The sequence below is a fragment of the Nymphaea colorata genome, chromosome 3 (assembly GCF_008831285.2).
Source record: "Nymphaea colorata isolate Beijing-Zhang1983 chromosome 3, ASM883128v2, whole genome shotgun sequence".
In the NCBI taxonomy this organism is placed as follows: domain Eukaryota; kingdom Viridiplantae; phylum Streptophyta; class Magnoliopsida; order Nymphaeales; family Nymphaeaceae; genus Nymphaea; species Nymphaea colorata.
The window spans coordinates 18,958,385-19,028,822 of record NC_045140.1 but is presented as its reverse complement, the minus strand read 5'-3'; the positions used below and the strand labels follow the sequence as shown (position 1 = coordinate 19,028,822).

The window sequence follows — 70,438 nt, the reverse complement described above, 5'->3', positions numbered from 1 at the left end:
TTAATTATCTTCTTGAGCACCAAGTTGTACATTGGGGTATTGAGCATTCAAGTGATATGCAGAATCTCACCAAAGATGTTGGCACAACTGTAGAATATGAATGTCTTCTTACCTTTAAGCTCACTAAAAGTCCCTTTTATATGATAGTAAATTCAGCACAGAAATAAAATCATAACAAAAAAATAAACAAAAAATAAAGAGTAAATCAGGATACCTTGGAATATAAGGTGCAATCAGGATTCTCTAACATGATCAGCTGTGGAAGAAATCAATAACCCGTAAACGTGGAAGCAACCTTAGATCTACGTGAAGGTAACCTACTTAAGAAAAGTACATTCATTCCTCGTACTCAAAGCTCTCAATCTGAGCATGACGGTGAACTTAAGAATAAAACTACCATGTAATTTTATAAAAGCAGAATTTGGATAAAATTACCATGTACTTTATAAAAGCAACATTTGGAGTCTTGGAAACTACCTGCTTCAGTCACAAGAAGCACATTCTAATTTTTTTACTCTTTTATTTTGAAAGAAGGGCAACAAACAATAACAAAATTAATTAGGAACTAACGAAATGTACTCAAAGCACATATGTGAAAAATTAGGCATACCAACAGGAAAAGATGAAGCAGACTTTCATGTGGACTGCAACTGGCATGTGATGAGTCCTCGGGATACTATGCTGTAGGAGATAATATTCCACCTTCAAATTGCATTCGTTGGTGCACAAAACCTTTTCCATAGAATCACTCAAAATGATTCATTTTCATGCAAACTTCATCCATTGTCAATCAAAAATTTGAAATAAGAAATCCCCATTTGTGACCATAAAACTAGCAACAAATTCGGATCTTCTCCTACTCTGAAGTTCAAGTGAACATCACAAGCCCCAGAGCACTTATGATCCTCAATATCCAGTATCAACCAGTACAAAGACTCAATATCAAATGAAATTAAATAGCAGCAGATGGGCGAAAAAACATAGTCGAATTGTCAAATGCATATTTATAGTCGAAATCCAAAATGAGCCATACCAGAAACCAGACTCTCTTTGTCACCCAAGTTTCCAACAGCTTATCAAACAAGAACCCACAACAAATATTCGGATACTCTGCAATGCGCATATAGAAATACCAATAAACTCCAAGGAAACGAGTCTGACCCATCCGATAAACGTAAATCAAGTAACAGCACACCTTTCATTTGCGTCATTCCAATATACTTTAACCAAATTTTCAAATACGCACAACAATTTTAGCAAGTTTACCAAGTACCCACCAGGCGGCATCGACGAAGGCAGCGGCACGGGCAAGGGCATCGGGGCGCCAGGATAGCCATTGGACATATGTGCGTAAGGCTGCGGAGCGACTGGGTAGCGGACGGCTGATACTGACACCGGAGTCATCAAGGGGGCGACGCCAGGAGGCTGGATAGCAGGGTTTGGAATAGGGGAGAACTGAGGGGCTCCAACCGGCATCGGAGGAACCGGCCGGAAAGAAGGGAACGAGGGGACTGGTGGAGCGGGAGCGGCCGGCGGAACAACACCGGCGGCCATGGCAGCAGGAGGCGAGGGTGTGATCATAGGGAAAGGAGAAGAAGAAGAAGAAATGGTTGTGGTGGTGGATGAGGAAGACGCAGACGAGGGAGGGAGAGGGTCGGAAGAAGGAAGATGGTTTGGATCGTTGGGATCTGGCTGCGGAAGTGAGGAGGATAGAAGCGGAGCGTTCTCTGACGGCCGTTCCGGTTTGGTTTCTGCCACCACCATCGTGGAGGTAGAGGAAGAAGAAGGGGAGGCGACGGCCATGGATGATGGGGAAAGTGGGTCGCTGGAGTAGGTCCTGAGATTCTCCTGTGAAGGAACAGTTCCGCCAAGGTGCATATATTTGCCCTAGTGAATGTACGAGAAGGAAGAGACAGTCAGAGAGGGGGCCAGAGATCGTTTCTTTTCTCGGCACGGTGTTTGGATATATGGAATTGGGGTCACAGAAATCTAATTTCATGGTTTCTTTATCTTTGTTTTCTGGGATTTCTTTTCTCTTGTTTCGCAGCCACTTTGTTATGTGGACGAAAGAAATTGACAAAAAACCTGGGGAGGAAGGTGTCAGGTTTACAAACTTAAACGAACCAGGTTTTAAAAAATAATTAAAAATTAATTTCTAATAAAATTTTAGTTTTGTCAAGTTGCCAGCATTTTTTAGAGTGAGCTCCAAATGATATCAAGCAGTTTGGCTTCCCAATATATGTTGTATGCTTTTGTTATTGTTGTGATCATAGAGTTGTGTGGCAGTTTGCTGTTGCCGGGCTTCTATCTTTTTGGGGTCAACAGCTTCCTGCATCCATCCAGTGTTATAAGTATTCATAGTTGAGTTTATGGAATCCTAATTCATATTTTCTTCATCCTTGGTTGAAAATGTATCATGAGTGCAACACCTTGTCAAATTTGAGGTTGAAAGAGGACAGGGTGTGTGGAGCACGGACTACACAATGAATGTTGAATTATAATCGAATTGCACGAGTTAATAGAGTTAAACTAGTTAAAAAAACGAAACATGCTTAACATAATCGTGTTAAACGAGTTAATGGAATTAAATGAGTTAGAAAAAGAGACATGCTTAACATAAACGAGTTAAACAAGTTGAGTTCGAGCTCGATGTTGTATCATCCAGTCAAGTTCAAACTTGTTATGTCAAGCTGAACTCGAGTTCAAGTCGAGTTTGAGCTCTAGTTTTTCGAATAAAGCTCAAGCTTGACTCGGCTTGTGTTCAGCCCTAAGGGTGTGTGATGATTTTATCACAATTTCATCCCTCGGTTTTAGGTTTGATAGTTTTGAAATGGGTCTAATGCATATGGTTGGGCCAGCTGCTACTAGACGACTGGTCGCTTGTTCAAATCTCACAAGTGTCTGTTCCTTGTGCAAACCAATGTTGCTAGGACCCTGGAGCAAGAGAATGGCTTTGGGGGCTTTAAGTCCTAGGTGAACAATCAAGTCTCTTTCTCCAAATGTTCTCTCGCAAGTAAATATATATAAAAAATCAAGGCATCTAAAAAATGCATATTCTAGTTTATTATCGAATATTTCGACCTCTTACAAAGGATTATGAGGAATTTAATTTGTATTCTGGTTGGCAGTTGTCATAGTTCTGCTAACTATTATGCAATAAAATATTTTGTAAATACATATCATTTTTTATTGTTATTATGCATGGCTATGATTGTTGAACACAATGATCGTGTTTCCTGTTATAAACGGATTCCGGTTACCTTTCTGGAGTTAAAAATGGCGATCTAGTTAAATAGGAGCCCATTTTACCTCATATGTTGACCAAACTTCGGCATCCACCTCTATACAGGTAGCACATGTAATCTATTATAAGATGGCCCTCACGGTTCTAAAAATTCTTCTTCTCTTCTTCTAAGAGTTTCAATATGAATGGCTGAATAACGTGTACAGAAAAAACGAAAGACGTCTTGTTCCAGAAGTTATATCCCTAGCAAACATATGGCATATTTCTTTTCTACATTCTATGGAAGATTTATCAAGTATTAATGGAGTCAACTCAATGAAGCCTTTGATCTTCAACCGCAATAGGAACTACCAGCCATCGGTTTAGCCTTGGCTAAAGATTTTTTTTTAATAGGATCCCGTAACTTAAGTTGTCATGCTTTACCCTTTCTCGTGAATCTATCACCATAGAGTTTGGTTGGAAACTCATACCAAGTTAGAGCGTTGTTTTACTATACAAAAAATGCAAATGAGAAAAATGCTTGTTTCTAAGAGAATCTTCTAGATTGAAGCTCTTTCTAGTCCAACCATAAGCTTTCATGTTTTCTCTTAAAAAAACTCATGAAAGAGAGAGGAATAATCCGAAAGAACTACTCTGTGCTAAGAACCCTAAAGTTCCTAAGCATATAGAACTACTCTGTGCTAAGTTCTTATGGGGCGATGGTGAAGAGTTTAAAAGAAGCCATCAAGTATTTTTAAATTGGAGTCTGCATTTTTGAGTTGGAAGATACCAACTTGGCAGTGGCGAAGCTATGTTGTAGCTGGTGTGGCCACAAAACTTACTTTATTTTCATATAAAACTTCATTAATTTTTAGTTTTTTACATGTAAGTGCTCAAACTTGAAATTTAAACTTAGAGAGCGCCTCAACCAGAGATATCTGGCTTTATCTCCATGTTAGAATCAACTTGTTGTGTCGAAAGCATATGGACAGTCTCTTCATTTCCTGAAGGGTTGGCTACATGTGGGGTTATACTCAGCTCAAAGTTTAGTCAGCTCGACTCGATAAGACTCGTTTGTCATGTGACACCATAAGACACAAAAAAAAATTTGGGTTGTCCCCACCTGTCAAGCTTTTATTTATAGGAACTTCTACACAAATGCAGCCTTTGTTAATCCAAAATTTGTGGTTTGAACTTGAAACAACTATGATGTGCGTGAAAAGTCATTTTATAATATCTACATCCATTACTCTTAACTTGGGATATCTAGACCTCAAATCAAATTAATTTTAGAAAACATGTTGGCTCCATGGAAGTAGTTAAAGAGATGATCAATTCCTTGTAGTTATGGTCGCCTCATTCAACATTTTTGTAGTTTATATATAACTTGAGAAACCCATATTTCTTGTTCTCAAACAACACCAACAATCTCTAAAGCCAAACGCTCAATCTTGTGAATCCTCTGTCTAGCAGATATTATAGAATGCTAGGAATAACATCAAGCATGAACTCGACTTCTCCGAGTCAATGAAAAATGGCAAAAAAATTTTTATTTATAGCCCATTTTGATAATTTCGAGGCTTCCCGATCATATATAACGAGCTTTGGTAGCTAGTTCAGTACTATATCTTGATACTTTGTTGAATTAATTTTTTAAATGAATTAAAAAGAATGTCTGTTGTTACCTTGTTGACGTGTTTTTAAGTTCATTAAAAAAAGAATAGGAACATGGGGAGCGATATCACCAACACCGCTCCGGCCCTGCACCGTGAGTTGGTGAAGCACGCGCGCAGCAGCTGCCGGGCGTTCCCCATGGAAATAAAGAAGGCTAAGGAAGGCAGTTGCGTCTGACGCGAGGACACCCGCCATTAGCGTTAGTTAGATGACATCTGTGTCTCTGTGAGTGTGTGAGTGAGTGAGAGAGAGAGGGAGAGATGGGCATCCAATCACTGGAAGAAATCAGCGTTTCGGCGATCGAGGATCTCGGGATACCGTCGTCCGATGCTGTGGTTCTTCACGAGAAGCTTGGAAAGATCCTTCGAGAGTGTGGGGATTCGAGGGTGCTGGCATGGAAGCAGATATCCAGGAAGCTGCTCGAACCGAGCCTCCCTTTCTCCTTCCACCAGATGATGTATTACAGGTGTTATAGAGGTTGGGACGCTTCCAAGATGGGACCTCCTCCTGCTTGGGTTCCCGACGAGTAAGCGCTAGAAAACAATTCCAATTTCTTTGGGGGCTTCGATTTTTCAGTTTTGCATTCTTTTTGCGTAATTCTATGCAATCCTTGTTTGGTTTCGCTTGAAAATTAAGCAATCCTTATTTGCTAACTCGTGAAAGTCAGATTCTCGTTTCATGCAATTGGTGATCTGAAAGGGTTTCTAGCTTGTTCGGTGTAAGTGGCTGAGCCAATATCTTTTTTTCCCCAGGAGGGGCCATTACAATTTTAAACTGTCTACCGGGCTAAATTAAAATTTTCAAAATGCTTAACAGTAAAATTAGTTTCTTCCAGTGTTAACAATGAGCACAACATTTTGAAGGATGGCAATCGGTTCAAGAGCTTCAATTCTTTTTTAGAAAATTGACAATGACAGGAGTTCACTTCTTTATAAAAGAGGTTCCTTCTTCTATTTATTCAAGGCTGAAGTCTGTTGACATGTGTCCCGACCCCAATCTCTTTAAACATGCTTATTTCCTTTAGCTCGAAAGAAAAAAAAAAAAAATTGCATCTCAGTGTCACAAAGTATCTGATATACTTTCTAAGCGAGAAATGTCAACGTACGTAGATTTCTTGGGCATTCTTATAGTAAAACGATTACCTAAATCAGTTGTCTACTGAATGTTGGTACGACATGACATCATGTTACTTGTACGGTACCATCTGATGGCTCATTTTACATATAAACTCTGCATTGACACTTGTTTAGTCCTTCTGGAATCTGGAGTTATCTTACCTTTATGTTAATTATGGATATGTGGTTGAAGAGATGATGCGCTTTTGACGAACATCGGATGCTTCCTGGAGAGGCATGGAGAAGAGCTGCTTGGGTCAAAGTACAAAGATCCCATCTCAAGCTTCACTGATTTTCAGGAGTTTTCTGTTATGAATCCTGAGGTGCATGTTACATATTCTCAAGATTTCAACATATCTTTTTTGTTAAAATTCTCAAATATAGTTTGCTCTTTTTGTTTGTTTTAAGAACTGGTGATTCCTTTTGTAGGTTTATTGGAAGATGGTCTTCGATGAGTTAAATATTTCATTTTCTGTTCCACCTACCTGCATACTAGGAAATTGTGAATCTGATGAGGGCAGATTGTCTTATCCTGGCGGTCAATGGCTTCCGGGAGCCATGATGAATGCTGCTGAAAATTGTTTAACTTCAAATGGTAAAAGGAATCTGCATGATACCGCAATTATTTGGCGCGATGAAGGTTCTGATAGCTTACATTTAAGTCGCATGACTTTCAAAGAGCTGCACGCAGAAGTTTGGTATGGACCTGATTATCAAGTTAATTCAGTTCATCCATATACTTTTTTTTCTTGGCACTTTTGTCTTGTGTTTGTTTTATCTCTAATTATGTCACATGTATGTCATAGAAATAAAATCTTTTCCATATTGTGCTTTTAGTAGTTCACCTGATAATATTAAACACTAAGGCTATGCTAAAGTGTAACAGTATGAACTTCTTATCTTTTAACTGCTTGATTCCATATGTCATATATTGCAATGGCATGGCAAAAGTCCGGATTCTACTTTCTGTACGAACAAATTATGAATGGAACTTTCACATGCCCATGCCCCATGCTCAAAACACTTCCTTTTTCTCCTGTTAGACTTTGGTTGGAATTACTTGTTCTAAGCGGAATTTTAACATATTTGCAGCGTGGTTGCAAATGCACTTGATTTGTTATGCTTGGAGAAGGGGTCAGCCATTGCTATTGATATGCCAATGAATATCAAAGCAGTTATTATCTATCTTGCCATTGTCCTAGCAGGTTATGTTGTTGTATCTATAGCTGACAGTTTTGCTCCTCCCCAAATATCAACTAGACTGAGAATATCAAATGCAAGAATTGTGTTCACTCAGGTGCACATTTTGAGCCTTATGCCATTAACCACTTATCTCATTTTAACTTTTAGCTATTCTTTTATCATGTACTTTAAAATTGTTGTTCTGTTATATTGAACGTATTCTATCTCAGTCTGTAACTTGTATGGTAAGGTCATTTACTGTCTCTGTTTGGTGACATTAGGAAGCATCGTATCTTATAGATTGCATAGTGCATTAATTTCTCTTCTTCTTACAATTTCCTTCTTTCCATAATTCAGGTACTCTAGTACGTGGAGACAAATCAATTTCTCAAATTAGATGAGGAAGAATTGCCATTGGTTCCTTTTGTGATAGACAATTCCTTAGCATAATCCATGCTCTTAGAATGCGCCTGGTGAAGTTAGGTGCCTTAGACACTTATCTTAAAATTAGAAATTAAGTGCTGTAGATGCTTGTAGTTCACCAAAGAAAGGACAAAATCTATAAAATCAGTGTCTTAAGTTTGGTCTCTATGAGAATTGAAAAATTCTAAAGCTAAAAGGGTTTGAACTTTGAGACAATGATATATCAATAGAAGGATTTTTTTTTTTCTTTTTTAGTTTTATCTTTTAATGAATGTTATGTTAAGATTACTAGTTCATTTTGTTCTTGTGACATGAGTTTGTTGCATTACATGTTGTAATATTTTGTTGTTATTTCCTACAAGATTACTTGTGCACATTTAATTAATGCTTATTTCAGCGTTGCATTTAGATTTTTTTAATAAATTGTCTATACCTGGGTCATTCATCTTTGGCTTCTTCACTTCACAATGTAGGATGTTATCATTCGGGGTGAAAAAATTCTACCATTGTACAGGTGATGTTCTTTAAAATCATATATGGATTTTCCATTTTTCTATTACTTTCTTTTCAGTTTGATGCTGGAATCTACTTACTCTCACTAACTTGTAGTTGTTGGCTATTTCAGTAGGGTTATTGAAGCCAGCGCACCCCGAACAATAGTTATATCTGCTAAAGGACCAACTGTTGCAACAGATCTGCGGGACTGTGACATGTCTTGGGATACATTTATTGGAAAAGTTGAAAAACAAAAGTATGCGAAATACCATGTCTTGTGTAATTATCTTTTCATGTTTCCTTTTTAAAACTAAAGAAAATTCACTCAAGCACCATGATTTACTACATTTGGTGCTGCAACAGGTTAACAATATTGGATTAACTACTGTTACACATTCTTCCACAAGTTTAATATTTCTTGTACAACATGCTAGTGTATTTGTAAATAATGTTTTCCTTAATATTACTATTACTATTTACTACTTAAAGTTAATTTTTACTTTGGCAGGCTTATCTTGGTTTTGCTCAAGAATGCCATGTTCTCTATTACAAAATCATAGTCTCAAGAATATTTAGTTAGCCAGCACCACTAGTGTGGTGGCAAGCATTGATGTAGAGGCTTTGGGCAAAGGCGTGTTCTAGATCCAGTCATATCAACTTCTATTTCTTGGTGAAACTTCCATTAGATCTTGAACTTTTAGAATCCGTGTGCAGATCAAAATCTTGTCTTGATGCAAATTGTAGTAAAAGGACTATGAACATTACAATCTGGGCAATCAGACATAAAAGAACTGAATCTAGCACTTGAAAATCAAAGAGCAGCTAGAGAATACCGTGTCTTCTATGGTACCAAAGATAAGCACAAATCTGGTTTAAATGATCTCCTTTCGGGTTCAAGCTATTTTCACAAATATCACTATTTCTTTTCAAAAGAGCGCAGAAAAAGTGACATGCCAAAATGTTTCTTTTTTTACACATGTCCAGAAAAGTGCTTTTTATATGTTTTAATGTTTCAAAATTTTTAAAACATTTTAGTAACAATTTTGAATTTTTGTAAATGGGTTTTCATAAGAAAATAAGGTGAAAACCCAAATTTTTAATATTCTTTCTATTACTTTTTTATGCTTTTGAATCTTGGTTAATACCTGAGAGAAACTGCACTTATGAAATACCCAAGAACAATAATTCTGACAATGGTTCAAAACTCTAGCAACTAAAACTTAAGAAATCTTTTCTATGATTGTGTAACTCATGTCTCGAGAAACTTAGGGCAGTCTACAATGTGTTTTATATTATTATGTTTATCATGCAGAAGGAGTCAATATACCAGTCCAAAGTATTTCCAGTCTTTTGAAATTTCCCTTATTGCAGGATTTTCACAACCTAATAAAATGTTTATAAACTGAATGTTTAATACATTTCAATTGTACTAAAATATATTGCAAACTCCTACTATTACCTTATAGCAACAATTTTTTCTGGTTCTTCTGTTGTGCTTGACATCCTTCTATAAGAATTTTTAGATGCTGACCTTTTAATGCTATAAATCTGAAATTTTAAACTATTGCAAAAGTGGTTACTTGATGCTCAACAAGACGTACAACTCTTCTGACAAAATTTTAAAATTGGTTTCCCAGAGCTAACGATTACATTTCCATGCAACAACCTATAGAAGCTTTCACAAACATCCTGTTCTCATCTGGAACAACAGGTAACTCATGTACCTAACCTTCATCACAATGAGTTTTGTTTTCTTTTTTTTTTGCTAATAGTCTGCATCATTTACCATTTTCTTGAGTTTATTTCACTCAGATCTGCATAAAAGGCGAATGTCCTTATGATAAACAATCCAATAAAATGTTATGTTATGCAATGTGGTATAGGGGAACCAAAGGCAATACCATGGACGCATGCAACCCCACTTAAGGCAGCAGCAGATGGTTGGGCTCACCTGGATATCCGAACGGGTGATGTTGTTGCTTGGCCTACCAATCTTGGATGGATGATGGGTCCATGGCTTGTTTATGCATCTCTTATTAATGGGGCAACAATGGCTCTGTACAATGGATCTCCTCTGGCCTACGGATTTGCCAAATTTGTGCAGGTATCTAACAACTGATCCTGCATTGCAAGGGTTCCCATTCTTGCTATTACTGTTTTGTCCATTTTCTGCAGACACATATTGCAAATATTTCCAAAATTACTTGGCCAAAATTCTGAATTTTCAGAAAAAACCACCTTCAATTGTTATAATCCATCTCCACAATGCATGCACGACAAAGACTGCCCTATAGCTTATTTATGTATATTTGATCGGGTCAATTAGTTTCCCATTTTTAAGTGCCAAGATTTATCAGCTAGTCTATCATTTTCTTTTACAATGACTTCCACTTTTTTCCATTTACAATTTCTACGTCCTGAGCAAACTCAATTTTATGAAAGATATGATGATATGATCTGACCATTCTGTTATGATTCTGTTTTCACTTAATGTAGGATGCAAAGGTTACAATGCTTGGTGTTGTTCCAAGCATAGTTCGGGCATGGAAAAATTCAAATTCTATAACTGGCCTTGATTGGTCTTCTGTTAGGTAAAATTAATTTTGAACTGCTTGTTGCTTGTCTTTTCCGTTGCTGGTGTAGCATGAGAATCAATGTCTGGCTTCTTAGGAGAAGCTGCAGTTATGAGTCACATGTGTTGCAAAAATTGATAGGTGCTTCAGCTCCACTGGGGAGGCATCTAATGTCGATGAGTACCTTTGGCTGATGGGAAGAGCTCTCTACAAACCAGTTATAGAGTACTGTGGTGGCACCGAAATAGGTGGTGGTTTTGTTTCAGGTTCTCTGGTGCAACCTCAGTCATTGGCTGCATTTAGTACACCAGCTATGGGTTGCAAGTTGTACATCCTTGGAGATGACGGGAATCCCCTCGTAACTATCTTTATTTTCTTTACTGTCATGAACCTTTATATGTGCTGTTTCTTTTCTGCTAACTGGATGTGTACTTGCTTAGATCCTGTTCATGTGTGACACTGGTACACAAAATTTACATTTCTGTACCTCCTTATATGCAACCGTAGTGGTCTAGCAATAGAAAATTTCTTGTCTCTCGTTAATATCATAAATCTGGAAAAGACCTGGATTTATGTCGACCTTCATGTTTGAACAGCGTTAAACAAAGTAGGCATTTTTTGTCTTCTATTCGCAGCCACAATCTGTACCAGCTGTTGGCGAGCTGGCACTTGATCCGACAATGTTTGGCGCTTCAACTACATTGCTTAATGCTGATCATTACAAAGTTTATTTCGAAGGAATGCCTGTTTACAATGGAAAGGTAATTTTTTTTTGCTTTTATTAATAGAAAACAAGGACCAGATCTGTTTGCCATGAACTATACAACGATCTTTCCTGCATCTGGGCACCAATTTTGAGGGCTGTCTAAGACTGACCCAATAGGACACTGATAGCCATACAGAGCCAAAAATCTCAGTTACCATTGGGCCTTGATGGCTTGAATAGATCACTGAAATCCATTACTTAGTGCATTTAGCCTCATAATTTATGCCGTGAGGTTCTTATTGGTTCTAGATCTGGAGTTTCTCCATTATTAAACTATTCATGCTCCATTTGCAATCTGTTAAGATGGTCCCTTGACAGGTTTTGAGAAGACATGGAGATGAATTTGAACGCACTGTTGGGGGTTTTATCGTGCACATGGTCGGGCTGATGATACCATGAACCTTGGTGGGATAAAGGTATTCACACCGACATAATTTATATGCTTTAATATTACTGCACTGAAATGAACCATCTGTAGGTAAGTTCCATTGAAATTGAACGCATCTGCAACGGAGTTGATGATGCTGTGCTGGAGACAGCAGCAATTGGGGTACCTCCTTTAGGGGGCGGTCCAGAACAGCTGGTCATCGCAGTGGTCTTCAAAGATACAAATTTTTCTTCAGAGGCAGACTTAAGTTCCTTGAAGAAGGCATTCAATTCATCCTTGCAACGAAAACTCAATCCGTTATTCAGGGTATGTAACAAACTTACTTGAATGCTTCATTGTCCAGATCTGCTAATGAGGAAAACCATTTGCAATTGCATTAACTGCAGGTTTCCCATGTTGTGGTCATGCCTTCTCTTCCTCGGACAGCTTCAAACAAGATAATGAGAAGGGTTCTGAGGCAACAACTCTCACAAACGGAGCAAAGTCCAAAAATGTGATCTGCACATGGCTCGGTCGTGTATCGCTTTGACTAATTTGCGGATAAAAATGGAGTTCCCATCGGTGTCACTATTGTGTGATGATCGTAGAATAATGATCGTAGAATATTTGTAGCTACACCTCTTTACGTCTCGTACAGAAACCGATGAATTCAAAGTTACCAAAATCAGCCGATTCAAATTCAATTAGTGACAAATGGATCAATTTGGTGGCAGATTCAAGAATGCCATGTGTTTTTTTTCAACTGTATTTGTAAATCGAAACATTTTAAGAAATTTCTTATTTTAGGCAATTTTAATATAATTTAATTTTTCTCGAAAGTGTTTCTTTTTTCTTCTGGTTCACCGCAATAGCAGCTTCTCACCAAATCGATTCCAAAACTGATTCTGACAGCAACGATTTAATTAACGCAACACAGTTATCACCTTTTACCAATATGACCGGGTCTTGAACCCTCTGGAAATCTGCGGGAAGACCCCTTGGATGCACATAAAAACGAGAAAAATTGAACACAACGCTTCGGCCATATTCTGAGGACCAGAAGCTAAGTCACTAATCTTCTATGATGAAGGATTCTCCATCTTCAACATTTGCACCCGGAAGTCATTCCAAGTACCAATGGGACCTGGCAGACACCAATTATAGTCTTCTTGCCTGTGCCCATATTTTCCCCGGTGCCCGTCCAATCTCATCAACATGGCCCTACTGATGTCAAATCAACCTGAATTTCAGGCCTCTCCTTCCCTCCCTTCTTTGCTTCTCTGAATTCTTCCAATTGAGCCATGCAAAATTCCAAATCGATATCTCGCAGCTTGGTTTCATTGCTCTCAACAGGCATGGTTCTTAGGCAGTATCCCCATTTATTCCACGTTCCGTTCTCAAAATGAGATGGAGCGAATGTCCTCAAGTATGTGATGTCAAGTATGTGATGCCCATGAAGTTTCTCATCCCATTGATGTCCGGCCCTGAATGCTGTCTAAATGCTCTTCTATACCCGTAAGGCTTGCCCAAGTCTGTTAAGTTCTCGACCGGCCAGAAACTGGCAGCCGACGAGCTGTCCGCGCTCAATTTACTGCCGGGGTCTCAAGAACCAGTGGCCTGCTGAGATGATCACGTCGTCGAATTCTTGTAGTTTGTGAACCCATCGCTTGTCGGGATCGTCAAGGTAGACGGAGGAGAGGCCTGTGTTTCCTGGGCCATGTCTTTTTGCCATTGACAAGGAACTCTGACCACAATGCGTGGATGGTGAAGTTGTAGGTGGTGTAGTGCCATCTCTTGTACTTCTCATCTGTGCCTTTGGACACTCCATCCATGAGTTTGAAAGAGACAAACATTGGTGTTGGTTTCGAAAATTTTAGTGGTTGTTAACTAATCAAATCACAGTAATGTGCGTTGAATAGGAATTAATTGCCTAAACTCATTGCAGGATTTGGATGGTGATTAAGCATAATCTTATGAGATTCCAAGGGATTAATGAACCCACTAAGGCTATGTTTGACAGCCTCAGATCTGAAACAAATCCATGATAGGCCAAATCCACAGCTTAAACAAACAGTGGATTTCTCAACTGGCGATTTCAAATCTGTTTTACCTTGTGAAAATCACAGATTTACGGTTCGAGAGTAGAGAAGTCTTACCAAAGGTCCATAATTTTAAAATCTGTGGTAACATCGAATATGAGATCCGAGGCTATCAAACACTGCCTAAGGGCACTAGGTGGTAGGTTGCTGGTCGCCAAGAGTTCCAGACTCGCAGGCTCATTATAAAGTGGAGCCCTTTATGCTTGCCCAAGTTAACTAATTACAGTTTTTAGAGGTGTTGAGTTCACCTTAGAAGGAGGTTCTGCGTTCTACTAACAGAAAAAGTTTTAGGATATGAACAACCACATAAACACATATACTTGCAAGAAAATGTGAAAACCCCAAAGAAGAAGAATGCATAGTTTTCAACATTTTGTGGCATGTTTAATCAATATGAACGTCATTCAAGCATATAAATAAAACCTTGGGTACTTCTCAATATTTTCTTTTTATCATAGGTAAAGAGTTATTTTACATATATAAAATGAAAATGAGGTAAACTGAACACAGACGTGTTTGGTCCATAACCGAGGATTAGAATTTAGAGTCAAAGTCACTGATCTCCTATGATGAAGAATACGATTTCTCCATCTTCAACATCTGCAAGAAGAAGTCACTCCAAGCATCAATAGGACCAGGGAGGCACCAGTGGACGCAGTCATTATAAAGCGTCACATTTTCCTCTCGCCTGTGCCCATATATCCCCGGGTGCCCGTCCGGCCTCATCAACATCGCCCTAGTGATGTCAAGCAACCTGAATTTCAGGCCCCTCTTCTTCCCTTCCTTCTCTGCTTCCCTGAACTCTTCCAACTGCGCCCTGTAAAATTCCATGTCAATGCCTCCCAGCGAGGTCTCATTGCTCTTGAAAGGCTTTCCTCTTAGGCAATGCCCCCCTTTATTCCACTGCCCATTTTCAAAATGGGAAGGAGCAAATGTCCTCAAGTATGTAATGCCCTTGAAGTTTTGCAGCCCATTGATGGCTCTGAATGCTGTTCTGAATGCTCTCCTGTACCCATACTCCTTGCCCAGGTCCGTCATGTTCGCGCCCGGACAGAACTGGCAGCCGACGAGCTCGCCGCGCTCGTAGTAGAGCAGGGGTCTCAGGAACCAGTGGCCAACCGAGACGATCACGTAGTCGAACCCTTGTAGTTTGCTGACCCATTGCTCGTCGGGCTCGTCCAGGTAGAGGGAAAAGAGGCCGGTGTTTGTTGGACCATGTTGGTCTGTCTGTTTGCCCTTGACAAGGAACTCCGACCACATTGCTTGGATGGTGAAGTCGTAGCTGGTGTAGTACCATCTCCTGTATTTTTCATCCCCACCTTTGGATGCATCCTCTGGGTACTCCACCTGTGAGTTTGAAATTAGAGACAAAGATTGGTGTTAGCTTCAAAAATTTAGTGATCGGACAGTTAATCAGGTCAGGATCATGAGCATTGAATGCCAATTAGATGTGTAAAATCACTGGGGAATTTGGTTGGTAATTGAACAATGCATATATATTTGTGTAGTTTTAGCAATAATATTTAACATGAAATTACAGATACAATTGTTGTATACCAAAATGAAAAAACCTTTGAAAATCAACAAATCAATATCAATACCCATGGAAAGTGTATTACAGAAATCTCAACCATGGAAACCAAGTGGGTCATATCTAAATGAAATTGCACTTAAAATAATCCAAAGAGTGCTTGCTTACGCTACGCCGAATGAGACAGTTGATTTGTAAAAGACCGAACAAAAAATGTGAAGGGCCGTAAGGTAGGAAATCCCAATCAGCCGAGATGCCTTTCGTGTTCAGAACACGTACACATGCCGTTACTCCGTCACTTTCTTTCATATGTTGTACCCATTTAAGCCGCAAACCCACGGGTTCCACCAATTACCAGCTGATGCACAGTTGAATCTTACAAACAAACTAGACGTACAACTGAATACATTCCTTTCATATATTATCATAGAAAACACACACAAACGCGCGTATATATACATATAAATAAATTATATATATATATATATATATATATATATATATATATATATATATATATATATATGTGTGTGTGTGTGTATATAATATACATGGATGATTCATTGCTGGCTAAAGCTTAAAATTTATTGCTACACAAAATTGCTATATGATATTAGTAATAGTTTATGGTGTACTGATAGTTTACAGTAGTTTTAATGACTATTTTTTGTCTTTTAAGCAACAAAGTAAGTTTAATCATCAGGTAATTATCTGGCAGCATTTACTTTTCCTATATATGTAAAAGAAACTAAGATCCCTCTAGCCTGGTTTTAGCGAGAAGATATCCGGATGAAAAGGCACACGTCCTAAAAAGACGAGGAGAGAAAAGAAAGAAAGAGAGAGAAAGAGAAAGAACTTGCATTAAACGAAACCGAAAACATCCAAAGCAATAGATGCCGCCACAGTACAACCTAAAAACCAAAACGAAACGAAAATTAAAGCCAAGGAGTAGAGAAGAAGCAAAAAACCAAATCCGACAGTCCCTAGGAGCACCGCTCAAAGGGTTTGCAGAAAATGGCGGAAATCAAAACACGCGCCCAGAAAGAAGATAGAGAGAGCGAGCCACCTAATGCTTTACACCGGTGGTTGTGAAGAGGGGACTCCCCTGTACGTGCTTGCGTGTGTGCATAGATGCGTGTAAAGAAATTCTTCAAAGTGAGATGTGACAAAACTTGAGGATAAACCGACTGGTGACTTGTCAGTGAAAATGGTAGGGAGAGAAATAATTGAAGTAAGCCAGAAATCTGAATCAAGGTGGGCAACAGAAGAGATAGATTCGAGCGAAAGGAGCCAGATTTTGGTCCAAGGTGGTTATGGGTGCCGCCTGGGACCCGGCCCTTCTTTAGAAGCTTCTTAGCTCATGCCTATCCCTGCCGTTACGTCGACGCTCCACCTTTCCGGCGATCTTTCGCCAGTTATCGGGGAAAAGGAAGATTAAACAGAAAGTGTAAGATCAGCATTCTTCGAAAATCATCTGTTGGTACCATGAACTCGGTTTTTTCTGTTCATCATGCTGGAAGAAACTGGGATTTGGCGTCATAGTTTTCATATAAGAATCTAAACCAGCACATCTAAGCAAATCAATGATCCAGGCATGTACACTGCAAATGGATTCGGAAACTTGAATTTTTTGAAAGAAGAGAATATACCCTTGACAGCATGCAGATCAAGGACTGCATATGGTTCCTCCCAACAGAGTCCCCAACAAAGGCCAGTGACTTCCCCCGCATTAAATCGAAGAACCGGGCGGGGTCGAACGCCGGGAGTCGGCAATCGTCCGGCTTCCACTTCCACTTGAGGTACGCAGAATCAGGGCGCCCATACTTCATGCAGTTCTGGTGATCATGGATAGCCCAGCAGCTGGTGTTTGTGTAGTAAGGTGCCTTGGGGTCAGGAACCCATTCCCCTTTGAAGATGTCGCAGTGCAAACTGACCGAGTCGTCTCTCAGACCGCCCCAAAGAACAAGAGGAACACGAGCAGAGAAGAACAGGGGGATGACCGCCAGAAGGAGCAGGATCAGTATCGCTGAAAGGACTTTTCTTGGTATGTCTTTGAGCCAGTTGTTCTTCCCATTCTGAAGTTCCCAGCCAAGCTGATGCTGATGATGCTTCATGTTGCACGAAATGAAGAGCGAGTGCACACTATTCAAAGATTGACTCAGTCTGCTGCATTTGGATTGTGGCTTATAATGAGGAAGCATCCAAATCGGAAATCTATGTGCATGAAATGGAAGGTACAAGATGGTTGTTGCATAATAAACAAACATACCTTCATGGAATTTGCCAGATGCCCTTTGGAGGTCTTACTGAAAAGAAAGTGAGGTTTTCCCGATTCAAAATCCTATTATTGCCTCACATGTCATGTTAGGTAGCAATTTGTTTTTGAAACCCAAATTCAGGTGTAGTGTTTCAGAAAGGTTGTCAAACAGGGAACTGAGTTACTATCCTTTGAGCAGAAGGATAGTAAGGGAAAGTATGAATTCTTTGCTGCATTTGCCTCAGGTTAAGTGGTCAAGACTGGTGATAGGTGAAAAGAAGTGTTTGTTGGGCATTTGTCGGAGAAAACATTTTGTGACAATGAAACTCTATAGGTTTTGATATTTTCAGATGGGTTATTGTTAAACTGGGACCAAAAGTCACCAATTCGAACAGTGTAAATGACAAGAAATTGATGGCCGGGCCAGGTGCTTGTTGAAATTATGAAATGAATAGGGCAAGGGTGGTTCAACCACCGCATAGATTTTGTATTTGTACAGCCTTTGTTTCTGCTGTTCCCTTGTTTTATTTTATCTAACTTTATCCTGCTTCTGGTTGCAGTTGAACACATGATTGATGCCATTCCTTGCTTTTCTTCACTAAGAAATTAAGCCTCTTAGTTGTCACTGATGGTCCTGCTAAACTGAAGAAAAAAGCAGCATTCACTAGGATCAGCCACATGCTACTGGCATTTTTATAATGTGAAACTTGGTTTTAAAAGCACTCAGATAAAAAAGCTCCCCAAATTGCATGGTTATATGACCGAGTCAGTCTTATTTAAATGTAATTCTCATGCCTACGTCTTATGCTTGATTCAAGAATCATATTTTCCAATGCTTAAACCAAACCTTTTTAAGTCGAAAATGGTCAAGATCATTAACTGTTGGTAATAAAATTTGAGTTTTGTAAAATCCAAGGAGCCAAGCCCCTCAGTTCTCCCCTTGCAGACGGATAAATTAAAGATGCACATGAAGTGTGCTGTGCTGGAAGTACTTACAGGAGTTACATTACATTAACTTTAAAATTAATGCAAAATTTTTGAATGAGCCTGCTGCTTAGTTTTCGATCATCGCTTCCCACATATGCCAAGCTCCAGCTGTCTCGATTTTAAATTAACAGGTCAAGGTGAAGCACCATGCGCCGGTTTCCTTCTCCTCATTTACGATAAACAATAAGAAAAAAAGCGGAATCAAGCTAAAACTTGAGAAGATGGCACATCTCTTTGTATCTTCCCTTTCAACTTGATTGAAATTATACCTTTCAGCAGGCGTAGATCGGCTTGTGAAAGGCTCATCTTTGTTTATACATATATTGCAGAACTTATACTCTACATGTCTTGCATTCTTCTATATGCCTAATAGATTTATTATATCCGCTATATCACTGAACAAAATTCCAAAAACAGCATATTGTTTTTGGCCTCCTTCAACCTACAGATCTTAAGCTGATTCCAGCTAACCAAGTGTGTGGACTGTGGAGCTATCGTGGCGGGTGCCTGTAGTAGTCGTCCTGCTGCAAGTTAGAATGTGATCAGCCTGTACACCACTTTCATCATATTTGATAGTTTATACTGTTGTTGGTACATTAACAACTACTGATGTAACAGAAAGCGATGCTAGATCTAACCACATAATCAACTACGGTGTAATGACACTTCTTAAATGAAGAGCCTGAAGAAGCAAACACATACAGGAATGCTTAGCAGCAACTACCCAGATAAAAGGTTGTGAGCTGTTTGGCTTTCATGATCTTACTGATGCATATCTCACCTAGTCTACCAACCAAAGTTCTTCCTAGTGTTCTATGTCAGCTTCAATCTATTCGTCTACTAATTGCCAACTGATTAATTGAGGGTGCAAACAAGAGTTGGCTTGATCTACTTACCTGAGGGGTCTTGCCTATACCTTCCTAGCCAGAATGTTCAAAAGAGAAAAGACGATAGTATACGTAAAAGAGAATTAATTTGCAATAAATGCTTTTTGGCTTCTTCTACAGAAGGCATGATTGTTTGCGTCTTTCTAGAGGCTTTCACTTTGAGTTGCATATATGACTTCATTTGCGCAATATGCCTAGGAAAAAAAGAAAAGACCAAAATTTTCTACCTAGTTTGGGAGTGTATATGGATCACTTTTTTGGTTTGGCTACCTGAACCAGACTCAGAAGTTATAACGTTTCTTTTTTCTTAATTATTTTAAAATGTTGAGTGGATCAATAACATATGTTCTTTCTTTTGCCAGAGTTTTTATTTTTTAGACTGTCGGTGATCAGCTGAGGTTAGTAGACACTTGTTAGGTTAAGAGTTTTTTTTTTTTTTTTGTTTCCTCCTTGTGATTGGCTTCCTGTCACCTCCAAAACAGAAAAAAAATCGTTCATACAATTTTCATTTTTTTATCTTTTTAAAAATTTTGAAACTATGGTGCTGCGCTTGTCAAAATTTTGAAAGATGTAGTTCGCCCACCCAAAGCAAATATTCTTTGATTTGACTTCACCCCTTGGTTTGATGTGTCAATTTCTAATGTTTTAAAACTTATTATTTTCTTTTTTTTTTTGCAGTTTTTTTTAAATGCTTTTTGTGCTATTTTTACGGTGATAGATTTAAAAAAATCATATATTGGCTGACTCACCGGATCGCAGTCTGGCACGGGCCCTAGCCCTACCTCAATTTTTTTTAAATTTACATCTAAATTTTAGAAAATTTCACTTATTTTATATAAAAATTTTGAAAAATAATATTTCAACCATAATCAAAATTTAGAAACTTTAATTCAGTGCCCCTCATCAAAAATTTCTCGCTCTGCCCCAGTAACATTAGTCTTGCTCATCTACAGTCATTGCGGTTGCAATGAAAAAAGCAGGCCACTCATACCATATTTTTGCCAACTCACAAAGTATCAGCTTTGAGAAAAATAGGTTAAATATAAAATGAATTGCAAACACAGACCCAGAATAAGATCTGAAAATTCTAAGAGAAGAATTTTACTTTGGCAATCAGACAAAGCCTTTTAGCGCGAGGACAATAGTTGCTTGGCTGAAGGCCAAAGACTGCCCAACCGTCACCCTTACCATACCTACGTGACAAAGAAAGCTTGTCATCCTTGACCAGTATTTGGTGCTCCTGTATTTTTTTTTTTCACTTTTTATTACAAACTGAACGAACTGGACATGGACTTACAGAGAAAAAGAGTGGATCCCATGTGATTTAATTGAACAGGGGAGTTGAAGATCTTGGTTCAAATCCAAGCTCTCAGCTTCTGCTGCTTGAGCTTTCAAGGCTTGGCGTTTTTGGCTTGCTGATGGTTTTGCTTTCTGAAGGATTCCTGTGGAGGAGGGAAATCTTTGCTGCAAATCACGTTTATACATCTGAAAAGGCCAATCTCTTTCCCGTTTTTTTAAAAGTGCAAAATCACATATGTGCAGCAAAATCTTGTGCAGATACTTTTCACCCAATCTGCTCTTTTCGAAAACCGCTAGACATGCACAATGTTTGAATTCTAGAAATAATGCAGAATCGAAATCCGCTAGCTGTTGAACTCATTCTTTATGACAGATAGCTGTTCAATTACTTGAAGGAACAGCAATGCTGTCATCTTTAAGTAGCAAGTAATACTTTTCAAACTGAGAATTCTGTCCCTTATATTTAAGACTGTTACTGTTTTCAACACTTAATTATCAAACTGGAAAGTCATTATTTAGCCTACAATGGTAAAGGTTTCATTCAAATCTCATTAATCTCCTTCATCAATCCTGTTTACTAATTGCGCGTATTAAAACTTTCTGCAATTTCTTAATTGTCTCCGCACAGTTTTTAATGGTTAATCTCTGAATTACTCTTTGTTCAATTAATTGCACATGTTGAGACTTTATGACTCTTTTGATTACCTCTTTGAACTACTATTTTTGATGGTTTCTTTCTGAAACTAGACTCTATCTGCTCTGCTCTTATGATTGTGCATGTTGGCCTTTGGATGGCTTCTGCCACTTCTGTCTACTTCAGTGTGTTTCAGATTCTCTCAAATGCGCTCGAAAAAATCTGTCCCATTGCAACCACTGAGTGTTATTTGTTGTAGACTATATATATATATGTATGGATGAATCTGTGTGCAACTGTCCTCTTAATCTCTTTTCTTCTCTTGATTTCATATTTCTGCATCTAACAGATTGCAAAGTGGTTAACTTTCTTCGCTTGTATTTTGCTCCATATGTATGATGATTGAAAATCATTGTAGGCACGTTCATATGTATGGTGATTGAAAATCATAATAGGCACGTTCATACGTATGGTGATTGAAAATCATAATAGGCACGTTCTTCGTGGTGCCCATCATATATTCATAAGTATGCACACATGTTCAGATACAAGAGATCGAAATCAATCACGCAAAATTGTATGAATATTTGTTCAGACAAGCAACTCACTGTCATGCGGCTCTGCTGAAAAGACTAAACCCACAAAACTACCCTTTGCGCATCTCTTTCTCTCTCTCTCTCTCTCTCTCTGAGAATGCATACAGCTTTTCATGAGCCTAAGTCTATATGTACGCATAGCTTTCCTTCTACATGTTATAGCTTGTAACATTCGTCAGGGGAAAAAAGGAGATAGATAGGCTTGCTATATTCTTCAGTATCACGAAAAAAGAAAGTGATAAATATCCATGCTTCTAACTGCCATATGTAATTTTTTTGTGAGAGAAATTAATTAATAATTTCAAAATTTTATAGGAGCCAAAATATAATTTTTCAAAATTTTTATATCAGATAAATAAATTTTTTAAAAATTTACATGTAAATTAAAAATAATTTTTAAGAAGGAGGTCAAGGCCCATGCCGACCCTCCCTTAGCTCCACCACCCTTGAATTCAGATACTTCATTTTGCTAGTATTCAAGCATCAGCAATTTGACAACCTATCTCTCTCTTTCTCTCTCTCTCTCTCTCTCTCTCTCTCTCTCTCTCTCTCTATATATATATATATATATATATATATATATATATATATATATATATATGTATGTCAATCTCTAGCGCTTTGTGCTCGTTACAATTGAAAACAGCTGCTATAGCGTTATGACAGGTTGGCCTGTAAAACCTGGAAGACTACTTAGTTTCCAGTGTGGATTGAGCGCTTACTTCCCCTTGATTTCACGCATGGAAGCAAACAAGAATATAAAAGGATCGATTTGGTGCATGGTTATTGCTTTTTAGAAAACGTCATTTAGTTCATTATACACAAAAAAACATTCTCGCCTTTTAAATCGTGAGGTTTTTCTTGAGTATAATATGTTTGAAAAAACGGAAAAGAAAAGAAAAAAATATGGTAAATTTTTAAAAATTAAAAAAATTAGAAATGAAATGAAAGTAAAATAATTAAGAAACTAATAACACAAACATCAATAATACAAATACTTTTGAAACAAATAAAAATTAAAAAATGAAAAGAACAGTTTGACATTAAAAAACATGAAAAAAATGAATAAAATGAAAAAGAAAAAAAAGTGAAGAAACGGGAAAGGATGCGTCATTTTTTGTGTTTTTTTTGCATTGTAACGTTTTTTTGACAACTTTAAGTCTTAAACAGCTAACTTATATCACATTTCTCATTTTTTCCGAAAAAAACGCTTTTTCTCGATCAGTATGGTTTTCATATATATGAACTGAAGGTCAATCAAGATAATCAGGTAACTAATTAAAGAGCCCAATGGTGTCATATATTTTGGATGTATGAACTTCTCGATGAAAACACGTAAAACGGGAAAACTGATAATTAAAACCGATCTCCACTAGTGATGAGATCGAGTCGAACACGGACAATGAGATTCAGATAAGAGGTTTAAAGTTTAAAGTATAAACTAAATAAGAAATTACTTCACTTTGTTCCTCCAAAAATGGAATTTTACACTTAACCCCATAAAAACCTCTAACAAAAATTTATACTACAACGACAAATAGGCTGGAGGTCTTCCTCCAGGTTAAGTTTTAATAAGCCATGATGAATATCAGTGAGCCATGATCTAATTGAATCCATAATTGAAGATTCATTACTTAATGAAGCAAAACTACCAAGTAACTGGAGCCAAGCCCATGCTCAAATCGTGTGGGACATTTTGAAATCATCCAATTAACTACATCTTTCTCTTCTCTTATTGCTTATTCTGGTTGAGCAAGATAAGGATTTCACCCTATCATCAGACTGAGAGCGAAAGCCTGCACTCTTCCTCTCATTCTCTTAGGACCGGTTTGGCAACAATAACAAATTGTTATTTGTTATTGTCTCATGAACTTACCCCAAAAATTATGGTAGATTTATGGAACATTATTCAATGAATCTACCTTAATTTTTAAAGCAGGTTCATAGAACAATAACAGTTTGGGGTTGAGTGTCAGCTCTTATTTTGGTGTCTCGAGGGTGATGCCCATGTTATACTTCAACTTGCATATTTATGTCTTCATTTTTGCAACACAAAGAGTTGATGTCACCAGAAATCAAAAAGCACCTACCAACCCTGTCCAATCCGTTGTGCCAACCCCATAAAATACCTCCTTGTGCCTATTGAACCTTTTGTTTTGTTTGTTGTTGTTAACTATTGAAATTGTAGAATCTATAATTTTTTGAACATGCCCATGCCTTCGCTTCTAATATTTCATTCAGGGGGCGTTTGGTTGGCAGGAAAAGCACTGTTCAACAGGAAAAAAAATTCAAATTTTTAAAACTTTTCCATTTCATCAAACATGGAAAAAAAATTTGGACCGTTGGAGATGATTCTGGAAAAATATTTCCGGAAAAATTTCTCCAGCCAGAGGGGTGGAGAAATTTTTCCAGAAATTTTTTTGTGACCGTTGGAGGAGGAAATTTTTTCTCCCTCCTCCCTCCTTCTCTTCTTCCTCCTTCTTCCTCACCATTCCCATCAAACAAAGAAATTTTTTTCTAGAAAAATAATTCCTCCATAACAAACACAAACTGGTTTTGGAAAAACGGAAAAATTTTTCCGTTTCTTCAATTCCAGAAATTTTTTTCTAGAAATTTTTTTCCAGAAACTTTTTTCTGACCATCAAACGGCCCCTCAAGAAATTCTCGCAGTTTTCGATACACTAGACCCTTGCTTTTATTAAAGTTGTCACAATTATCATTAGATGTCCTCCTAAATTGATGGGTTTAAAGAAAAACATAATGAGTAAGGGGTTGGTGATTTGTCACAACGATCTCACACTTTTCTTCTAATTGATTCGTGTTGTTATATTTAGTGCCTAGCTAGTCGAAGCGACTTTTAACTTTGTAAGGTTCAAACGTTTGGGCTTACTCTAGTTGTTGTGCTCAACGTCTTACATATATTCGTGTCGGCAAACTATTTATGATGGGTGACATTCGAGTTTTAACGGGTATTTGCACTATTTGTCCAACACAAATATGTTATTGACATGATCTTCAACATTGTTGCAATCTTTCATCTTATAAAAATTATGAAACATGATGATAAATCAACATGGTTGTTCTAGCCATTAAGTCATCCTTCCAATTATTTTTTTTCACAAGATTTTATTATAAAACATGGCATTTTTCATGAGAGCAGAATCATCGATCTAGAACTCATCGGGCTTATGAACAGTTTGCAATATAATTCAAATGCACCCATGCTGGGGGAGGAACCATCCATAGTATAATTAAAATAAGGAGCAATAATTCACAATATCAGGAAAGCTCAGGCTGGTACTCTGGCGTGATTTATAAGCTCAAAAACATTCGCAAGGAGCAAGAACATAATCTTATAAAAGTTCACAGTGGGCTGTTGTTCTCAGCTCAGTTAAGAGATGTGGAGCTTTGAACGGACGGCTGCTTCATATACGATCTCGTCCGCCATGGATGAGTACTGCATAACATCACACGTAACGATCAATCACTAGCTCTGTGTGCAGAAGACATGCAACATCAATTTCAGGAGAGATGATCTGGGCCACTATGGACTGCATTATTTTCAGCATCGAATACAATGCAATGGTTCATCTCTCCCTGAGATTCCTTCCAATCAGTACTTTCCAAAAGCATCTATCAATACGTTTTCATTCTTTCATACGAGTCATTCCCCAGATCAGGCATCATCCTTACTCTCTTGACCATATTATATGTACTTTCCACTCACTTAGCACCAGCAATTTTTCTTTCGGGCGCAGGAGCCGGTGAGGTCACCACTCACGAGAGAAAGAGAGGGAGAGACTGGTGGGCGTAATGAAAGCGCTTTCGATTTTTGGCCAAAACAACAGCCCACTGTGGACTAGAGAAGGACCCAGACAAAAAATAAATAACCAAAGAAATGCTGAGGAGTATTAGTGTTTTGTATCCTTTCTTTTATATTTCAGAACCTTTTCCTTGTTTACTTACATTTTTGCAAGAAAATAGTAGAATACTTGTCCTTATACAATTAATTTATTATTTTTTATGTCTCTAAAATTTAAAAAATTTTAAGAATTTGAGGATCTGGTAGCGGCTTGCTTATTTATATATATATATCAAAGGCATCACAACACATACATCAATGACGTCATACAACACATTTTTCAATACTTAAGCTGATGCACTTTGTGCGTGTGAATTCTTATATATATATATATAATTAATTTATTTGCTGAAATAAGTTTTAACAAAGCATTTACTTGTAACATTTTTTTAACATACAAATATTTAAGACATCCTCACTTGGTATAAGAACCAAAATCTCTAATTACCAGAACTAGACTGGACTCTATGCGCGTCGGTCCATACCCAAGCAGCCGATGAGATAAAACCATTTAGGAAAGAACCAAATCTGTTCCATTCCAAATAGAAGAATCCAAAGGTTGGTGTTTTTATGTGACTCTGAATAGCAATAGGAATTGTTGGTGTTAGGTAATTCCTGCTATATCTCTTCAGCATCCTCATTTTTTGAATTTCAAATTGTTGATGATTTCATCCTTCTCGTGAATGTACCATAAAGCCCTTCATCTGTAAATAATTAGAAGCACATATAGATATAGAGCTAAGGTATCTATATTTCAGACAATCCTGAAATATAGAACCTCTTATATACTTGAGCTTTTCAGTAAAATTAAACAAAGTTCACTTTTAATTAAGCATGTGTAAGAACTACAATGACCAATTAATTAAATACAGTATTGTTTCAGGGGATTTCATTATCTTAATTACAGTACTTTGTGCAGTACTGTGATGCTTGCTTAGTAAATCTTGGGAGATTAAGAAGTAATTGCCTCATCCCAATAAATCAACTGTATAGATACACGATTAATAGCATTAAAGTGAGCAATTTTGAGCCTTTTCTACATTAGAAAAGGAAAATGGGTTGTAGCACACTAGCCAGTAAAGCGGCCATACCAAAAGAATCTGGGTTATATATCAATCCCGTCGTCGCAATCACGATCCAGTACACTACTTCCCAGAAGCATAAAAGGTGCTGAAACATACTCTGTCAACGAAAAGGTTACAACATCTCTTTGAGGCAGTAGAAAAAACCACTCACCCTTTGAAAAAGAAAAGGTATCCATGTTGGGGGCCAACTGTTTTGCTCCATTTTCTAATGTGATCCATAAACTGTCTACCATTGCTAAATACCCACCAAATGTTCTGAAAGAATATACTGCTGCTCAGTTCAATTTAGCTGATATTGTAACCTGAGATTAAAGAAAGTAACAAAGGTCGAAGTCACTGCACGAAAGCTAGTGGCTCATTTAATAACTTAAAATTAACATGTTAGGTGTTTACTTTAGGCCCATGTTTGGCCACTAAATAAAAAGGAGAAAAGATTTCTAAGAAATGAATTACCCTGGGGAGATGAACTTACTGAGAATGTTCATTTCACATGAGCCTTTCAACTACTAAAAAGAAGCTATGCGAAGATGGCAAAAATTGTCAATCCGCTAAATGTATTGTGTGGTCACGCAAACAGTGACGAAAAGTATGAGGATAATCGAGGAATTCCACCGAGAATGCTTGTCTTACTCCTACCACAAAAATTATATCATGTACCAACAGAAAAAAAATAAAAATAGAAGTAGAAAATTTTGCTTTTGGATTCCCATCCTTCGTACTTAAAGTGTGATAGCCCCTAAGTGATCACACACCTCTACTCTCCCTCTCCCCGTCTCTTAAGCATTAACCTTCTTACTGCAATCTTCCCTTTCCTGCATTCAAGCCTGCAGATCATAACTCAATCCGGTTGGTAGCAGAAGGGTTTCCGGCATCAGTTTCTTTTCTTAAATATTGATCTAGATTTCCTTGTGTTCTGCCCAAGGTTTTGGTCTATTTTTGTTTCTGTTATAAGTCTGGAATGTTCAGATGGCGATTCTGGGTACTGGATTGAGTTTTCTTATGTTGGTTTTGTGTAATCTTTGGAGATATTGATTTACTGTTTCAGGTTTATATCGACAGCGCAGAAGGTGGAATGGCCAGCCAGTTCGAGAGGTTGGTGTGTCATTTGAAGACAAAGTTGAAGGCCTTGAAAATGAAGCAGACCTACAACAAGATTGACAAGAGTGAGAGTATGAGAATGGAGATAAGAAGCCGGAGAGCCAGGAAGCTGATAGCGGAAACCATGGAGAAAGCTGACTCGTTGGGAGCCAAGGGTTTTATCTTATGATATATGTTATATATATATATATATACTCTCAATATGGAGAAATCAAGCAACCACTTATACAGATGCGTGTGTAAGCACTTGATATGCCCCCTCCCTCTCTCTCTCTCTCGATCCTAAAAGACGGTCACAGGCCATGTGTTGGAACTCTCAAATTTACCGATGAAAAAATCAGCTTGCAGATGTTGTCGAAGAGAATTTGTTGCACATAAGGTGACAGTAGAAACTCAATCTATTCGACGTTTTGGTTCTTTTTGGCAATATAGTGCATGTAAATCCTTCTATTGAGCGCATAGCTATCAAAACCCACTATCTTCGCATTCTATTGGAGTCGAGGATTATATTGCAGAGATTAAGGGTTGCTTATGCTCTAGACACAGCTCGAGGATCTGTGTTATTTTTGGGTATAGTAGCTCATCCGTTTGCAACTCTGTCAAAGTAACACGATTACACCCGCTAAGACCCAAAAGGATAGATTATTCTAACCGGCCCCTTGATTGGTACTATAAAAAATTATCAAGTAAATCAAAAGTACCAATAAAAGTACCGACTACGTGATTCATGATTTGACATCACTACGTTTTCGTATCTTACCATATCTCACAACCAAAATTTCATCGATTTCATTACGTTATAGGTTTAGTTACTGGGAAATGTCTCTTCGGTGATGTGATTGTGTTACTAATACACAAGAAACAGTAAAAAGTATGCAAGAATTCATGTCATTTCAGCATAGCAAAGAAAGAAAACAGGAGACCAAAAGCATAGCTTGAGCAGCTGGCTAATTGATTGAGCCGTTACAAAACGGATTCCCTATTCATCAGTTGACTAGGTTGCACTGGGCGGCTGCTGATGGAGTCCTCACGAATGGAGACTATATTGTGGGCCTGATCGAGACTGGCCGATCCTTGGAAAGAGAGGCGACAGAGGTGGGCACGTCATAGAATTATTTCTCTCTTGTATTGGTTTCTGTTGTTGATAGTGTAAATTATACTGCTTTACCAACTCCAGAAGTGCCCCACTATGACTACATGAATTACTTGCCTTTTGCATTTCCACTTGTCTGCAACTCGCTAATGGCGTGACTTGAAAAGACTTTACAGTACCACTTTCACTTCGCACTACCAACAGAAGTTTTTCCGCACTTTAACTGTTCAGAAAACGTGTTGAAAGAAGACCCAGAAAGCAACCATTACAAAGTACAGCTCGAAGGGTCTAGTCCAAATGAATGCAAGGGGCAGAGCAAGTGACATGTTCGGAAGCAATATGCTTTGAATAGTGTAACATTGAGATACAGAAAAATATTACATTGCCAAGCGGTATGAAGGGCTTGTTAAAGAATTGCAAGTAGTCATCTCCAAACGAATGATTTCCACTTCTTTCACTTGTAAGAAGAAAACAACCGTGTTCAAGCATCTCTACGTTCTCCAGTACTGGCGACTATCATTCCTATTGTTTCTGAAAGCACAGCACCCGATGGAGTACACGACCACGAGGAAGACGATGACGACCATGTTGGCAATGGCGAGGTTGCGCCAGTTGTGCCTGACATTCTCGAGGACGCCGGCCTTGCATGTCCTGCAATCGTAGCAAAGCTTGTCTTCTTTCTCATTCCACACACTGCAATCACCGTCGGAAGAGTTTTTCATGCTCGACTGAGTTACAAGCAGATCACCACTAACTCCACAGTCTGCCGGGGGATGGCAGCAACCAGCCTGCAATCATCAAGGCAGGAGGCTTGCGTCAGGCAGTGCTAGAAATTTTTTGTCACGGCAAAGAAAATAAATGGCAGAGGACCAACCTGTATGGGCGAGAGGCTGCGGGGGGGCGGAGGTGGGCCACCGGAGAGTTCACCGTTGAGGTTTTTCAACATCAGGACGCCGTCCAAAATATCGCACACCTGGGCCTCCATCAAACATACCCTGATCTTCCCCCAGTTGGCCTCGTCCTCCACCCGCCGCTGCAGCCAGTGCGAGTAGTCGCCCAGCCGGTAGCGGCCGTACCCCTGACCGGAGACGACGCGGCCCGCCGCCTCGTTGGTGACGAGAAAGACCCACGCGGTGAGGCCAATGGTGGCGACGATGAGGAGGAAGGCGATCGCGAGGTAGAGCCAGAGGAGGGCGGTGACGCGGCAGCACGACCCGAGCACGCCGGCGATCGAGGCGACCACGAGGAATACGGCAATCACTATTGCCGGCCGGTGGAACACGCGCTCGCACGACGAGGTGGAGTTGGCACCCAGCCACACCACCAGGACGAGTAAGCCGAGAGACGTAACGAGGGTCAGGAAGTTCAGGATCCCCAGAAGGCTGTTGCTCAGACGGCACCCCATGCTCGAGACGACCTAAAATTCCCGGTCGATCCGCAGGGAGCTTTGCCCCGTCCCTCCGGTAGTCCGGCGAACCCAAATTAAGGTGTTCTACGACGGAAAATCGATTTTTCCCGGCAACTGGGCCACCGTAACCTTGCCGAAATACCGAATATATCCTCCGTTAACGGGAAACGGGCAACAGTACTAAGCTTAAAGAGACTCTCTCTCTCTGTGTGTGTGTGTGACGAGGGAGAACGGAGCGTCTATGTTTTATACGGAGCGGTGTTTGGAGCGAGCGACCTTCGGATCCCTTGGTCTAATTTGGGAGCCGTTACAGGCTTGTTGGTACAGTTGCCAACGAACCGAGGCCGCTAAAATTGGCAGATCCAGCATCGGATCCAGTTAAGAGGCGTCCTATTGCATCTGATATTCGTTCCGGACAACCATACAGCCTTATTTCTGGTCACGAGATCCAAATCAGATCCAACTTACTCACCTTAAAAGCCACCTCCTATGCTTCACAAGTAAGAAATCTTCGTTGGATCCAACTCCAATAATCTGATATGATGAAAAGGCTCAACTGCCAAACCGATCCAATATAACAAACTACCAAACGGAATCCAGTAAGAAAATCTGTAGAATCCAACAGTATGATATCGATTTGGAATTTAAATATCAAACAAAGTCGCACCATATATTGCAAATACTTGTTAGTTTTTTGGACATGATTCTTCAACACATTTTCAAACTAGCTTCTTATATATGACTCTTGGATATAATGCCGCCCTACACTTTCCAAAGACAAGAAAAGTTTAATTATATGCACAAACAAACAAAATTCAAGCTATTTTCTTTCGAAAAAAATGTAAAATTATACAAGCTATTTCGCACAAGCACTTTATAAATTGTCAAAAGTTGGTAAAATAACTCTGATGATTAACAAAAAGCAAACTTATTTTAAATAAAACATTATCCAAAATAAATTCAGAAAAATAAAAAAAATAAATTAAGGTACAATGCAACCTCATAATTTCTACTGGCAGGGAAAATTTAATAATATGCAGACACAAAGTGCTAACAAAAGAAACACTCAAAAAAGTTAAAATATGTTTGAAAATATCAGTATTATAAATTTATAAAGACCAATAGCATTAACTATTTAAAATCTAAGGAAAATAAAAAATCGGACTGATAAATGAAAAATGAGAAAGAAATGGTTATACATGATATGACCATAAGCATATGATAAAATTGATTTAAAATTATGATATATTATGTTAAGCCAAACATTATCAAGAAATGCACTCTCTAAACAATCCGATAAAGTAGAAAACTTATCAAAAATAACATATTTATAATCAAATAAGTTTAAAATATAGAAAAAAAATTACCTTGCAAAAGGGACCAGTTAGACAGAGACCCTAGCATCCTTAATCGTGGTCCATAAAAAATTTAAAATAATTTAATAGATCAAACTTGTATGCACAAATATTTGGAATTTGTTTAATTTTCAAACAAAACTATTCAAATCTTACAAAAAAAATCTCTACTGTCTGCATTTCAAAAAGGCAAAAGACACAATATAAATAAAGTCTAAAAGAAAGACTGGTAAATGCATTTAAAAGAGCACATAAAGAAATGCATTTCGAAAAGGCAAGAGAAACAATATAAATAAAGTCTAAAAGAAAGACTGGTAAATGCATTTAAAAGAGCACATAAAGAAATTTGAAAAGGGGTCACAAAATATGGAATCTATATCTAAGAAATACAATACAAATAGTCATTACTTCTTTACAAATCTAATTAAAAATTTGCAATCATATAACTAATAAAAGAAATGACAACACATATTTGATTGACATTTAAAGATGTAGTAAAGGTTATCACTAAAATCTCTTAGCATCCTTAGGAAAGCCTAACAGATTCCCAAGGCAGGTCTTCAAAATAGAAAACTCCCAAAAAAATTATCACAACAAAATATTTAGAAACATGAAACATTTAATCAAGATAAATCATGTGCATCAAAAATGAGAATAAGAGAATCGAAACTTAACCAAATCAATAGAGTTAAGAACTTGTGTTTATGCATGCATCACACGCTGCTCCACATGCCTGCTCATAGATATTCTTCTGCATATATCAAAGACTCAACAAAGTCAACAATGAACCATTAAGTGCTTAGCAAGGAGTACATACTACATGGAACCCTTAACAAGAATATTCTGGGTCAATATTCGAGAACAAATTAACCCTAATTTGAATTCAACCATTTTTTTTTTCTTTTATTCCATATTCATATGGGCGAGCATCCTTTTGTGCTCATCTTAAACATGTGACTGTCAAAGATTACGTGATACTGAAATGAACATTTTCAAACAAAAAAACTGATGCAAATCTTTTGAGGCCATCCTGCTTTCAAAGATCGATGTCATTAGCATATGCAAAACATAATGCAGAAAATGAAAACAGATAGAAGAGAACAGAGCAGTGTTCAACGACAAACCTAAGCAAGTTATTAATCTCCACACTTTTCAGACCTAGCCGTCATGTCTCTCTCTTTCTCTCTCTCTCGATCTTGATCACAATGGTTCTTTTCATCTCCACCATCATTAACCACTCAATAATAACACCACTCGCTACAAAACCAGATGCACATAAACAAGAAAAAGTCAAAGACGAAGCCTTCAAGGAGAGCTTTATGTAAAATGCATAAATTAGGTAACAGAAGAAATTATAGAGGAAGCAAGTAATACTGTAATACTGAATTTGGGGCCAAAGGAAGAGGGCAATAGATCAAAGCTAATTCACCTTACATACTTAGGTAGTAATTCTCAACAGTAAAATGTTCTGAAAGGCCCATACTTATAATTGATGCAAAATGCCATGCCTAAGAAACGGAGGGAACAGGGCAATTAATCCTTTGCAAACACACACACACACACACACACACACACACAGAGAGAGAGAGAGAGAGGCATGAATATCTCTATATTGGGAACACGAACATGAAAATCCATTTGGAATATTTGCCAATTATGAAACATAAATCAAATATTATGAATTAGATGGAACTACAATTCTATACAACTCAGGTGGTCCTATTTAGTTGTAGTCTGCCTAGAACTCAATTTGCTAGTTTACCAAAAAGGAGAAAACGATTCACACTAAATACAAATGCATAAAGACAACATAGATGTTGTTATAGATCTTAATGTGTGATGCATGAACTCTAATGCTTTGTCATGCTGGTTTCTAATTCAAGTTCATGCATATCTTCATTGAGGCTTAAGAAATCTCAGTCGCCTTATTCTATTTCCAACAAAATAGGTTTTCTCTATAATTATCTGCTTGTACAAAACTTTCTTCATAGAAATTAAAAAAAACACAGAGACCATTGAATGCATAAAATCAAGGATGGAGCATAATAGGTGGTTAAGAAAAAATAAGTTAATAACTAAGGCATGTTGCTGCTGCTGAATCGAGCAGCCTGGCACAAAGTTAAATTACATCAATGGAATTAATGTGGCATATCTAAAACCCTCTATACAGCAGCCTTTTTTCTATAAAAAATCTGAAATATATAAAAATATATATATAATTTAAACACTAATTACTGAAAAAGTATGTTCAATGTCTTCTAAAATAATTATTGAACAGAGACCAACTACAGGGATTAGTTTGGAACTTTGGATCATGTTTTTGCACATCTTAAATGCAGAAAATAAGCCAAAACTAGTAACCGTCCAAAATTCATTAAGCTTCAAATCTTGTATGACAAATGAGCCGTTGGTCAGCCACCAGAAAGGGCTTTTCTTCTCCATGTCTGTACATGAATCTAGGAACAGTTAAGCTAGCTTCGAAAGGGATTTATGAAGGAAAAAATGTGGAACAATGCATAACTTAGCCCCATCAGCTGAACTGTCTACGTATAGATACTGCAGAAACTACACCTTACACTTTGATTTGACTGTCGAAAAGACTCTAGCTTAGTGTTGCCCAAAATATATGTTTAGGGTATTAGAGCGAGGTCAAGTCTCAAAATAGTGAGTTAACAAAAGGTTATTTGAGAAGCAAGTTCTCTGTATGTGGTTTATGTACCTCAATTGAACGAGGCTGATCCCTTTCTAAGAAGCAGTGATATACACATGTATGATTTACTCCTTAAAGCACGAAAAACGTTGCTTTTCCCATCTATATGATTTGTGCATATAACATGAAAAAATAAAATAACAACACATTTATTAAATTAATAGAGCAGAGAGTTTCTAAACTTGAGTAAGCATGGATCTTGCGTGGATCTTCATCTATGTTCTTCTATGGACATGGTGGCTGACGGTCTTCACTCGGTGGCGATATAAAAAGCAAAAACCCATGTCCGACAATTTTCCCTGGCATTGCCTGTTAAGAAACTGAAACAATGTAAACATATGTTGGACCAGATAAAAGAAGAGGAGAAGGAGGAGGAGGAAGAAGTAGAAGAAGAAGTACGTGGCTGAGGGTTTGCACAGAAAGCAATGTCGACTGCGTCAGGAGAAATAGCGCGAGGAAGTTTCGGGCATAGATGAATTCCACCAATTCTGCCCCCTTCCTTCACTGGCAATGCCCTAACGCCAGAAAGTTTCTCCTTAACTGGCATTCGACGTATAGTCTCAAATCTTGATTGATGAATAGTCTCTAGCGTTCCTGGTTCCCCCTGTATGTCTCCAGTTTTCATTGGCACACAGTGGACGCTAACGTCCTCCACCAGTTGCGACGCCGTTTTGAAAATGAAATGCCACCTGCAATGGCGCCCCAACTCAGCAAAAACGAACAGACAATGAACAGGAGGAAAATAAACAAAAGGAAAGAGAGAAAGGTAAGAGCCTTCGCATCCTTGGAAGGGCACCCTTCTCAATAAATCTTTATTCCCAACATCCGATGGCTTCACCATTATCACTCATCAACATCCAACGGCTCTATCCAGTGAACAAACTCCTGCCATCGAAAGAAATTATCCCCATTATCCGATGGCGTCACCCATTGACATCCAATGGCTCTACCCCGCGAACAAACTCTGGCCATCTAAAGAAATGCCGTCCAAAGAGCTCAATGGTGTCTATTGCCAACCAAGAAATGATCGGAAAAATGAGGACGTGCATGTTGCTTGGCCTGAGAAAAATAAGTGGATAAAAGAGAAGAGTGTGTACGACTTCCCTTCCGAAAAACGATCGGGGAGAGGAAGACGTGGAACCGTAGAGGCTGATCCATGGCGCCGAAACAACTTTTAAAATTTTCCATGCCTGAATGCCACCGACTTGCCGATCATCGGGTCGGATCTGCACAAAAAATTCGGTTGCCAAACCCAACCAAGTGCAAAGTAGACCGGATCTTAATATATACACTGGATTGGAGACTCAACTCCGCTTAATTGAAACCCTAGCTCTCTCTCTTTGGTATCTAGGGGACCTGTTGTCCTCAAATTTTGTTATATATTCTCATTTTATATATATATATATATATATATAAGTTTTCTTCATTGTTGCGCTGACAGCGCAGCTCCTATTAGTGTGTTATGGATGGCTTTCTTTTAAAACCCTTGATGTTTTGCCCAGCATTTTCTTAGAAACTCTTTGACTCATTGCTGAAGGTTTTTAATGTATTAAAAAAGAAAATATTGATAGTTTTTAGCCGAACATTTTCTTAGAAACTCTTGACTCAGGTTTTTAATGTATTAAAAAAGAAAATATTGATAGTTTTTAATAAGGGTAGACATCGAACTGAGTAGCAAGACGGCAATCAAGTCCAATCCGATAATTAAGCGAACCGAGCTTGGGCTGCCAAGCATTTTAAGACAGCCTCATGTATAGTATATGTTTATGCTAATTCATATAAACGTAGGATTTCAAAATCTAATTATAATTGTACGATCTTGCAAACGAACAACTAGTTGTTAGACAGGCTTGAATTTGTTGTTAAATATATAGATAGATAAAACTCAACTAGTAAGAAACATTTTGAGTTGGAAATGCTTAAATGAATTAAATGAGCCGATCTGAAATTTACCTTTTCATTTGAACGATCGGTTTGGATGGCCGTCCCGAACTACAATACATGAGAAATCTCCACCATAATTCTCATATTCACTTAACAGTTTACGTTCTGCTTTCTTACTTTTTTTTTTCTCTCCCTACTTTAAATCTTCATGATTCAGGAAACAATGGTTTTTTTTCTTTCTTTACTTTTGTACTTTGCGTGTGCGTGGATCCACCCTGTTGTTCCCCTTATCGAAAGCAAGCTGGGTCCCTTGATCGGATACCAACTTTCTTTGAGAAAAGAGAAAAAAAAGATCCCCGTCACTTCCTCTTCATGTTATGTTTTCTCTCTCAAACACGTCTACTTTTTTTGTCCAACTTTATCTTTTTCAAATTTTCTTTACGTCTAATCTTATGACAGTGGAACCATTCCCTTTTTCTGCAAAATGGGGTCCTAAAACGGTCTTTAACCTCCCCACCAATGAAAGTTCTTTCTTTCTATCATGCTTCGCTCCTTTTCTCCTTTGCATTTTCCCCTGTTCTTAACTTTTTGCTTAATATTCCAATAGATCCAAAGTTGGATTTGTTCTTTGTGGCACGAGAAAGCAAGTATCTCATACATCTTTTGCATAGCAAATTGTATTTGGGCAGAAGGTTTGCACAGATGACTGGCCTCATACCAATTACTGTTTTTGCACAATCACTTAACAGATGAATTTGATTTTTTAAAAGATATAAATCCATTTGAGTATGTGTCGTAAAGCCAAAAGGAATCACCTTCTTTTAATCATTCATTCAGCTATTGAGTAGCGCGATACAGTAGGATGAAATACTCTTCCTCATCTTGTTCATTCGAAAAAAGAGAAAGGAAATTGGTTTTGGAAGACACAATTGTGCCGCTTTCACCTGTCTGACTTGTAGCGGTGTCGTCTAACAGACTTGGTTATATGTTCGACCCCATGAACCCTCGAGCGTGTGCCGCCCACCGGCCTTGTAATGTTTGGGACAGATATATTACCATGCATTGTTGAGGTTTCCAGCAGCCTCTACTAATCCATAACGATTGATCATACTCCGGATTTGAAATTCCTGGATTCGACTGACGTTAGGTGTTTTTTTGCCAGGAAAAGGATAAAATTCCGTTACTTCCAAAGAATTGAATCATACTATGATGCATTTTAACAAGATCAAAAGCAATATTTTGGAAGAAGAACCTGATCTTCTTCTTCTAACTTGGCATCATGGCGACCGATCGAAATTCCCACGCCAGAGTAGCCATTGATAAAAAACAAAAGCGCAGGCGTTACTTTCTTGCTTTTTCACTCAATTTTTGTCCATGTTTTGCCGTTGGGCAGGAATCAATTCAAGTCTATCCTTGGAGTTTCACAAAGTAAAACGGAATTTGTACTCGACCATGTCGAACTTCCACTACAAGAAACTCGATCTTCACTGACGTCAAAAAAAAAAAAAAAAAAAAAAAGCGTCACTATAGGTGCACTTTCACTAACCCAAAATACCTGGGTGGTCATTCAGTTGATCCAGAGTTTCAGACCGATGTTCTTGGATCATATTTCGTTACTTCTTTGGACCCTAGTTCGTATCCAAAGTGGTAAAATCCAGACCTATGTAATTGGATCCATGTATATTCAAGATTCATGCAAGCTTCAGGATCAAGATCCACGGACCCCAATATTGTCCTATCTCTAGACTCGAAACATCTTAAAATATTTTAAGACGGTTTCTAGAATCATATGTGTGTGTGTGTGTGTGCGTCGTGCAGTCAGCAGGTTCAGATGTGTAATTTGAATTTGTGACCGACCCTGTTCGCATGCATGATGCCCGATCATATGAAATACATGTTCATAAAACATGTGATCCAAAACCACGATATTCAAAGATATGGTATGAATATATTCTTTTCTTAGCAAATGTACCAATTAGAGTTTGAATTCGTTTATTGGCTGCTATTAGTACATTCACTAATCTCAATCTCGCCCAGAAAAAGGAAAAAGAAAGAGAAAGTGCTGGGCATATTCTGGTGGAACCTTTTCCTTTTTCAAAGGAAAAAGAATCAAAAGTGTAATAAATAGAATTGACCAAACATGAGCACTGAGTAAAAGATATGCCTTCTTCCAACCCGTGTAGTACAGATTCAGGCCAACGAATGAAGGACAAACATCAATGAAAAGCAGCGTTGCTTTTTCAATATATATATATATATATATAAAATTTTGATTTACGTATATTGCCGGTCATGTCTGCTGCATTTTTCTTGGCTTCACCTAAGCATTTGCTCTCGCATGTCATTCATCCGTAGCAGTGTTTTGATTGATCAAAGACCAGCGAGCCCGAATACGTCATGCTCCTTACCTACATGGCTACAATGGGTAAAACCGTAAAATGTAGTTTAATTGGATGTGGATCATGGATTTGGACCCTTTCAATCCGGGTCATTACTCAATAAGAACATATAAAACAAATCATATATAATAGTCACAACCAAGGAAGATCCAATAAAGGTTTTTTAATTATCATCCTTTATGTAATTTTTTTGAGTTATTAAGTAAGAGTTGACTGAGGCTCATAATGTTCATGGGTTTAAGGGCGGAAGACCTTTTATATTTATTTCTGTAAATTTTTTATTTATTAGAGTTTTAATGAATAAAGCCTTTTGTTTACGTGTTTCCCTTCTTCTCAATTCGATTTTTATATGAAGAATTGTTTCGAAATTCTTGATAGGACATATGGTTCTTGTTATCAGGGGAGGAGAGAAAATTTTGAAAATTTAATTTTGCTGATTCGTCTTTTCAAAAATTTTGGTTTTACCAGTTTGTTATTGTTTCGTGAACAGAATACAATACAGTATGAATATTTCATGAATCTATCCAAATTGTTTTTATTGTTAAACAATTCCTTAAAAAAGGTTTAATAAGACATAAATGGGGGTCCTGAATACATGTTATAAAACTTGTCTTTTGAAAATATCATTTTTTATTATAATGCAACTATGTGGGGCATTTGCAATCACACTAAGTCATCCCATTTTGAATTAATTGGAGAGGAGGGCTTCATTGGACTCCGCCGTATTGATTTAAGGTCAACTGTTTATACGAAAATTGAAGAGAGATTAGACACATATTTCATTTGGACCTTTCCCATATTTCCTATGTTTCATTTTGGTTATATGCTCGTTCTAATGTATAGATTTCTCTTTCGATATGCCCTATTTAAAATAGTGCAATTCAATTATTTTATGAACAGGCAAGTCTGCACAACCATGAATTAAAAATAAAAAAATAAAAAACAAAGGACAGGTTGTGTCATTTTAGGGTCTTCAGGTGGCAACTTCTCGGTAAGTGGGGCCACCCATCACTCGGCTGATCAAAGCGAAAGCATTCATCCAGTAACAGAGCCAGAAATTTTTTCTGGACGAGAAACTCATTCAATATCTTTAATTTCTTTGGAGCACTTATATGTATAACAATCAAACATATCAAAACAATAACATGTATATTAAGATAATTTTGTGAGGCTGATGTGGACAAATGCTTACACCTCTTTCACCTAACTTCTCATTTTTTTAAGATACGAGAACTACTTTCAATGTCTCGAAGTGTTATAACCATTGATACTTCAACTTGTGCGTCAATAACCCCATTTTTTCAACAAAAAAAGTTTACACTTTGAAAATTTAAAACATAAATTGACCACCTACCAGTCTTCACTCCATTCATTCTCTCAACTCCTTTGGTGACCTTGAGGTCTCTCAACTCCTTTGGTGACCTTGAGGTTCTCAACTTGGTAAGCAAAAGGCAAAAGTTGATAATTTGTTCAAATCTATAGGCAACCCAATAAATAAATAAATAAATAAATATATATATATATATATATATATATATATATATATATATATATATATATAACATGTAATGAAAAATGATGCAGAAAAGTTATAAAATATTATTAAAAAAAGATTTAAAAAAGCAGAGTGGCCAAATCTGTTGGCAACAGCTAAAATGGTCGGAAAGCATGTAACAAAAGAGAGAAATCAAAGTGCATCCGAGAAAGAACAAGAGAGAGAGAGAAACAGAGATTCCATCTACGATCTTCAACGTAATTAATCATGACATCCTCTCTTTCTTATTTGAATGATTACAATGAAGAACAGCTTGAAGCTGGGTTCTTGTTTGACTTACTACCTTCATAAAGAACAAAAAGGAAGTGCTTCTGTTCTTGCCCGTTTGATTGCAGGGAAATTAAAAGAGGTGACACACACTGACCTGGGACCTCCATTTTCACCACACTTTCCCCTCACCGGAGTGGAGTTAGATCCCGGACTCCTACTTTTTGAACCTTCCTTAGCCGCTAAGAATTGAGAAGCTTTCCACAATTTCTTTCTTGTTCAGTTGCCTTGCCTTTGAGAGAGTGGTGCTCAATTAGCGATTCTATTGAAAGCAATGAGCCATTATTGCTTCCCACTTGGATCTTTCGCCGTCGCCTTTGTATTCGTCGTCTCCATAAAGAGGAAGCCCACTAAAGTTTCAAGCTCTCGCTTTCTGTGTCACAATATTAAAGTACGTCGTTCTTCTTTCATGTCCACAGATGAGCTCATTCGTGGGAATTCCTTGTATCGTTTTGAAATATGCTGCTGAATTTTTGTTGTTGGCACACATAAAACTACTTGAAACATTCAAACAACTATATATATATAAAGCCACTTACATTTGTTAAGCTTTGGGGGCGTTTGATGCATTGAAAATATAGAGTTGAAAAGAAGTTTCCACAAACTTTAAAGAAATAAATCCACGTTTCTAAAACCTGTTTGTGTTTCTTGTTCTTAGTTTTATGTTTTAGGAAATAAATTTTCCAGTTTGATAAGAATGAAAGAAGAAGAAACAAAGTAGTTAGATTAATCATTGCTTGAGAATCCAACGGTAACTTTTTTTTTTTTGGAATTTTTTTTCAAAACCAACTCAACTTTCACTTTTTCATTCCAAGTTCCATGGGTAAGAAAATTTTTCAAAAATTTAAATTTTATTTACAAGGCTACATGAAATATCCTGTCCATCAAACAGACCCTTAAAAAATGGTTTTTTTTTTTTTGCCCCAAAGCTGGGGGAGAAAGGCGAAACTGGCTATATGCACCATCTAATGCACAAAAAATTGTGTATTAGAATGTATAATGACCAAAATACTCATGTTCAGGAAACAAAAGACATTTTTTTTGTAAGAACAAAAACAGGTAATGAAAAAGTTAAAAGACAATAAAGAACATTTCTTTTTTAAAAATCACCAAAATACCCGATTCTCACCTTGTTTTGATTTGAGTGCACATTTGCTGCATGCACAGAGTGGTGCACTCAACTCACTCTCCATCAAATTACTTAGCTCAGCTGATCTTCAAGACAAATGATGCTAAGAATTTAGTTTCGAAAATGGCGCAATTCGCCCGAGCTGACTTGCATTAAAAAAGAAAAGGCCTCCACTCCTCATGCATCACACCTGGTCCTGAGCGGGAAGGCATAGCTGGTCGGACAAGCAGGTTGATGGCTTAACATTAGTTTGATTCTCATAGGTCCGAAGCAACCCTAGACTCTAAGGAAAAGGGTAAAGGGAGGAGCGAAATTCTCTCCTGAGGCATTTGCATTACTCATGCATCCGCACATCTGTCTTTGTCGCCACCTTCCCTGGCTTCCAACTCATGATATCCCATAAACTTGGTGCTTTCATGAGTCACCCTTTCCAAATTGGTGGACACTTTATGCATCCCTCATCAGAACAAAAATTTTATATCAAGAAACTGGAATTGGATTGAAAAACTCAGTGGCTGAATCAAGATTATCAAGACACAAATTCATCATACTTGGATCGAGAAACTTGACGTCTAAACCAATATGTAATTAGAACTCATGACTAGTAATAACTATTTTCCCTCATTGTAAGGAATATGAAATCACTAATATCCTCTCCATTTTTCGCAAGTTTTTGAAAGATGTTTGATAAGGAAAACATTTGTATTTTTTTTTTATCATTGTAAAATACATATTTCAAGTTATTTTTTCGAAACAAGAATATTGCGTTCTTTAAATGTTTGTATCGAAAGCATATGTTCTCAGAATATAATATAATGTTCTTCTTGTCAAACGACCTCTTAATGTTTTTATTCTGTTCGAACAACAATTAATGTGGAAGATAAGGTCTACCATTAAATGCTAACCTATGCATAAAACTTTGGATGTGAAGAGGGTTGACCTAGAAGAAAGGTTTTCATAGTGGTGACTAAATACAAGTTTCTGGTAAGTTGGTTTGTTCAGAAAGTTGAGATTCCAAAGGGAAAAAAAAAAAGGTTCAAGAAAGAAAATAAAAAAGTTGAGCTTGCATTTTGCAACCACACACGTTTTAGGATTCCATCACTTTTTGTTTTGGTTGGGCCAAAAGGAGACCTATTTAATTTCTTCTCTTTTTTTTTCCCTCTTTTCCTGTCTAGAAAAATAATATCATATTATTTTAAAAAATTAAACATTTCATCATTATCCAGATCCACTCTCTGACAACTGGCCTACACATGGGCGCACCATATTTCTAGATCTGATCCATAAGTTTATTATCTATATAATATTAAAGTATCTTTTATGTATAGATTCTTTCTTACATTCAGCAACAGCCACCTCAATTTTGGATGTTGTGGATTTTCTTGAAAATGATGAGATGTCTTTTATATTACTAGAAACCCCTGCATAACATTTATTTTGACTTCTTGTCCTAGACTTTTTATCTCCAAACAGTTTAAATCCAGACTTTTTGTCTCCAAACAGATTAAAATCCAGTAGTAGCAGTCAATCAAGGGGCATAGCTCAAACGGGCAGACTGAAACTTGTAATGGGGCGTGTCTCCGTTTCGACTTATCGAGGGTTAAAAGTATCAATAATGGAGTTGGGTTCTACATGCAAGTTGAAGTATACAGCAATAGTATTGCCTATTATTGATGCAGCTCTGGACCATAAGAACAAGAAGAAATGGGAGCTTCGGCTCTCGTTTGCGCAGTGGGATAGTTCCCCGCTCACCCAAATCCACTAGTGCCACAGATTCAAGTAAATATTAGGGACCAAAAGGTGACAGATGAAAATGCATGAGAAATTGAAAAAAAAAAAAAGAAAAACCCTCTATATAAGGACAACAAGATACAACTTTCAAGGGGTGTTTGACTGCCCATGATATAAAATCTTCACCATTTGAGCACCACGAATTTAAGATTCTACCATTATCCCGCCCATCTTAAATTCAACCTTTTTTTTCCATACAAAAAGACGAAATAAGGATATCAAGTTTAGACATTAAAATCCTTAATTCGATGAACTATGAATTTTATCATGATTTTCTTGCTATATCAACAAAATCATAACGCATCAAATCCATAGATTTTAAACTTGAAGCAATCAAATATCCCTTAAATGCAAAAAACTAATTAGCTTTGAATAATTGTCCCTCGTATGAGTTGGCCTCGCATAGTGGCGCACTTACTTGACATGCCTTTCAATTACGTAATTTTTTTCACAAATTATGGTTGGATTTTTGTTGTAATGAATTTTTCCTCGCCGTTGCCATGTTTGGTTCCAGAACATCATATCGATCCAAGAAAACACCAAAGTTGAAATCAAGTCTTCTATTCTATTTGGGTTGTTTTGCCCTTCTTAGTTTTACGTTTCCCTCTTTTTTGTTGCCTCTTCCACTAGAGGGAAAGCGAGAGTCAGGAAAAGCTTTGATTCCTGGCTCCACCTCTCACATCCTTAAGAATATTTCCACTTCTCTTAATATCCGGATTACCGTGGGTTATCTAGATTTTCCTTTTTAATGGTTGGATAATTATATCCTTCTTATCGTTGTTGTGTGTGTGTGTGTGTTTGATGGCGAAGGAAAAGATGCATCTCCCGAACGCTTCTAGTGGCACAAATGACTAAAGCAATTCCCTAAAGTTTCACAAAGGCATAAATGGTGTGCGTCTTTCTCTTTTCTCTTCAATTGGTTCGGTTGGTATGCCGTATACAGCTTGCCTTCTTTGATACAGCCTTTTAAAATTGACTATATATATATATATATTATTGTGAGAGACAAGATTATTTCTCTATGAGAATTCTTATGAAGAAATCCATAAATACTGTGATTTTTTATAGGTCGTTTGACATTAAAAACAACATGTGAATGTTTCATGCATTTATCTCAGAATTAGGGTAAATACATCAAGTGTGGTAAATACATCAAGTGTTTCATAAATTTACCTTAATTTTAGATTCATGAATGAAACATATAAAGCCCTCATAAAGCATAAACTTATATTTTTTGCCCCAAAAAAAGCAAATGGTAGAATGGTCATTCTAAAGATAATGCTTGGTGAAGGTTTTTATTTAAAGGGCATTTTGGTCATTTTGTGAATTATAAACAATATCAAGAAGTATTATATGCCGCTTGGATTTGACATTTCCGGCCCTCATGGTCAGATTCCGATCACCTGAAAGAAAAAAAGCGACACAACAAATACATAAATTATTTAGAACGATTTATGAAAGAAGGGGGGCAACCCATCATGCTAAGTAAATTAATTTATTTAAAGCAGGCGGGATTCGTTTTCTGCCTCTTTTTATACCATATCGCCGAAGATCAAATCTCTTAGTTGCCTCCCTTCCCACCACCACCAGTGGCAGAAAAAGTTCTCCCCACCACCTCCCATCCCCATCTTTCGCTTTTGCTCCCCAACAACCACCACCACCCTTCTCCCTCTCTTGCCGGCGCCGGAGCTGATCCCAGTCGCCGGAGAATTCCAAAGTTAATTCCCTGGCGTCCGTGATGGGATTTGGTCTCTCTCCTTTACAGACCTGGATCAGGTTGCTCTGGAGCACCAGCTTTTTTCGCCACAAGATCGTTGTTTTTTAGTCTAGAGGCTTTGAGGGGGAGGAGAGAAAGTTCGAGAAAAAGCAGCTAGTTTGTTTTGTTGGTAGAGACGGACATATTGGGCGGTTCTGTTCTCATAACAGTCATCTCGTCCAAAAGATCGTATCCTTTTGGCTGAATTCCGACGGATGGATTCCGGCCATTTCATCTTCGGCGGCCACTCAAGAGACATGTTCTTCACCGGAAATTCCAGATCGCCCGTTTTCCGAGGTAATCTTTCAGTCTCCGCTTCTGCTTCTGCTTCTGCTTCTCTTCTTTATTCATTTCTTTCTTGTATGCGGATTATTCCTTAACTTGGGAGGGTCATGAGCTTCTACCAAACCCAAGAATCCCTCATTCCAATCTCGATCTTCAGGCCTTGACCTTTTCTTTTTCTTTCAACCCTTACGACCAACGACGAGTGCGTAAGAGCAAATCCACTAATTACCGGTGAGAACAAACTAGTTCTTAGGCGTCTCCAGTTTGCCAGTTCTTAGAAATTCATAGTATACTTCACAGATCATTTAAATTTTTCAGTAAGTGTTCATTTTGACCAGAGTTCCCCATAGAAAGTTTCGTGCATGAGAAGATGAGCTAGCGGCTCCCTGTGACGGAAAACGTGTAGAGGACATATAGGTCATTGTTTCATTAAAGTATGGGTGTCTATGACAATTGCTTGGTGTTTCACTCTTGCTTAGGCGTTCCTTAAAGGCTTTAGCTTAATCGATTTTTTTGAGGAAAACTGTGAATTCCAAAGGTACCCCTAACGAAAGGTGTACAACTTTATTTTGAAGTGACTCGCCCGGTGATGGCCGTGGACTCCATGCTGAGCCGGCCGTTCTACGGCGTGCACGACGACATGGCGGACGACGAGTTCCTCGACGAGCAGATGCCGGAGAAAAAGCGCCGGCTGACGCCGGAGCAGGTCCACCTGCTGGAGAGGAGCTTCGAGACGGAGAACAAGCTGGAGCCGGAGAGGAAGTCGCAGCTGGCCAAGAAACTGGGGCTGCAGCCGAGGCAGGTGGCGGTCTGGTTCCAGAACCGGCGAGCCCGCTGGAAGACCAAGCAGCTCGAGCGGGACTTTGACCTCCTCAAGTCGGCCTACGACTCGCTGTCCTCCGACTACCAGGGCCTGGTCAAGGAGACTGAGAGGCTCAAATCGGAGGTGCGTACCGTATCGGAATTCTTTCCGGTCCACGTCACAATCCGAGTCGCACCTTTCTTCTTTGTCCACCAAATCAGGCCACTTTTTAAAATCGCACAAACGGTCAAAGCGGCGCATGGTTTCCTTTTTTTTGTTTCGAAATGTCTAAACTGTCCTCACTGGCTCCCTGCATTTCCAAATCAATTCCTTGATCCAACAAAATGCTGGATACGGGCCGGGCCCGATATTTTCCATCCGTTCACAGGTCAGAAGAGATGTAAATGGGTTGGATCTGATCCATTTGCATTGCAACGCCGCTGATGGCATGACTGTAACCATCCGTTCCTGAGGAGGGTAAGTTTGACCGTGGGAACATTTATTTAATGGGGCCCACGTCAGCCACCATCCCGCCGGGGCCCCACCGTTGGCCCCTTAAAGGGTGGGACCCACTCAAAATCTCTCACTACTCCTGCGAAAGTCCAAAGCATTTCGGTCACTCTGTTGTCATTCAGCATGCGTTGCTTCAATTATCGTTCGAGTGTTATTCTTCTTTTGAATCGTAAATAGTGAGATCGTAATATTTTAGTTGACAGGTATAGTGTATTTCAATAATATCATCAAAAATCAAATTATGTTTAGGAGTGTTTGATTACATGAAAATTTATAAGTCACTTAAATCAATAAATTATTAGCTTTTAAGATTTCTTTACCCATATATGTATACATGTTTTCTTTCAATTTGAAGTTTGTAGAGCTAGTAATTTGTTGATTTTCCACATTTTCGTTCCTGGTTAAATGCTTTAGGTTGCAGCCCTGCAAGATAAACTGGTATCGAAGGAGACGGGGAGCCCAAAAAATGGCAGTCTCTCGCCTGAAACCTGCACGGAGAAGTTGCAGTGCAACTTTGATCAAGAGGGCCTAAGCTCTGGAGGAAGTGTGATCGTCGACGAAGACGGGCCGCAACTCATCGACAGCGGGAACTCGGACATTCCAAGCTATGTGTATGTGGAGGGAGCGCAGTCGGGGGAAGACGACGAGAAGATGGGCTCCTCAGACGAACAGCTTTGCGTCGAAAGCATCGACGGCAGCGGTGCCGGCTATTTGGCAGGTGTCTATGGCGTTGCAGGGCACGCAGAAGATGAACAGTTTGGGTGGTTCATGTGGTGCCAGTAGGGAGCAAGGTTCTTGCTCTTGCTCTTAATGGCGGTGAATAACAGTACTTGGGACAGTATTAAGCTTTAACCATGAAACTCTAGGAGAGACGCTGATAGCTGTCAGCTATATATGTCGCCTATATATCTAAATAAATTCTTACGAACTCCTGTTTTCTTTTTCTCCTTCGATTTCAAACTGGAACCCCGTGTGGCTGTCATACATATCATCATAGAAATAATTAAATATCACGTTGCAAAGAACACGCAGAAAGATGACACGCAAACCTTTTATATATACATCAATTTAGGCCCAGCACTATATATATATATATATATATATCACCATCCGTGCACATCCAGCTCGATGCATTCGAGCTGTCAAGCTATGTGTTGGAGATTGGCCAAGGCACCTGATCACAATTAAATATGGAGGAACAGATCAGAAGGATAACCATTTTAACTTGAGGTCAAGGCAGGAGAGACATTGAGATATGATGATATATAAGAAAACAGGGAACGCCATTTCTTAACTAATCCTCCTGATCTACGGTCAGTACTTCCTATTTTTTAACTTATCCAAGGCTGCAGCTCATCGATTTGCCTCGGATCCCAAGTCTTTGGTTCGTCATTCTATCAAATAAATCTCAAAGAAAATGCACGCACACTTTTACTTTAAGGTAGAAAAAAAATGTATATATCTTTAAATTTAAATACCGTTTTTGATAATATTAAATGAAAAACATCTGAAAAAATAATTAAAAGATGATACATGGCAGCCTTGAATTGGCTACTAAATTGAATATATTAGCCACCAATATTAGATTCCAATCAAAGTGTTTAAGCCCATTCCTGGATGTGTTCAGTTTTCCTATACACTGGGACATCAAACTTGAGCTGTCCTCAGCTTCTCCCGCTCCCTCTCCGACGGCCGGTGGCCCCTGCCATCGCAAGCAGGAGGCCGCTCGGCTCTCCCTCCCTCCTGCCACATCGCCCTCCTCTGATGTGGGTGAAGGGGGCTATGTGGGTGGAGGGCGACGGTGGCTCCCACCACCCCCGCGGGGCTCCCCTTCTCCACCCACGATCGTGGGTGGAGATGGGGAGCCCCGGCGGCTCCCTTTCTCTCCGGTGGACTGCCGACTGCCGACTGCCGCCGGTGGTGCAGTTTTTTGAAAAAAAAAAAAATTTAAAGTTAATCAAGGCCATCCATAGATAGATGGTTCTGATTCGGCGTATGATTCTGAATGGTACCAAGGGACCAAAAATGAACCATCAGATCAAATGATAAGTCGTGGTGATAAAGTCTCGCTGATGCGATCTATATTTCTTATGCAAGAGTTCAACAGATTTCAAAACAGACCAAGACGGTGCTATGACTTGAAAGAAATTGACAAGCATGTGCATTTTACCAAATGCTTACAGTTCAGTGACGCAAACAGCCACGTCCTCCTGCCGGAGGGGTTAGATTGACGACTTTCAATTAATAATGAGAGGGAGATATTCAAGGGAGTTAGTGCAATGGTCGGAGAGAGGCTGCTAAGCAACCAGTCTTCATTTCAAACTCCTACAACTTTTTGTATTGTAAATAAAGAATTGAAGCATAATCAAAACGGTACTTTGAGGGCACTACAAAGCAACCCTAAACCCTAAAGAAATGAAGAGAATGGAAAAACTTCACCTTCACTCAAGTGGTGAGAATAACCTCCCTCTTGCCCGAACAATGAGAAAGAAAGAGGGTGTGAACTGGCTGAAAGCAAATTGTTCATTTCCTGCACCTTCTCAAAGCTCACTGTTAAGGTGAAGAAAACTACTCAACACCAATCATAACAGTACAGTGAAGAGTAGCGGTCAGGAAATTTGAATAAGAAACATGTGTCATCTGTTGACGCCTACCAAAGCAGATACATGATGTGGTTTGTGCTCAATGCCCACGGGTTGAAAACAGTTCAAGTAGAGGAACGCCCACTGCTTGCAAGTTACATTGAAATTCATAATGAGTGAGATAACCGCAGTGAATGCGCCAAACAACTTCATGAACTTTGACTTGTGAGCTGCATCTGAAATGGGAGGCTATTCAATGGCAGCAACAGCCAAGACCTTAGACGTCCATCATTCTCTTGGATTTAAGGTGTGTAGAATCCCAGTTAACAAGGTGGCAAAACTGCATATTCAGATGTAAAATGGATTTGCAGGAAATAATGCATCACATGAGAAACAGCTGGGGTAAAATGCATCACATAATCAAGTAGAGATGCCCATAGGAGGCCAACCACCAGCAGCTTTTTGCAGGCAAGGACGAAATGAAGGAGGCCTTTCTTCTTTTTCAGATACTTTCATGATTCCCAATGTACCGCATAATCAACTTCTTGACAATTTAAGCATTCCTAAGTATTACTTTTAACTCTTTAGATCGAAAAAACAAGGAGACAACAAAAACAATTCAAAATACGAACTTCAGCTTTGATTACAGGGCTGGCGTCTACCCACAACCTCTCACAATTAGCAGCATGCATGTACCTCATATGGGCATCCCTACTTGAGCGCGCACACCCACACACACACACACACACACAAAGAGAGAGAGAGAGAGAGACTCATAAAGAATGATACACTTGATTAAACTCTCAACGAGTTTCATCCCTGGGTTACATGATTCTTTGACGTGTATGTTGGTTTAGAACCTGTTAGCGACTTACTCCCATTCAAGGAAAAAATTGCCAGATTCTTCTGGTGACAGCTACCAGAAGCTCTACAGTCATTCTCATATAGCACATTCTGCACAGCTACTGTCCACCCTGCGTGGTGCTCTTGTTACCATGTTAGCGTGATCTATATACACGGGTGCAGAAGCAATGGTATCGCCACTGAGGAAGGTGGCAGGGAGCGGCAGAAGGAAGCAACATCAAGTCCAATCTTCAATTCAATGGAACCACGAGCAATTCATTAAGAGATAGATCTTCAATTATGCGAGGTTTCCGCCAGAAGATCAGCAACCAATCCTTAGATTTCCATTCAGTAATTTGCTGTGGTAGACTTGTTAAAACTAATAATTACCCAAAAATTTGGACCCACGGACTCATGGAACACAAAAAAACTATTGCCAAAGATTGGCTGTTGGTGCCCCTGCTCACGCATCAGAGTCCTTCCGTTTCCTCCCTGGCTTCACTATCTTGGAGTTTTCCTGAGGGTCTGAACCAGGGCCTGCCTTCTGATACACAATTGCAGCATCCAAAGCATATACGCGAAGTGCAAGTGATGAAACTGTGGATATTTTTATGGCTGCAGAGAAGGATGACCAATACCACCATCCGTTTCTCATAAATTCGGTTTTGATCATATTCTCAAATATGATCGTTGCTTGAACCATCTGAGCAGTCATCAACAACCAAAAGAACAAAAATAAGGTACCAACATAAAGAGGCTCAGCATATACATTATACGACATTTTTTAGCTATGAAACACTCAGCAGGGGAAGCCTCAGGAGATGCAAGCAAAAACTAGTAGAAATTAAACATCTGACAGATGCAAAAGGGCACGTAACAAGAATAAGGGTTTTTTTTGTTCTTTTTGGGCATAATCTGGGACACCTATTTCTCTGGTAATACCAAGACTGGTTCAAAGTCAGCTCTAACATAATGATCAGTATAACTTCCTTACGGTTTACTGAAGTTCATAGTGTTTTGGTTTATCTAGAACTGCTGGCATTTACAAATACGTTGGGGCATTTGACGGGACATGTTAAGCAGCTGTTGAAGTTGTATGATATGGAGATGAGGAAAAAAAAAGGGGTTCTATTCCAGCCCTCCTCCGTATGAGGTGTAACCTTCATCATTCATCCCAAAAATACAAACCATAGGTGTCCTGACAGAAATATCAATGCAGGACAAAAACAAAGAAGCAGGTCCACTTACACCCAAAGCCACATAGATTAGAACCTCTTATTGTCTTCAGAAATAAATCCAGGTATAATTACACCCTACACCTATAATATATGAACCATATACCTCCCACTGCCATCCATTTAGATTATTATTCTTATTAAAAAGCAAGCGAGTTTTTAAGCATCAGCATTATTAGTATTTGAAATAAGCATGCCACTTAATAAAACTCGTATTCTGTAAAAAAACAAGCTGTTCTATAAGCATCAGCAAAGCATAATATACAACTGGACTATACTCATCCAAAAAGAAAAAGCACAAATCAGAATAGCAAGGAATATCCATAACATATTATTCGCATCAGAAGCAAAGTTAGCAAGTAGCTATATCTCTCTACGGTGACTGGTAAACCAAGCATGTTTTGTGGTACAAGTATTCCAAGATAAGCACTAGCACAGTATAACCTGAGCTACTCGTCCAGAAAAAACATATGGCAAAAATAGCAGCCAATTTCAAAAATGTTTCCGCATCAGAAGAACATTACCAGCAATTACAACCAATGCTTATGCACACATGCATATGAAGAAACACGGATACAAATCACAGACATGCAGAGGCAGACAAGTTAAGCAATAACCTTTTTACAGCATAGATCAAGTAGCAAGGTAATGTGGTTACTGAAAAGTGAAAACAACCCTTGTTGCTTGCCTTTAATTAGACAGGGACAAGGAATACAAGGCCCAAAAAAGAATCAATCTGTCTTAATCTAGAAAGCTTACAGTGATGCATGACAGGACAACAAAAGCCCCCAATCTTCATCTAGCTTAGATCAAAGAAGCAAGACGGTCCATACTCACAGAAATAATTATCCCAATATCATATTTTGTAAAGTGTATAAAAGTTAACTTGAACACTTATCAGACATTGAATCACCACTATTTCTATACTTTAACTATCTTAAACTGTGCATCATGATAATTCATAGACCAACTAAATACATTAGTTCATAGACCAACTAAATACATTAGCTTTTTCCTTGTATCCATTTGCTGTCTTATTAGATAAGCAATTTTTTTGCGGAACTCAAAACTCTTCCATAAGGTTATCAAGAAGATAAAATATAGCAAAAACATAAAGAAACAACAAACTTAGTAAAGGGTGCCCCATCTTGCATATGCATCTGTATGTGTCAACAGAGTTTATGGTACAAAACTTACAAAAAGGATATTAACCAAAGTTTGTTACAAGTATTAATTAAAGTTTTTCATACCTCAAAGATCGATTCTGCAGATTTGACAAGAGAACGCCAAGCACGTCTCTTTGATAAAGATGATCTTGATGGCCTCATTGCTTCATCAGTCAAAGCTGCATCCATATCAAGCAGGTTCATTTTAAGCCGCTTTAAGATTTGGGAGCTCCTACCAAAGAGAGGCCTTAGTGAGATTTCTGGAATTACACACTTGTGGCTTGGTCCGGCATCTGATATTCTGTCATTTGAAAGACCAAATGCCTCCGCCTTGTTATCTAAGGTAGTAGAAATGCATCTTTCAAACTTTAACGCCCCTCCATCACCCATGCTTTCATTTACATCTGTTCCCATATCATTCAATGATAGCACACCAGTCAGAGCTTGATTACCATCATTAACCTCTGCTGCAGAAATAGATACTTGTTCTTCATGAGTAACCAATCTTGACATTTCATCAGTTTCATGTGTATCTTCATGAAACCTCTGAAGGGAAGAATCAAAGGTAGATGAAAAGGATGGAACCGGAACAAATGTTGGGACACCACCAGATCCAAGAAGCCCTATCTCTCTCACTATCTCTTTGTTAGAGTCCTTTGTGAAAAATTTATTAATGATCTCTTCAATGTCATAGGGGCAAGGTGCACTCTTCTTCCTAAATTTGCTATATTTCAAGCTCAAGCCTATTCTACCATTCTTTGATGTCTCCAACAAATCTGCATCTTCAATATGCTCAGTATGACGACTACACTCTGACTTCATTCCCCTTCCCTTGGAAATTTCATCGTTTTCCTTGTTTTCCTCTGTAACTGAATTACATTTTCCATCATTATGCTCCTCAAGTTCAACACTGTTGCAAAAAGTATGATGGCATGAGATGCAGTGATAGCGTGAAGGCCACACTGGCTCCAAACATTCACATCTAAACATTCGCTCCTCATGGGATATCTTAGTCTTTCTTCCACGCCTCTTCAGTGCATCCCCTGCATCTGGTTCCAAGCAAGGCCCATACTTCTTCTCCAATAAGGCAGTCGCATGTGTATTCAGAAACTGAAAGGACAATGTCTTCTCACCACCTTTAAGAGGCAGTGTCTCGTCTGCCTGTGGATCATCTGAAACAGAGGTACTAACAGGCAGAGGCCTAACTCGCTGTAGCTGTAGATCCCATTCTCCCAAATCCACCTCCTGAGAGTGGCTGCACTTCAACCAGTCCATGAGTTCATGAATTTCTGAAGCAGTTTCATAGATAACCCATGGAAAAGGAGAACCTAAAATTACAGCATTCTGTACACATTCAAACACACTGGAATTCACAGATAGAAATCCACGCGCGGGACTCAATTCTGTAAACGTTTCCTGTTGAGACCTTCCGCTGGAAGGAACACTAGAAGAAGAAGGTAAGTCAGACGAAGGTTTCAAAAGGGCATCTGTAGCCTCACATGGTTTCCTTTGGTCTCTTTTCACCTGCATGCTTCCATCAACGACCAGCCAAGGATAATTGTTGGGTCTGCTAAATGCCCAGTAGAGTCTACCAATAGAATCGCGACCCAAAAATTCTCTCCTCATGCAGACTTTCAGAAGTTGGGTTTCTGTATTGGCAATTGTTTCCTGCAGCTGCAGGATTTGTTGTCTTAATGGATCAGCCACCAAACTACAAGCTTCATGAGGCTCAGGCTCAGTCGTCCCCAAACATATATTGTTGACATGACCATTCAACAAATTATCTTGGGAGAATTTCTTTGTTGAATCCACTGAATATCTGTTTGGTGCACATGCCACTGAATTGGCAGAAACTTCTTCTGGGAAAGAGGGCCTCACCTTTTCTGACTGATCCATCTGTTTCACAGCAGATAATGGCATCAACTCACTCTTCTCAGAATTCAGGTCATGAATCTTTTCAGCACTATTCTGTAAACAGTTTACCACATTTGAAACATTTTGAAAGGCATCCCCATGTTCAACAATGCTAACCCGATTAAGCTCCTCATTCTGGTGATTTCCACCTAGTGCCGGAAGACGAGAATTTTTTGGGTTTTCTTTATCTATTTTTCCAGACAGCAAGAATGGAAACATGCTGTGCATGATATCCTTACTTTTAAAGGTACTCTCACTATCTGAAACAGGAACATCCGTAGGCATTTTAGTAGATTGATCGGCAAAACCACCAAGATGATTTGCTTCCATGCTTCTGGGTAAAAGGTATCCCACATGCTTATTAAGACCATTTGATGCACTACCCGGAAAAGGAATGCTCAGCTTATTTAATGAGTTATTCTGCAAATAACCAGAGAATGTCATCCTCTGATCAGATCCATTTGTAAGGAGCTGATGCTGTCCCATCATTTCACACATAAAGCTACCAGCCTGCCCTTGACCTCTCAGATCTTCAGTAACTCCATAAGATTTGTTAACAGTTTCCTTGGCCATCTTGAGACTAAATTCTTCCCTAAGGCACAGATTTCTCCACTCTATGGATTGCAAACGTAACTTGCTCTGAAGCTCGACAGAAGAATCTTGACATTGCTCAAGGTGTTCGCGGATAACAGCAGAATTCAGTGCTTCATCACAAAGAAATTTTAGAAGAAATGCCCTCTGCATTTGGAATTACAAAAGCAGTATAGTAAGCTCACATATTAACATATTACATGTCATGAATCTTCCACGGCTTAAAAACAACAATGTTGCATTTATTTGAGAATATTGAACTAAAATAAGCTAATTGACATTCAAGCAAATCATATTGCAAATAACTCATTCAACATAAAAAATACAAGTTACAAAAATAGGTCGTGACAATAACATAGCACAAATAGTTTGTCAGTTATTTCAGACCTTACTCCATATAGACACATAATGGCCTTGTTTTCTCAAAAAGAGTAAGACTAAATTCCCAAATCAGACATTTTTATAGTCAACAGGTTTTTGGATTTCAGATTGTTTCCTAGAAACATAGATAAACACAATTTTTAGCACAGCAAGAAAGCAAACCCAAGAAATTCCTGATTAATTTTGCTTGCATGTAGCACCTTTTAAACATAATAAAGATATTAAGTTGCTAAGCAGCAGGGCACGAACCTCTTTGATGCCAAGTTCCCAATATTCATTTTCTTCCATTACAGAAACCAATTGATCCAATGCATCTGAAAATGCACGAGTATCCACTCCCTTGGACTTTTTCCTTGTTGTGTGTTCCTTTGCCGCCTGGAATTGAGAACCACTCTGGCCACTAATACATGATGGGCAATACCAGTTTCCTTCTGGTATTCTTGCAAGTGGAGGGCTCAAACAGTAAGTATGATATTCGGAATCACATGTATCACACAGTAACACACTTTCATCATCCTTGTCGATGCCACATACTTTGCATACACCTTCTTCCCAAGGAGCTTTAGGAATTTCATTTCCATAAGCAAGAACATCTTGCAAGTCTTTTTGTGCTTCTGAACTTATACCATCAGGACCAGCATTTCCTTTTAGTTTCTGGATGAGGCCAAGGACCTGTAAAAGTGGTTTTGAAAACTTTAAGACAACAATTTCACATTTAAGTATGTTTCACAGCATGAAACCAAGAAAACCAGAATCGATGCCTGAAGGCGGCAGCATAAATAATGGAAGTCAGCTTTTATCTTTCAAAATATTGACCATCTCATCATTTCATTTAATAAAAGCTTTATTCTACAGACAACAAGATTTCTATTTTCATTTGTGTTCATACTTTTTAGTGTGGTTAAAATCCATGAACATGCATACTGTCAAGAGTAAGTAATGTCTCGCCAGTTTCTTTACTATGGTTAATGTCACTTAACGGCAAGCTTGCCCTCAACCGCTGATAGAAAATGACGCATAGATGAAAAATCCTTTTACAAGAGCATTAGCTCTTTCTTATCCTGATTCAGCAACAGCCTGCTCCATGCATATTTCAAATAACTATATGTAACATGCGATGGTGAATGGCCATAAAATATCATAAATCCCATTAAACACTTTTTGTTACAGAGCATATCCTTATACATCTAAGGGAGTGAAATAATTTTAAGGTTCCACTCATACACCAAAGATAAGGCTTTCCTGGTCCCTTTTCTTTTCTGTAAAGATTTCTTCAAAACGAATTTTTTTTATGACAATTAAGTAGTTCAAGCCTTGGGCAGTTAAAAGTACAAACCTTTTTTTTCTGCTTCACAATAGTTTGAGTGTGGGAAGATCTATGTTGTTAAGTTTTAATCATTTCTAGTGAAAATATGCATTCTGTTACAGCATTTTTTTTTCTTACTCCAGCACTCAATGTTTTATGCAAATCATGATTTATTAAATGTTACATGACAGCTTCATCAGAAAGATAAAAAACAAAATTCACAACCTTATCATATCCTATATTACATTAATATATCATTCTTATTCTGGACCACTTATGACTTATACTCAACAATATGAATTGTCACACTCTACATCAAATGTTGCTACCAGTGCATGCACAAACACATACACACACACTCACCCAAGTGGTGACAACAGAGATTTCTTATAGCTTAGGTATAGAACACTTCAGTCACAGGCTTATTTGCAGGACTTGCACATCATAGAATAGCATTGAGATATATGAAATTGGATTTTCTTGGAAAAACTTCAGACATAGACACATAATATAAAAAAATTGTGAACCCATTTTGTTTTATCTGAAAAGAAGATGGTACTAAGGACCTTAAAAATGTGAGAGAGTGTGTGTTTGAGAGAGAGAGAGAGGGAGACAGACAGAGACAGAGAGAGGTTAAGAATTTATATCCACATCAGTGAGAACCAGAAAAGCAGCCCACCACCACTGCACCTACTATTTCAATCCTGTTTCAACACCTGAAGGGAACAATTTTTTTTTTCTGGGACAATAAAAGGACCTTACCTCATCTACTACCTTAGCCTAAGAAAAAGGACTCACAATTGATATCATAGTTGTTACCTTATTGAAAACAGTATTTGGCAGTTCATATTACTGCCCTTTATTGTTGTGGCAATTGGGATTTCAAGTATGTCAAAGAATAATGATAAAAGTAAATCAATCACAATTATTTGTTAATATTAGTTTAACTACATTCAAGATGTTACAAATGTTGGAGTTGGATTTCCATTTATCACATTTATTGTTTGGTCCTAATATTTTCAAAGCGCCACAATATTTATGATTATAAAAGACCAAAGTAGCAGTTGTTGACTTATTTCAATGTGTAAATTTTAAAGGCCTCTAGGCTTTAGCACTGTACAGCACTAAGATAACCATTCTAGCTTCTCTCCTAAAACAAATAGAAGTTACATGATAATGCAACTATCAACCATCAACAGAGAAACTGTATGTAGAGAATATTTCAAACTATTGTATTTTACTAACTTTTAATTTTCATTTGATGTCACTATGGCGATAAAAGACTAAAGCAGAACTGCAGCAGTAATTCAGTGAGCCATAGGCTTTTAGTTATCTGGCACAACATTAGGCATCATGTAACAATTGGTCTAACCTAAAACAAGTAAACGTTTTACAGGATAAAATGCAGCTGTCTACTGTTGAGAAAGGAATTTACACATAGGAACTAGAATGCATCTCTGAAGTTATTTCTGTTTACAAATGGATATACTAACTCTGATCCTAGTGCTGGCATTTACTTTCACAGGAGAAGAAAATTTATGTCTGCTATCACATCTAACTAAGTGTTTGATACTACTTACAAACTCCAAAGGATTCATACAAGAAGCAAACCTCTTTTACATATAGAGATTCAAAATTCTGTGATAGAGATTCAGCCAACTGAAGGAGTTCAGGCCTATCACCATAAGCTGTGCTAATATTACTCCAAACCTGCTGACAAAAATGAAGGTCGGTCAGGATTCCAGAATGGGAAAAAATAGCTGATCAGATATAAGCAATCATGCATGATATCCCTCTTTTCTTGTCACTGTCCTAACTCCAGACTCCAGAAGGAAATCGCATATTGACAATGCCCAGACACAAGCGACAGAAATCCATAATTCACAATAGAAAAAATGTCAATCTATGATGAAAATGTATAAAAGGGAAAAGTACATTTATTCCTGCCTTTCAACACACGCACACACATACAGATATGCAAACTCAGGCAGAAATTGTCAGAACTGGCCACATAAAAATTTTCCATTCCTAAACAACTGGGCCAAAAAATCTTGAAACTGAAAATAACTAAGTATCACAAATTCAATTCCTTCTATCAAACAAATCAAAGTAGAGTTTTATCTGCAAAAACAGAATTCAGCATCTAAACCTAACAGATAATTAGTACCAAAATTCAGGTTTAAATTATAGAACCCATGATATTGCAAATAATGGCCACTTTTATGCACTTGAGAACAATTTAACCAAGTGTGCTGACAAAAAGAAAAACCATATAAGAATAAACAAGAACGCAGTCAACAACAATTGACCAGTTAGAACAATTAGCCAGTTTACTTCATGACAAGTCTACACTATCATTTAGTATGACACATCTATTTCCAAGTAGCCTTGTAAAATCTAGCTAATAGAATCATTTCTTTTTAAACCACTGAAAAAGAGCATGCTTTTTCTCTTTCTTTCATGCACTTTCAGATAAATGCACTAGCAAAAACAGAAAGAAAGTTAAAGGTGAACACAAATGGCTTCATATTTCAAATTGGCCATATATGAAATATGACACAAGCTACTACATCAAGAAATTTTTCTCCCAACTCCCTGCTTAAAATATGAAGAACAGCTATATCAACAATCGAACATTAAAGGAGTGCACATATTGTCATGAGACAGAATCCAAGGGAATCATGGATTGCTAAACATGGAATGTGGCCCAAAAATTAAAAAAAAAAAAACATTAAGGTAAAGCATTTGGAGATCCAAAGAACCATTCGTAAATTCACATTCACATTCGTGAAAAAGATTGAGCACAATATCCAAATGAGGATCATAGTTTTCTATCATCAAAAATCCTTTTGATTTTTTTGCTTATATCCTTCATCACCGTGCAGCAACGTTATTGGTCGAATCCTACTATACAACACCAAAATTTTGAAGCCATTCTCTTTATCTAGGATAAGATAAGCACTCTGTCAGTTAGATCACAAGCACACTTGCCCCATTGGTTAGGAGGGGAATGGAAGCACCAGGTTTTCTTTTATTGAGTTGAGGGCACACATTCCCCAGATACATCTGATGTGGCCTATTCTCTAGTTATGGATCCAAAAAGGTGAACATAAGAAGGGAGGAGTTGCAGGAACATGGATCAACAATGTATTTTGGAATTGGGTACACTTGTTTGGTGGTCAAGAAATAGTCATACAGGCAAGCTAAGTTGCCTATTTTTTTTGTGACATACTTTCTCTATACCACTATCTGTCATGGGTAAGTGACCAAATACTAAAGATGAATATGGATGAAGGCAAGGCCCCAACAGACACGTACACATCACAAACAAATAAAGAATTAGAAGTACCAAACAACCGCATTTACCTACCATCAACATCTAGCTAGGGAAATATTTTATATTAACATTGATTAAAATAAAAGCACTGGAAAGAAAATGAAAGGCGGTAACATGCACGTGCCTCCCGAACATCTTCAAGAAAAGCTTCATGCATTCCACCATATGCACCCACTGCCAACCTCAAATCAATTGTTCGAAAATCCAATGGCCGAGAAACCATTGCAGGAGCTCCAAGTATCCCCTCATCCTCATTATCATTTGTGCTTACGAGAGTTGATCCTAGTAAATTGCAGAAAACCTTTCCTTCATCTGCAGCAAGGGAATTGCGTAGTACAGCCCGACATTGTTTCATTATTATTTCAGCACATGAATGACCACTTCTTTGTTTTCTTGCTTTATCAGGTTTGCGGTGTGTTCCTTCTCCACAAACATCAGCCAACAAAGAGAGAACAGCTTTCTGTACCACATAGACAACAGAAGATTGGTTACAGCAAATTTTAGAACATGGATTGAATGGAAAGGATGAGTTTATAACAAGGGAGCAGGATTGAATGATACGTAGATGAAACTAATGATACCAAGGGATTTCAATATAGCATCTCATGGCAGAAACAGCAGCCACATTAAACATCTACACAATAAGCCGCTTGAGATGTCATTCATCTGCAAATTTATGAGTACATAAAAGTATCTTAGACATTTATGGTCTATAGATTAGTTAACGCCTAGAGCCAACGCCACCCTATCAGAATATTTTAACTTTCAGATGACTGTTTAGCTTTTGTTGTTCGATTTTGATAACAAAAAGCAACAGAAAAAAAAAAACAGAACCCAAAATAAAGAGACCAAGGGTTTTCTCAGAAACATATCAAATTGACAAAGTCCAGAAAAGAAACTTTAAAGCTAAGATATATCTGCATCCAAGATAATATCTGCCTTGCAGTTACAACTTAGAACTCAACATTCATGCCAAGGAGAGAATTGCACAAAGAGGATACAATACGAGCATCATCCAAGCAGTGTCACAGAAAACGCGTATTAATCGAAAAAAATGCATTAACCATATAAAACAGCAATTAGACGCCCAGAAAATAAAAAAAACGTGAAAAAAAGGGCGTATTATACACTTTTTTTTGTGTTTCTTTCGTATTTTTTATTAATTTTTATTTGTTTATAATTTTCAGGATATATGTGACAATGATAAATACCAAGTACAGATCTAAGGGAATGACCCCACACTGAAACAAGTCAAAGGAATCCAGCTCCAATGCAACAAGCCACATCATAGAAAAACAAAAGGATGCAAATGCGGCGCTTCCAGTCATCAAAAAATAAGGTATTTACATAGGAAACTAACCAACTTCAAGATCAGGTCTGAAGAAATAAATAGAAAGTTCCTAAGCATCAACTGAGACAATCAGGACATGACATGTAGTGACGATTCAAAGATTAATAGACCACCTATGAAGGAAAAAAATAAAAAGTACCAGTTAATCATAATCATCAGATCAACAAAATATTGACCAGATAATCAAACTAAGCTTCAGAAGTAGAATAGATATTTACATACATAAACACATATATAAAATACCAAGATTACTTGTCTAAGGATGTGCAATTCCATCCAGTCTTTCAAAGACATATGGATGTTCTCAAAGTAGAAGAATATATTTCAGTACCATTCCAATATTATTCCCAAATTGAAGTGTAGTCTGAGACATCATTTTCGACACCAAAATTGTGCAAGAAATGCTGTTTATCATGTTATTAGCACCCTGATTTTTTTTTTTTTACCTGAAAAGAACAAATAGAACAACTTAAACATCTCAAAAACCCATTAAAACAGGCTATCTTGTTCGATTTAATGCTATTTTCATATTTCAGTGTTGGCACAGTGCAGGAGGCAGAGCTCGGACATAGAATTCAAATATGTTTGTGTCAAACATTATTCGGTTAGTATTTATCAAAACCACTAGACTTCAACAACAATGAGTACATGGTATAGGTGTGGAAGACGTGGCAGGTAAAACATAGCAATTTCAGAAAACATAAGTTCAGGGCCTGTCACTGTATATGTGTACACATTGTGTGGTGCACACATATACATAAATAATTCCATACAATGATTTTCAGAATATAAATAAAATAATGTCATATGGCTACTTATTCAGTTACAAAATAAATTCTCATCCTTTCAATTTCCCAATTGATGTTCAAAAGATAACTAGGGAATTCTAGACTTAGTCAAATGGTTAGCTTGAGTGCATCTGGCATTGACACACTAACCTGTGCCACAATCAACACCTGAGCCTAAAGCCACATCATGCTGCATTAGTGTAGCACAGTAGCAGTTTCAACCTTTTCAAGAGACCAGGTGACAACATTTCGCTGACTACCACAACTAATCACGTTCATGCAACATTTGACAACAGAAACCAGAGAAGCACCATATCATATTTCTCTAAAAGTGAACGTGATTCGTGAAAACTACCATGCAATATAATGGGCCATGTCACCAAGCACATCATCCCAAGCAGGCAATGATTTTATAGTTTACCATACCCTAATGCAGCAAAAGAAGCTTGCTCCCAAAAGGCTTCCTTCAGTAGGATGGGACACATTATTTCCGAAGGGTAAAAAATCATACTTATTTCTTGACTTATCACACTTCAAGATTTATGCTTCCTCCTTGTTTGACCTTCTCCCGCACTTCTCTTAAGATTCCTCTGATACACCTCATGTGTTTTCCTTTTAGATTTTAAAATTTTAGTGTGCAACAAAAGATTGATTTTGAAAAGCAAACCTTATAAAAAAATTGTTAAGGTTATAGGTTTTGCTGTTTTACAAGAATTTGAAACCTAATGTTTTGTTGCGTATGGTGGGAACAAATTTTTATTAAATAAATTCAAAAACTGTTTCAGAAGCCTCAAAAAATAAATAAATAAATAAAGCCCAACAGTTTATGTGTAAGTGCGCACTATCAAAAACTGTTGTCTCAGGCTCAGCGTAAACAATATGGAACTTACTCATGCAACATGAACATTCTCCTATACATGCAAGTACCCATCTAACCTCAGGATACCAGTCTTCAAATACTTGGCAACTGAACTGAAGATGCAGCAACTATAACCACAAAAAAGGTCCAATTTTTGCACAAAAAGCATCAGTATTCAATAACGAAACTGAACCGTTTTGTACCTAAGCACAAGCAATGAGAATCATCTATCCAGATAATTTTGCATGCATCAAGTGCATTCACATCCAGTAATGATCCATGTGAATTTGAATGGACTATTATTACTACTCATACAATCAAGTTTTGGTCTCTTGCCAAAAATACTTGATCATTAGTTAGAGAAGCAAGATTTGATTTCCCCTAGTCAAACATGAGGACATATCTGTGTAGCATAATTTACTGGATGAACTTCCCACATGAATTCAAAATTTATGCACAAGTACACCAGACATAGGCAAGTCATGGCAATAGAATAGAATGGCATTACATGGATTGTACATAAGAAAAAAAAAAGTTATTCTTGATTTTACTTTTTTGTTGTCCAATCATACAACTGAAAACTTAGCATTTTATGTTTTTACAGAACTAGAGAATGGCATTGTTACAAAAGACAACATACATAAAGAAAATGAACTGATAATTATCCACATGAAGTACAATAAAACAAACAGAAGTTCCCATAGCGTAATGATGCAATTGACCATTCAAGAGAAAAAGGGGGACAGTTTCACCTTGGTTGGCCCTGAAGCGTTACCCTTGTAAACTTCTTTGCTGATTGAGTGCAATAAGATTTCTCGTGCCCAGTCAGGTGGATTTTTTTCAAGAGCATCATAAACACACTTTCTGATTCTTGTCCCCACATTTGTTGGAAGCTTTCTAACAGGTTCCAAAACCTGAGCCCATTCTGGCAAATCACCACTAACATTAGCTACCCTTTCACATGCACTATCCATTTCAATATCTTTACAGTCCACCGGAGCAATAATATCCTCATTTGCCGGATCTGAAACTTGTTTTTCAGCCTCTGCAAGAAGCTGAAAACATATAAATTAGTTTAAATTCACTTGCCAATAAACGACTTGATGAAAGCTCCTGAGTAAGAGAAACAACCACAGTTAATGCAATAGCTATAACCAAAATCTGGCTCTTTTGAAGTTAGTTTGAGAAGTTGACAACTCAAGCTCAAGGATTAATCTTGAGTTCTATCATGCTTCTGTGAAAGAAAGCATAAGATATGAGTGAAGCCAAGCAAAATATCTATGTTAAGCACACTAATGGATGGTTCCACCATCCAATTCAGCTTATAAATACAGATCCATCTAGGAATGAAGATGCAACCACGGCGTTATACCATACTCATATGACTAAAATATGCAAAGTCCACTTTTGCACCTACACCCCATCTTCTAGAGGCTAATTCTTACATTTTTGAGTTGTTTTTTCAATTAATTCTGTGGACATGTCTTGTATCAATTGTGTGCCAAAAGGCAGCCATTTAAGTTTTCCAAGGGCTTCAAAAATCAAATACCCATAATATAACAGATTTATATAACTAGAAGCACATCTTTATGTCCAGAAAGTACAGCTCAATATGCCCTTCCTTTAGCTCAAGCACCTCCCGCCTATTCTTCCTTCATGATTCCCACAAAAAGAAAAAGGAGAGGAGGCAGCCATCTTCACGGACCTCAGGTGGCAGTCATGGTCTCTCCTTCTCTCTTTGACAAGGGGCAGCCACCCTTGAGTAGCATCGGTCATAGTTGCTGTTGCCATTCCATTTTCTTTCTGTGAAATTTACAGCAAGCTAGACGGACACCTGGCTCAGACAGCACAAATTTGAATTTGTTCTACTCTATCATTTGAGTTTGAATTTATTGAAGGTAAAAGGTAGTATTTCCAGTTATATGTCAATTGAACATTTTTTATTTCTGTTGCTTTTCCCCATCCCCATTGTTTTCATGCTTTTCCTCCATTTTGATTCCCTTCCAAAAAACCCTTTGTATAGAACTTGATAAAATTGGTTTTCCCCATATCTTCAGCCATATCCCAGAGATATAGCTCTTCAAATATGTCTCAGATAGACCCATGATGTGTAATTTAAACATGAAATTTTCATTGTACTATCCTAACTACAGGGTCAGCTTTTGAGCGATTTAAACTATAGGAGAAATATTTGCCTTTAGCCGGATGACAATTAAGATTGATCAATTTGTTCTCCATTGTGTAAAAGGAACTTTGACCATAAATACTTCAACCATATTTTAAAATGGTTCAATTCTAGTGTGTTCCATAAGAGGACGAATGGCAACAGGAACACTATGTGAGTGTTCCACGAATCTGCCCTAAAGATTGGGGCAAGTTCATGGAAGAATAATTCTAATGTTCCAGGAACCTGCCCCAATCTTTGGGGCAGATTCGTGAAACAGTCACAAAATGTCTCTTCTGACAAACGACCCCTAAAGTTTGCTCCCACTTCTTCTACTTACCTAAGCTTGGAATAAATGTCAAGCAGAAAAGAAAAAGGAAAAAACTAGCATAAATTGATGAGCTCAGGATAATCTGAAACTCAGCTCTAGCCTGAGATTCTTGAAAAAATAAGCCTCAACAGCTTAAATTTTATGCTCAGCCTTGCTTAGCTACGTCTTTTGCCATGCCTATTTAATGAAAGAATAAACTGTCACAGAGATACATACAAAACCAAGCAAGAACTAAATATTGGCATCATATTGGTAATATAAATAGCATGTGTATGCAAGATGATGAAAGTTCCAAGCCTGAAAGAAGATTACAGAAAGCCCTACCAATGCATCTGCTTCCATTCCAGACAAACCAGCAAGTGCACCAGTCAGAACACCGCCATCTCCTCGTAGGCAGCGTAAGATTTTTGCACTATCACGACTGGTGATCTCTCCAGTCTCATGTGTACCATCCATAGCCAAGATAGCTAAAACATATCTCCTGGATAACTCTGGCCAAGTTAATTCATTAATAGGAAGGACATCAGGTTTTGGTTTTCTTAAAGGTTGTAAAACTTCTGAATCTCTTTTTCTTCCTCGCTTGGGTCTTTGTTCCCCAGCATCAGCATTAGGGTCCAAAATTGCGGTAACCTTGTATTGCAATTCACCGACTAGTAACTTCAATAGTGCAGTATGAGCTTTAGCAAGAGCTACACCCGTGCATCTGCCATAGGTACGTGAAGCAACTCGACCTTGTGCAGCTTCATTCACAGACAACGTCTCTACTTGAATGAATGCATGTTGGTTCTCCTTGCTGATTGCCAAATCAGATTCATTTTCAGGTGACAAGAAATGGGAACTAAGATTACCAGTTTTATTTTTCTCGGCTAGCTCCCTATATTCTTGAATTTCCTTCTCAAGTTTTTCAAGAGCGCTGGGCTCATTAGGCCATGGTTCAATAAGCTCTTCTTCAAGTTCTTCAAATGACAAAGGTTCCTTCATGCCAAGGACCTCATGAAAACGCCCGAGAAATTCCCACATCTAAATTAAAGAATAGCAAGATGTTAATTAGATAAGGAAATAAGAAAAGAATGAATAACAAAGCATTCCGTTAATTGTATAGTGTGTTTCACAAAACAAAAACGAACTAAATAAGACCATACCTGAAGAACATCACCAACCAACTCTAATGGAAGCTTTGTACTCAATGGCCTGCCAGGAGGAGGGGCCTTTCCCTTAGTTTCATTTTCCACTACTGAATCCAGATTTCTGGATCTCTTTAGGCTCCGACATAATTCATCTGAGGTGCTTTCTGTTTCACAGTGAACCTCAGCCTTCCGCTTGGCAAGAAAAAATCCACTTCCAACCGTCTTTGAAGCTGCTGGTGAACACCTTTCAGCAAGAAGAACATAGTCAGAACATGACTGAACTCCAGATGACTGTTCCAGAAGTTCCTGAACAAACTCCACATCCAATCCAAACCTATCCTGGTTTAACCATTTTCTTAGTTCCTCGCATGATGTCTCAAGATCACTTTCACTTTTAATCACCTGAGGAATGTGTTTAGGACCAGTAGAACTGCAGAATTTTCTCAAATTTTGAACACTTTCTCCTGCCCCAGCATTAAAGAGTTCCGGTAATGGTGAAGACAATTCCCTCGTATCACCGAGATTATGGTTGCAGCAAAACTGCAATACGCCTGACTGCTTGAAAATTTCAATGCACGCATCAATAAGTGTTTGAGACACCATACTCCATACCGAAGAAGATGACCGTCCTTCCACAAAAAATTCACCAATTTCATCCATATAACATGAATGCTGCTGCAATTGCTCCATATATTCAGAAGAGAGAGATCCATCCGGTTGACAATTGTTTCCTGGACCCTGTAAGGTATAGCAACTAGGAGAACAAAGTTCGCAGGGATCATGGAGATGCATTTGAATTGATTCATCCTCATCAAAACCTAACTCACAATAAGATTTCTCAAAACCCAATTTCTGATCGTTGTCGATCTTCTCGTCATTAATATTTGAAATAACTGTATCGGCATCTGGCATGGAGGTCACAGTGCACGGGCATCTTCTCACTTTGAACATGGGTCCAAACTCACCCCCATCAGTAATGGTGCATGTGAAAAACGACCCTGTTATCCTATCATGCCAGCTAGATTCATATCCAACGGGCCATATCTGATTAGTGTTATGATACAGAGGCCGGCAATCAATTTTACCAAGATGATGAATAAAGAAGTCCTCGTATTGAATTGGTAAATTGATCTGGGAAGGTGTAACCAAAAGGAAATCTAGTTAATTTTCAGAAGAGACTTGTCTGCATTTCAATCTATAAAACATCCTGAACCAATGTTGGAAATATAAAGACATATGCCAGTACACTGAGTCTTTAACGTCATTAACAGTCTGTTTACATTGAAAAGTGAATCTGTGTCGTGAAATTACAAATGCAATAGCATACAATCAATGCAATGGAGTCATATTTTTTTATATGATAACGTATTGAAATTTAGGAAAGTTAAGTCCTTACATTAGGTTTTGAAGGGCATGAATTGTTCAGCTGCGCAGTAGCTTCGATTGCATTCCCCTCATACTTCGGACGGCACACATTTGGCTCCTCCATTTCAATATCAGAACAAATCTCCTCACTGCCGCTTCTTGTGATATCTGGACCATCCATACAAGTGTCTGTGGTCACAGAATCCAGACCAGCACATTTTAATCTCATTGATTCCCACCTTTTTCTGTTGAAAGAAGGCAGACGCTTCTGTCCAGATGCAAACCCATTTCCAAAATCTTTAGCTGGTTTCAGCCCAAGATACATAGCAACTTCACTCATCGAGTAGAGCACCTTGCCCTCAGGTGCACAATAAACTGCACCTGCCTCGGAATTAGCCCCGCGCTGCTTGAGTTCAATACGCCAACCTTCTCCCAGAACGCCGTGGTTCTTTGAAACATAATCTTCCAACGCTTCTAACAAAACATCCTGCTGCAACCTACTTGCTGATCGAGGCCTACCTCGACGTTTCGGCTTCGCCTTAGCGGTGATACCTGAAACCACATTGTCCAAACTATTTCTATCCGTTCTCGCCTCATTGCTGGTCCTCTCGTCCGTAAAACTCCGTCTCTTGCTAAAATCTGCTGCAGTTGAAATTTTCCTATTCGATAGGTCGTACCCATTGCTCATACAGTCCATTTTCGACGACCACCGTGAGAAAAAATCATCGTTCGACATTTGGCTTCTACAACCATACAATATGTCAAAGTGGTGTCTTTTTGTGTTTGCCTACTTCACCAACAATAGAAAGAACCCAGACCAACAAGTACAAGTACAGAAATGGAAGAAAGAGAGTCTTGATCATGAAAACTCCCAGAGATTTTGAACTGGCAACAGAAGGTACATATTTTACCCCCGAGACCAGCTACCCAAAAGAAGCAGCGGGAAAGAAGTGCATAAAAGGAGAAAGATAGATGATGGGTACCTCGAGTTAGAAGTTGCGGTATCTTCACCGCCACCGCCCTCAGCGTCGCTCTCGCTGTCATTCGGAGGCAAAGCGTTAATGTCCAACAACCTTACCCCACCGCCACTCTTCCTCCGCTCCCCGCTGGCGCTCACTGCCCCCAGCCCCCACCGAAGGATCCCGTCGCCTGCCTCCTCGCACTCGCCGCACAACCAGTCCTCCAGCTCGACAGCCCGCCGATGCCGCATCCTCAGGCAGCTCAAATGAAAACCCCGCTCGCAACCGTCGCAGACCAACGTGCTCCCCCTCGTCTCCGGGCGGCCACACAAGCCGCAGGCAAGCACCTCTCCCACTCCGGTCTCGCCTGGGTGTTCAGCCGGTGCCCCCGTCGCCGGCGCTACGTTCTCGTGGAGCCGCTTTACGACGTTGTAGGCGTCGGGAGGAACGGTCTCGGGCATCTCGTTCAGATCGATGCAGAGGAAAACCCCGCCTGTCCTCGGCCGGATCTCATCCTTCCCTTCCATCCTGGTAGGCGCCGGAATTCCTATTTCCGGCTGCCCATCGAGAGCCTCCCCATACTACCGCCAAAACACCAAGATCCCCAAGAAATAGCCGAGTCTTTCCTGTTCCAATTTACAAAAAGAATGAGAAAGAAGGGGGAAACAGTGGGAGTCGGGAGAAGGGGAAGAAGAGAATGAAGAGAGAGAGAGAGCGAGAGGTTGCTTCCGTATTTTTGTTGGGTCAGGGTGAAGGTAAAGGGAAAAAGTGTTGAACGAGCGGAGAAGAACGAGGAAGCCAAACCCGAAAAAAACAAAACCACAGGCAAACTTTTTTCACAATATTTTATCGATTCAATCGTCGGATTTGGACTACCCAACTCCCCCAAACACCCGGGAGAAAAACATCGGCAGTTTTCAATTACAATCTTCGCCATTTAGATCTTTTTGATCAAACGCTGCCATTAAAATTGTATGTTTCAATTTGATTTTGAGTTGCAAGTTGGTTTTTGTTCGTTTTGTTAAAATTAACTGCTTTT

General features: G+C 38.4%; 7 protein-coding genes across 24 annotated transcripts in view; 2 read left to right on the top strand and 5 right to left on the bottom strand.

Moving 5' to 3' along the window:
- LOC116251318 (RNA-binding motif protein 25) overlaps positions 1-1,946 on the bottom strand; it is a 7,207-nt gene extending 5,261 nt beyond the window's left edge. For 4 of the 12 annotated variants that reach the window (XM_050077165.1, XM_050077166.1, XM_031625508.1 and 1 more), the window contains exon 1: positions 1,278-1,946. In XM_050077165.1, coding sequence (XP_049933122.1) covers positions 1,278-1,878 — 601 coding nt within the window. In that variant the 5' untranslated portion in view covers positions 1,879-1,946. The other 8 variants (XM_050077167.1, XM_050077175.1, XM_050077170.1 and 5 more) reach the window with 7 other exon arrangements.
- A 3,018-nt stretch (positions 1,947-4,964) lies between these two features.
- Positions 4,965-12,657, top strand: LOC116251068 (probable acyl-activating enzyme 17, peroxisomal). The gene is given in 15 exon segments (XM_031625136.2): positions 4,965-5,423; positions 6,206-6,335; positions 6,442-6,710; positions 7,105-7,309; positions 8,091-8,131; positions 8,243-8,368; positions 9,750-9,823; positions 9,996-10,216; positions 10,609-10,703; positions 10,827-11,043; positions 11,321-11,446; positions 11,770-11,812; positions 11,815-11,867; positions 11,930-12,145; positions 12,226-12,657. Coding segments are annotated over 15 exon segments (2,193 nt in total). The 5' UTR covers positions 4,965-5,157; the 3' UTR covers positions 12,337-12,657.
- A 240-nt stretch (positions 12,658-12,897) lies between these two features.
- Positions 12,898-13,650, bottom strand: LOC116250368 (protein trichome birefringence-like 21). The gene is made up of 2 exons (XM_050076793.1): positions 13,520-13,650; positions 12,898-12,991 (listed from the first exon to the last, which is right to left on the bottom strand). Exons 1-2 carry the CDS (start codon positions 13,648-13,650, stop codon positions 12,898-12,900), a joined length of 225 nt encoding a protein of 74 aa, XP_049932750.1.
- Positions 13,651-14,346: 696 nt separating this feature from the next.
- On the bottom strand, positions 14,347-17,983 carry LOC116249632 (protein trichome birefringence-like 19). 3 transcript variants are annotated; one of them, XM_031622799.2, is made up of 3 exons: positions 17,718-17,983; positions 17,098-17,614; positions 14,347-15,264 (listed from the first exon to the last, which is right to left on the bottom strand). In XM_031622799.2, the coding sequence occupies exons 2-3, from the start codon at positions 17,560-17,562 to the stop codon at positions 14,482-14,484; spliced, it is 1,248 nt and encodes a 415-aa protein (XP_031478659.1). In that variant the 5' UTR covers positions 17,563-17,614; positions 17,718-17,983; the 3' UTR covers positions 14,347-14,481. The 3 variants fall into 3 exon arrangements, with proteins under 3 accessions (XP_031478659.1, XP_031478661.1, XP_031478658.1); XM_031622801.2 differs by having other exon boundaries at positions 17,098-17,611; XM_031622798.2 differs by lacking the exon at positions 17,718-17,983 and having other exon boundaries at positions 17,098-17,710.
- Positions 17,984-28,371: 10,388 nt separating this feature from the next.
- Positions 28,372-35,873, bottom strand: LOC116251226 (tetraspanin-8-like). 4 transcript variants are annotated; one of them, XM_050077107.1, is made up of 6 exons: positions 35,119-35,873; positions 34,902-35,039; positions 33,134-33,266; positions 32,685-32,760; positions 30,121-31,188; positions 28,372-30,034 (listed from the first exon to the last, which is right to left on the bottom strand). In XM_050077107.1, the coding sequence occupies exons 5-6, from the start codon at positions 30,649-30,651 to the stop codon at positions 29,738-29,740; spliced, it is 828 nt and encodes a 275-aa protein (XP_049933064.1). In that variant the 5' UTR covers positions 30,652-31,188; positions 32,685-32,760; positions 33,134-33,266; positions 34,902-35,039; positions 35,119-35,873; the 3' UTR covers positions 28,372-29,737. The 4 variants fall into 4 exon arrangements, with proteins under 4 accessions (XP_049933064.1, XP_031481232.1, XP_049933063.1 ...); XM_031625372.2 differs by having other exon boundaries at positions 32,685-33,266; XM_050077106.1 differs by having other exon boundaries at positions 32,685-33,266; positions 34,902-35,028.
- A 9,401-nt stretch (positions 35,874-45,274) lies between these two features.
- LOC116251522 (homeobox-leucine zipper protein HAT5-like) lies at positions 45,275-48,045 on the top strand. The gene is made up of 3 exons (XM_031625842.2): positions 45,275-45,797; positions 46,361-46,731; positions 47,515-48,045. Exons 1-3 carry the CDS (start codon positions 45,716-45,718, stop codon positions 47,881-47,883), a joined length of 822 nt encoding a protein of 273 aa, XP_031481702.1. The 5' UTR covers positions 45,275-45,715; the 3' UTR covers positions 47,884-48,045.
- A 2,413-nt stretch (positions 48,046-50,458) lies between these two features.
- Positions 50,459-70,169, bottom strand: LOC116250845 (methyl-CpG-binding domain-containing protein 9). Of its 2 annotated transcripts, none has more exons than XM_031624796.2 (10): positions 69,424-70,169; positions 68,472-69,183; positions 67,091-68,206; positions 66,273-66,968; positions 64,206-64,508; positions 60,580-60,915; positions 58,730-58,828; positions 56,062-56,484; positions 53,011-55,578; positions 50,459-51,228 (listed from the first exon to the last, which is right to left on the bottom strand). In XM_031624796.2, exons 1-10 carry the CDS (start codon positions 69,924-69,926, stop codon positions 50,989-50,991), a joined length of 6,996 nt encoding a protein of 2,331 aa, XP_031480656.1. In that variant the 5' UTR covers positions 69,927-70,169; the 3' UTR covers positions 50,459-50,988. The 2 variants fall into 2 exon arrangements, with proteins under 2 accessions (XP_031480656.1, XP_031480657.1); XM_031624797.2 differs by having other exon boundaries at positions 68,472-69,180.
- Between the last annotated feature and the right edge of the window lie 269 nt (positions 70,170-70,438).

Coding starts and splice junctions, on each gene's coding strand:
- LOC116251522 (XM_031625842.2), top strand. CDS start 45,716: ATGGATTCCGGCCATTTCATCTTCGGCGGCCACTCAAGAGACATGTTC. Junction 45,798..46,360: donor CAGATCGCCCGTTTTCCGAG/GTAATCTTTCAG, acceptor TTTATTTTGAAG/TGACTCGCCCGGTGATGGCC. Junction 46,732..47,514: donor CTGAGAGGCTCAAATCGGAG/GTGCGTACCGTA, acceptor TAAATGCTTTAG/GTTGCAGCCCTGCAAGATAA.
- LOC116250368 (XM_050076793.1), bottom strand. CDS start 13,650: ATGGATGGAGTGTCCAAAGGCACAGATGAGAAGTACAAGAGATGGCAC. Junction 12,992..13,519: donor ACATGGCCCAGGAAACACAG/GCCTCTCCTCCG, acceptor ATATGGGCACAG/GCAAGAAGACTATAATTGGT.
- LOC116250845 (XM_031624796.2), bottom strand. CDS start 69,926: ATGGAAGGGAAGGATGAGATCCGGCCGAGGACAGGCGGGGTTTTCCTC. Junction 60,916..64,205: donor ACGCTTCAGGGCCAACCAAG/GTGAAACTGTCC, acceptor TATGTGGTACAG/AAAGCTGTTCTCTCTTTGTT. Junction 55,579..56,061: donor GGGAACTTGGCATCAAAGAG/GTTCGTGCCCTG, acceptor TTCCAAATGCAG/AGGGCATTTCTTCTAAAATT.
- LOC116251226 (XM_031625372.2), bottom strand. CDS start 30,651: ATGGGGTGCCGTCTGAGCAACAGCCTTCTGGGGATCCTGAACTTCCTG. Junction 30,035..30,120: donor GCAGCCTCTCGCCCATACAG/GTTGGTCCTCTG, acceptor TGATGATTGCAG/GCTGGTTGCTGCCATCCCCC.
- LOC116249632 (XM_031622798.2), bottom strand. CDS start 17,649: ATGCTTCCTCATTATAAGCCACAATCCAAATGCAGCAGACTGAGTCAA. Junction 15,265..17,097: donor TGATCTGCATGCTGTCAAGG/GTATATTCTCTT, acceptor TCAAACTCACAG/GTGGAGTACCCAGAGGATGC.